This window comes from Trachypithecus francoisi, unplaced genomic scaffold (assembly GCF_009764315.1).
Source record: "Trachypithecus francoisi isolate TF-2019V2 unplaced genomic scaffold, Tfra_2.0 Lachesis_group10, whole genome shotgun sequence".
Classification (NCBI taxonomy): domain Eukaryota; kingdom Metazoa; phylum Chordata; class Mammalia; order Primates; family Cercopithecidae; genus Trachypithecus; species Trachypithecus francoisi.
This window is the reverse complement of record NW_022681455.1, coordinates 47256164-47328252: the sequence shown is the minus strand read 5'-3', so window position 1 is coordinate 47328252 and position 72089 is coordinate 47256164. Positions and strand designations below refer to the sequence as shown.

At 40.8% G+C, this 72089-nt stretch overlaps 1 long non-coding RNA gene across 1 annotated transcript; it reads left to right on the top strand.

The window, feature by feature from the left end:
- Nucleotides 1-17772: 17772 nt before the first annotated feature.
- On the top strand, nt 17773-59516 carry LOC117088697. Its single transcript, XR_004439285.1, has 6 exons — nt 17773-17948; nt 45066-45169; nt 52477-52606; nt 53316-53379; nt 53494-53583; nt 59189-59516. It is a non-coding gene; the product is annotated as an uncharacterized LOC117088697 (long non-coding RNA).
- The last annotated feature ends 12573 nt before the right edge of the window (nt 59517-72089 follow it).

The following is a 72089-nucleotide window of genomic DNA, read 5'->3' as shown; positions in this document are numbered from 1 at the left end:
TAACTTTGCTTTTCCCCACCTCCACACCCTTGCTCACACTGTTTCCTTGACCTGGAACGTCATCTCTGCTCTTTCACATACAAACAAACCCTATTCACCTTTTAAGGTCAAGCTCAAATACTACCTTGTAGCCCTTCCTAACTACACAACTAGGTACAATCTTCTTTTCTTCTGAGTGAGTTTTTGGCATCCCATCTGTTTGCCATTTCTCATACCTCGATTTTATTTCCAGAGCTCTCACTTCTGCATTTCTACTTTAAATCTCTGTCATAAAACCAATTACATGATAAAATACAGATAAAATACAGATAAACAGATAAAATACAGGACACCCAGTCAAATTTCAACTTCAGGTCAAACAAATAAATTTGTTTAAGTATGGCCCAAATATCACATAGGAAATACTTAAACAAATTTGTCTCTTATGTGAAATTGAAATTTAACTGAACACCCTGTGTTTTGTGTCTGGCAACCCTTCACACATGACTCTTTTCAATAAATAGATGCGCATTTATCTGGCTCCTTTGCGGTACTGCACATTATGTGACAGTAAGAACTTTGTCTGATTCATCTTGCTGCCCTGATGTTTCTTCCCCAAAGCAGTTGCTGGGCAAATCCTTGTTAATTAGTAAAGGGATTTTCACACCAGTAGGTATGGGCACACAGCACAGTTCTAAGAGCCTCAGTGTTGGAATCAGATGGACCTGGAAGCGTCATATTCCTACCACAAGACTAAGTGTGTGAGTCTTAGCAAGTTAACTACCTTTCAAAACATTCTAATTTGTAGAATGGGAAGAAGAGTGTGCTTATTCCATATAGTTTTTCTCTCTATGCATATAAAGGGCTTAGCACAATGTCTGGCACACAGAAAGTGCTTAATAGCTGTTAGGTACTATTGGAAATTATGAAATACATTCAGACCAGAGCAGCAGCTACTCTGCTACAGGCAGTAAGAATTACATAAATGACCTAACTATACAGAGTTTGGAGCATAAAAATTCAAGACGGATCCCAGACCTCCTTTGGAGAGAGTCTTTAACTTGTTTGATTTTTCTTCCTGTTCCCCAAACCAACAGTCCTCATCTCAGGCTAATGTTTGTGTCTGGCTTTCTAAGATGTCCGTTCTTTGTCTTTGGGTCTAAGCCTACCTTCCTCAGCATCCTGAGATACTGTTGTAGATCTTCATTCCGCCCTTCCTGACAGTATTTTACCTTCCTATTCTCCCTTTCCTCTGGTCCTGGGTGCTTAGTTTCCCAACTAGAAATTAATTGCTGTTTCCTTTGAACAGCATTGCCTTTGTGTGTATGTGTAAACATATGTGTATACATGTGTGTGTAACAGGGGAAGAAATAAGTCATTTTGCCATCTCCTAGTAATCCAGGCAGAGTTGGTTGGTGTGTGGCCATTGCAAAATCATTCAAATCTGATATGTATTTGTTGCTATTAGGACATGTGTAAAGAACAGCCTCAGTGACTTTAATGGCACCTCTCTGCCATATCAGGCACTCTGTTAAAGGCTGCATTTACATTGTCCTATTTATTACTCACAAAAGTCCTATAACACTGATGTTCTCATCCCAATTTTCTAAAAGAGAAAACAGATATAAGTAACTTGCTTTAAGACCACAAGGCTGGTAACTTCTACTGAAACTCAAACTTCTCTGACTCCAACCTCCAGGCTCTTTCTTCAAAGCCAATGCTTTTTCACCCTGGCTACACATTAGAAGAAGCTTACCTAAACTACTGATATCTGGACCCTATCCCCAGAGTTTCTGATTTAAATATTTTTTAAAATAATCATTGTAATAATCTTTGTAATGATATTAATCTTCCCTCATCCCTTCTAAGACATAAGACAAACTCAATCTAATTCAATTCTCCATTGTTCTCTCTTATGAAATTGGGCCCTAAAACTCTGTATTTAAGGAATATTTGTCTCAATTGCTGTAGATGGATCCTAGGTATATACATGCTCTGTGTAATTGTAAGTGTGGATACAACTTATCAGGAGTACCAATGTAAAAGCAACAGAACGTCCTGCTATTGGCTAAGTGAAAAGAGTTCTTAAAAAACAAAAAACAAAAAAACAGCACTTTGGTGATTTTTTTCCCCCAAGATTATTGTCTTCTTTGGGAACCTTTTGCTTACATTACCCAATTTTCAGAGACGTGCTTCTTCTTTGTTGATCTTTACCTCTTGGGCTATTTTATCTTTCTCCAGGTCAGGAGGGCCACAGGCTAAGTCTGTACTATTTGTTTTCTGTGCTCAATTGAATTTGTCTTCTTTTTTGTTTCCATTTCAGTCTAAGGATTTTGCTGACTGCATCTGTTTCTGTTTTCTTTAGGCTAGCAAAATCTTGCCAACAAAGAAAACTACCATGTGCCATTAATGGTCTTCATTTTCAACTGATCTGTGTTTTAATCCCATTGGCATGCTTATTAGAACCGTTGTCTTTGACTAATTTTATTTTTGGGCATCTAGTTTTTTTCATTTTGCAATACATTATCAGGGATTAATGAAATCTACCACTCATGATTTCCATGAAAATTCATTTACTAAACAAAATTTATGTGTTCATTTGTTTAACGTATCTCCTCTACTAACCTGCAAGCCCTTCTAGGCATCAAGTTTTGATTACCACCGTGTGTCTGATGCCTAGAACTGTGGTAGGAATTTAGTAAGTGCTCAGCAAATACTGGTGAAATGTTGATATTGAGTGGGGTTGGGAATCAGACTTGCCCAGTTCCGAGTTTCTGCTGTACCACTTGTGAGCTGTGTGATGTTGAGCAAGTTGTTTGACTTCTCTGAACCTTCATCTCCACATTTCTAACATAATAATAATAATAATAACAACATATACTTCATGATTGTTGTGAAGATTGAATACATGCTTATAAAGAAATCAGTTCAGTGCCTTAGCACACAGAAGATCCTTATAAGTGCTAGTGAAAATGATGTTTCCTAGAAGTATTGATTTTCACAGTAATATTGTAGGTAACTAGAAATGTATTCCACATTCCATTTGCCTTGTTTTCTTTCCTTTTTTTTTTTTTTTGAGACGGAGTCTCGCTCTGTCGCCTGGGCTGCAGTGCAGTGGCCGGATCTCAGCTCACTGCAAGCTCCGTCTCCCGGGTTTACGCCATTCTCCTGCCTCAGCCTCCCGAGTAGCTGGGACTACAGGCGCCAGCCACCTCGCCCGGCTAGCTTTTTGTATTTTTTAGTAGAGACGGGGTTTCACCGTGTTAGCCAGGACGGTCTCGAACTCCTGACCTCGTGATCCGCCCGTCTTGGCCTCCCAAAGTGCTGGGATTACAGGCTTGAGCCACCACGCCCTGCCCATTTGCCTTGTTTTCTATGTATTTCCGTCTTGTCATGGGTTTTTCCAGATGAAGAAAAAAGCTAACAAGTAAGTAAGTCCAATTCATGCTCAGGCATGAAAGACTTCAGGAGTTATTCCAGGGATAATATTTGTATCTTAAAAGAGGATCCAAAGTAAGACCCATTAGTTTACTCAAGATCTGTGCATTTCATTGTATGTAAATAAAACCTTAAAAAAAAAAAAGAAGTCATAAACAAATATTAAGCTTTAGTTAATGATATACATGCTGCAGAATTTGGGGGTGAAGTGTAGTGATGTCTGCAATTTACTCTGACACGCATAAAAATATGATGTATTGATGAAGGGATAGATGCTTAGTTATGTAATAAATAAACGCAGCAAGAATGCCCATTGTAGAACCTGCAATTAGAGGTGTCCACTGCACACATATTTCAACATTTCTCTGTGTTTGAAAAATGGTGTAATAAAATGCCAAGAGGAGAAATAGGTGATCCTAGAGAAAGGCAATACCTACACCGAAGGAGGTTCATTCATTGGAGATTTCAGGCTTGTGATACTTGTTGGTGTCTATATTTTAGGAAGACTTCCCTGATTCTCTTTTAATTATAGCCCATAAGAAACCTCCAACATTTCTTAAAGAACTTAAAACAGAATTACCATCTGACCTAGCAATCCATGACTGAACATATATCCAAAAGAAAACAAATCGTTCTATCAAAAGGACACATGCCCTCGCGTGTTCCTCAAGCACTATTCACGGTAGCCAAGCCATGGAATCAATCTGGATGCCCCTCAAAGGTGGACTGGATAAAAAAATGTGGTGCTTATATGCCATGGAATGTTGTAACCATAAAAAAAGCATGATTCAACCAGAGAATAAATTTAAAATATCCAAGATTTAAAAAAAGAAAAGAAAAAGAATGGAATCATATCTTTTGCAGCAACATGGACACAGCTGTGGGTCATTATTCTAAGTGAATTAATGCAAGAACAGAAAACCAAATACTGCATATTCTCACTTATAACTAGGAGTTAAACATCAGGTACTCAAACATTGGGAACATAAAGATGGCAGCAATAGGGGACTACTAGAGTAGGGAAGGAGGGGGGCAAGTATTGAAAACTAACTGTTGGGTACTACATTCAGTACCTAGGTGACAGGATTATTTGTACTCAAGCTTCAACATCATGCAATATACTCAGGCAATAAACCTGCACATGTGCCCACTGAATCTAAAATAAATGTTGAAAAAACAAACAAGAAACCTCCAGCATCATCTCTACATACTGCTGACATGGATGAAGAAAAACAACATCTGAAGTGGAAAAATAACAGTGAAAACGATGAAGACTGGAAGACAGAAGCAAACTATCTCCAGGCACTTGAAGAATAATTAACTTATTAGAGTCTCGGACATTCAGGGCGGCAGAGGGAACACAAGACCCTGATCTCTGGTTTTTATACCTTGTATCAAACCATTATTTACTATGTGGTTGAAACTATTATGAACAACTGATCATTTGGTCAAAAGTGAATGTATGACAGAATGAACAGGAGTCAGGGAGACAGTAATGTTTTGGGAAACACATTTATGATGCTAACTGGGGTTTTTGTAGTGGTAGTATTTTTCTTTTTGTGGGAAGACATAATAAAAGATTTGATAATTTTGAGAATATGTGTCATCTTCTCACAAGTCAGAACAGTATAGAAATGTGGTCGCAGGTTAAAGATAGATTTTAAGTTTACATATATGTAAATGATCAAGAGCGTACCATGGTAATCTAAGTAACTATAAGTATCTTCTCTTCGTTATAAGAAGTTGCTGACAGGGTACAGGAAAATTTTAGAAAGAAGATGAAAAAGAAGGCCTATGCTATTGTACTTCTTAACAAAAGGGCCATGCTACCATTTGAGTGGCAGTTGTGGGGCCTGTTTGTTTGACTTTTCATTGTACAAATGGAAACATCCTGTAGGATTTTTTTTTTAAAGGTAAATGTATTAAATATCAACACTGAAAACTGGTTTAACCAGGAAACAATGTGCATTAAACACACAACATGACAGAATGAACAGGAGTTGGGAAGATAGCAATGTGGCAACTTGTAGGAACCTTGTCCAGGGAAACAATATCTAATCAAGATTATATAGTCAGGTTCAATCAGTCACATAGAGAAGCATTAGCACTGACTTCTTCACCATGTGATTGAGGAATGGAACCAGCTTCCTGCCTGGGCTTCTTTGACAATTCCTTGATGCTCCCATGGCTCCTAAAGGCAGAGTCCAGGGACTGGTTTTAGGGCAGGGTGCAGGTGACAAAACTGTGCCACTCTAGGCCGTGAAGTGCATAATAGAAAGGCCCTGGGCACTTCACAGCCTAGCGTGTGTTATGTGAGTACCCTTTTGATGAATGAATTACAAAAATGTGTGCCTTCTTTCTAGCTGACACAAGATTTGGGGAGGGGAATGGTGTCTGGACTTCAGCTATCGATGCCCTGCCTCAGCTGGGTCCCCTTATTGAGTGCACATACTTTACAACAAAACATGGGGAGAGTTTCTTATCTACCCTACTCTAGGTGCATCCCCTTTTCACCAATGAGATGATTAAGTATTAGAAGGTGTAGTGGTTAATATTGAGTATCAACTTGATTGGATTGAAGGAAGCAACATATTGTTCCTAGGGTGTTGCTGAAGGAGATTAACATTTGAGTCAGTGTGCTGGGAAAGGCGGACCCATCGTCAATCTGAGTGGGCACCATCTAATCAGCATATCTAATCTAGCTGCCAGTGCAGCTAGAATAAAGCAGGCAGAAGAAAGTGAAATGAGCAGACTTGCCAAGTCTTCCAGCCTTCATCTTTCTTCTATGCTGGATGCTTCCTGCCCTCACACATTACACTCCAGGTTCTTCAGCTTGTGAACTCTTGGACCTTCACCAGTGATTTGCCAAGGACTCTTAAGCCTTCGGCCACGGACTGAAGGCTACACTGTTGGCTTCCTTACTTTTGAGGTTTTGGGACTTGGACTGGCTCCTCAGCTTGCAGATGGCCTATTGTGGGACTTCATCCTGTGATCGTGTGAGTCAATAATCCTTAATAAACTCCTCTGCATATATACATCTATCCTATTAGTTCTGTCCCTTGAGGAAACCCTGACTAATACAGATTTTGGTACTGGGAGTGATTTTAGAGGAACTGAATTTTAAAATGGATTTCTTTAGTTGGTTTTGGGGCTTCTGGGGTTGCTCAATATGCTTAATATTATATGATTAGACCCCAAAATGCCAAGAACTCTACTTCTAATAGTATGGAGAACATTGATAGTCCTTGGCATAAACTGTTCACAGAGTTATGCAAAATAAATGCATTTGATATTCCTGATTCACTGCTCATGAGAGGCAAGGAGTTTAGTGACTCTATACATAATACCTTTGACCATAAGTGGAGAACCAAGGAATATAATGAAGTTGGTTGCTGCTCTTAAGTTTGCTGGACAAAGTGACAAAAGAAAAGGATGAGCTCAGGGATTCTAACTCCTGGCTTCAGAAGCAGATACTGAGCTCCAAGTTTTCTAAGAGTGCTCTGAGTGAGTCTTATCTCCTGTAGACAAAGGGCTGAAATTGTGGAAAATCAGACACGAGCTCTTATCATGTGAGTGGCTGACCAGCAACAATGGTCACGTGAATGGCTGATCAGCAACGATAGCCTTGCCAGGTGTCTATTGTTAAAGTGAAGGCATTGATTGGAAAAGAATGAGATTCTGAAACTTGAAATGGGAACATGTGGGAGGACCCTGATGAAGCTGGAGAGACACTGAGCTTGTAAACTCTGATGAGACCTTTTTGCCAGAGGAAACAGACTCTCTACCCCCAGTGGTGGCAACATCCTCTCCCCTACCCAGGCTGCCATCAGCCTTTCCACCTTTTCTGAGAAGATTAACCATGCACTGCCCGAGGCATCAGTGGATGGCCTCCCTCGAGGCAGTTGCCAGGCAAGGCAATGTTGATTCACCTCATGACTCACCCCCAACAACCCTGTTTGCTTCTAGACCTATAACTGCACTCAAGTCCCAGGAGGCCCCTAGATGTGAGGTTCAAAGTGTGACCCACAAAGAGGTGCCTTACACTCCAAAAGAACTGCTTGAGTTTTCTAATTTATATAAGTAGAAATCTGGAGAATAGTTATGGGAATGGATATTAAGGGTGTGGGATAATGGTGGAAGGAATGTAAAGTTTAATCAGGCTGAATTTGTTGATATGGGCCCACTAAGCGGGATCCTGCTTTTGATGTTGCAGTTCAGGGAGTTAAAAAAGGTTCTAATAGTTTATTTTCTTGGTTAGCTGAAATATGGATTAAAAGCTGGCCCACTGTGAGTGAGCTGGAAATGCCTGATCTCCCTTGGTTTAATGTAGAGGAAGGGATCCAAAGGCTTAGGGAGATTGGAATGCTGGAGTGGACTAATCACTTTAGACCTACTCATCCCAGCTGGGAGGGTCCAGAAGATATACCCTTCACCAATACTTTGCAAAATAGATTTGTGAGGGGAGCACCTGCATCCTTGAAGAGCTCTGTGATTCTTCTTTTCTGTATGCCAGATCTTACAGTGGGAACTGCAATCACTCAATTAGAAAAGTTAAATGCAATGGAAATAATTGGACCCAAGGTGGCAGGGACTAAGTGGCGCCACTCAACTGTCAAAGGCAGGGTGAGCATAGTTGCTGTAATGGACAGTGGAGGCAAAGCAGCAATTAGCATACTATGACTTGTGTAGAGCTCTGGCGTTGGCTAGTTGAACACAGTGTTCCTAGAAATGAAATTGATAGTAAGCCTACTGCATTTTTAACTAATGTATAAGTAAAAATTGTATAAGCAGAAACCTCCCAGGTTGAGTGGACAAAAGACTAATTTGAATGGTAAAAGTAGAGAGTCACAGCCCCTCAATCAATTTCCAGACTCGAACAAGTTTACAGACCCAGAACCCCTTGAATGAAGGGGAGTCTGAGTCCCCTTAAGGAAGGACTCCGCTACACTACTGACAATTTATGCTGTTAATCTTTCTCCCATCCTTCCCCAAGGAGGCCTCTGGCCTTTTACCAGGGTAACTGCACTGGGGAAAGTGGAATAATCATACCTTTCAGCGACTACTGGACACTGGCTCTGAGCCAATGTTGATTCCAGGGGACCCAAAACATCATTGCAGTCCTCCAGTTAAAGTAAGGGCTTATGAAGGTCAGGTAATTAATGGAGTTTTAGCTCAGGTCTGACTTACAGTGGGTCCAGTGTGTCCCTGGATTCATCCTATGGTTATTTCCCCAGTGCCAGAATGCATAATTGGCATAGATGTACTTGGCAGCTGGCAGAATCACCACACTGGCTCCCTGACTGGTAGGGTGAGGGTTACTATGGTAGGAAAGGCCAAATGGAAACCATTAGAGCTGCTTCTATCTAGAAAAATAGTAAATCAAAAACAATGTTGCATCCTTGGCAGGATTACAGGGATTGCAGGGGTGGTGATTTTCACCACATCCCAGTTCAGCTCTCCTATTTGACCTGTGCAGATGGATCTTGGAAAATGAGAGTGGATTATCATAAGCTTAACAAAATGATGATTCCAATTACAGCTGCTGTACCAGATGTGGTTTTATTACTTGAAAAAATTGACACATCTCCTGGTACCTGGTATGCAGCCATTGATTTGGCAAATGCCTTTCTCTCCATTCTGTTCATAAGGCCCACCAGAAGCAATTTGCCTTCAGCTGGCAAGGCCAGCAATATACCCTCACTCTCCTACCTCAGGGATATATCACCTCTCCAGTTTTGTGTCATAATCTTGTTCAGAGAAATCTTGATTGCTTTTCCTTTCCACAAGATATCACACTTGTGGTCCATTACATTGATGACATTATGCTGATTGGATCCAGTGACCAAGAAGTAGCAAACACATTGGACTTATTGGTGAGATGTTTGTGTGCCAAGGGATGGGAAGTAAATTGGATTAAAATTCAGGGACCTTATAGTTTAGTAAAATTTCTAGGAGTCCAGTGATGTGGGGCCTCTCAAGATATCCCTTCTAAGGTGAAGAATAAGTTGCTGCCTTTGGCCCTTCCTACAACCAAGAAAGAGGCACAATGCATTGTGAGCCTGTTTGGATTTTGGAAGCAACATATTCCTCATTTAGGTGTGTTATTCCAGCCCATTTATTGAATGACCTGAAAGGCTGCCAGTTTTGAGTTGTGTCCAGAAGAGTAGAAAGCTCTGCAACAGGTCCAGGCTGCTGTGCAAGCTGCTCTGCCACTCGGGCCATATGACCCATCAGATCCAATGGTGCTTTAGGTGTCAGTGGCACATAGGGATGCTGTTTGGAGCCTTTGGCAGGCCCCCATAGGTGAATCACAGCAGAGGACTCTAGGGTTTTGGAGCAAGACCCTGCCATCTTCTGCAGATGACTACTCTCCTTTTGGCTTGTTACCGGGCCTTGGTGGAAACCAAACGTTTGACTATGGGTCATCAAGTCACTATGCAACCCGAACTGCCTATCATGAACTGGGTGCTTTCTGACCCATCTAGCCATAAAGTGTGGCATGCACAGCAGCATTCCATCATCAAATGGAAGTGATATATACGTGATCGGGTTCGAGCAGATCCTGAAGGTACAAGTAAGTTACGTGAGGAAGTGGCTCAAATGCTTAGTTCACCACTTCTGCCACCCTGCCTATCCTCCCTCAGCCTGCACCAATGGCCTCATGAGGTGTTCTCTATGATCAGTTGACAGAGGAAGAGAAGACGACGGCCTGGTTTACAGATGGTTCTGCACAATATGGAAGCACCACCCAAAAGTGGATAGCCGCAGCACTACAGCCCCTTTCTAGGACATCCTTGAAGGACAGTGGTGAAGGGAAATCTTCTCAAGTGGGCAGAACTTCGAGAAGTGCATCTGGTTGTGCACTTTGCATGAAAGGAGAAATGGCCAGATGTGCAATGATATACTGATGCATGGGCTGTAGCCAATAGTTTGGCTGGATGGTCAGGGACTTGAAAGCAGCATGATTGGAAAATTGGTGATGAAATTTAGGGAAAAGGCATGTGGGTGGACCTCTCTGAGTGGTCAAACACTATGAAGATATTTGTATCTCATTTGAATGCTCACTGAAGGGTGACTTCAACAGGGGAACATTTATATAATCAAGTGGATAGGATGACTAGTTCTATGGATACCACTTAGCCTCTTTCCTCAGCTGTCCCTGTCATTGCCCAGTGGGCCCATGAACAAAGTGGCCCATGGTGGCAAGGATGGAGTTTACACGTGGGCTCAGCAATGTGGACTCCCACTTACCAAGGCTACCTGGCTACAGCCACTGCTGAGTGCCCAATTTGTCAGCAGCAGAGAGAGAATTGTGCCCTTGATATGGCATCATTCCCCGGGGTGATCAGCCAGCTACTTGGTGGCAGGTTGATTATGTTGGACCTCTTCCATCATGGAAAGGGCAGCAATTTGTCCTCACCAGAATAGACACTTACTCTGGATACGGGTTTGCCTATCCTACATGCAATGCTTCTGCCAAGACTACCATCCGTGACCTCACAGCATGCCTTATTCACCATTATGGTATTCCTCACAGCATTGCCTCTGACCAGGGCTCTCACTTTACAGCTAAAGAAGTGCAGCAGAGGGCTCATGCTCATGGAATTCACTGGTCTTAACATGTTCCCTATTATCCTGAAGCAATTGGATTGACAAAGTGGTGAAATGGCCTTTTGAAGTCACAATTACAATGCCAAGTAGGTGACAATACTTTGCAAGGCTGGGGCAAAGTTCTCCAGAAGACTGTGTATGCTGTGAATCAGTATCCAATATATGGTATGTTTCCACCATAGCCAGGATTCACAGGTCCAGGAATCAAGGGGGAAAAGTGGAAGTAGCACCACTTATCATTACCCCTAGTGATTGCACTGTTGGCTACCCTACTTTTGAGGTTTTGGTACTTGGATGGGTTTCCTTGCTTCTCAGTTTGCAGATCCCCTAGTGACCCAGTAGTAAAATTTTTACTTCCTGTTCCCCTGACATTACATTCTGCTGGCCTAGAGGTCTTAGTTCCAGAGGGAGGAATGCTGCCACCAGGAGACACAACAGTGATTCCCCCTAACTGGAAGTTAAGATTGCCACCTGGCCACTTTGGGCTGCTCCTATCTCTAAGTCAACAGGCTGAGAAGGGAGTTACAATGTTGGCTGGGGTGATTCACCCAGACTATCAATATGAAATCAGTCTACTACTCCACATTGAAGGTAAGAAAGCGTATGCATGGAATATAGAAGATCCATTAGGGCATCTCTTAGCATTACCATGCCCTGTGATTAAGGTCAATGGGAAACTACAACAACCCAATCCAGGCAGGACTACTAATGGCCCAGACTCTTTGGGAATGAGGGTTTGGGTCACTCCACCAGGTGAAAATCCCACTGCGGTGCTTGCTGAAGGCAAAGGGAATACAGAATGAGTAGTAGAAGAAGGTAGTCATTATTACCAGCTACAACCATGTGACCAGTTGTAGAAACGAGGACTGTAATTGTCATAAATATTTCCTCTTTATTTTGTTAAGAATATGTTTGTGCATGTATACACTTGCACTAAGAAAATATCTTCACTTCCTTTCTTTTTCCTTTTATCATGTGACATAAGATTTGTTGACTTCAAATCAGAATTGAAGTATTATTAACTTTATGTAATAACATTTAGGTTAAGGATTAGTGCGCTTCCGGTTGTAGAAAAGATAGCTGTCTTATGTTAGGCATAATTATAACCCTATTATTGTTTTTATTTGACAAGGGGTAGATTTGTGATGGTTAATATTGAGTGTCAACTTGATTGTATTGAAGGATGCAAAGTATTGTTCCTAGGTGTGTCTGTGAGGGTGTTGCCAAAGATATTAACATTTGAGTCAGTGGACTGGCAAAGGCAGACCTACCCTCAATCTGGGTGAGCACCATCTAATCAACTGCTAGCATGGACAGAATAAAAGCAAGCAGAAGAAAGTGAAATGAGCAGACTCACTGAATCTTTTGGCCTTCATCTTTCTTCTGTATTGGATGGTTCCTTCCCTTGCACATCAGACTCCAAGTTCTTCAGCTTTTGGACCCTTGGGCTTACACCAGTGATTTACCAAGGATTCTCAGGCCTTTGGCCACAGACTGAATATTGCACTATTGGCTTCCTTACTTTTGAGGTTTTGGTACTTGGATGGACTTCCTTGCTCCTCAGTTTGCAGATGGCCTATTGTGGGACTTTGCCTGTGATCGTGTGAGTCAATATTCCTTAATAAACTCCCCTTCACATATATATCAATCCTATTAGTTCTGCCCTTCTAGGGAACCCTGACTAATATAAAAGCCTAAATCATCTTATTTTAGGCTCCAATCTAAGTAGTAATAGGAAGCAAACCACTCCCAAAGTTGACCTTCATCATCACCATTGCATAGAGCAGCTACTATATGCAAAATCGTTTGCCTGGTACTAGGATATGGGCTACACAGATGTATAGACATTTCTAATCGAACCTTGGAAGAGACAGGACCTGCTCTGTGCTGCCTGAGTGTGAGCAGTGAGTGAGTTATGGGATTTCACAAGCAGGAATGAACAATTACTCTTTGCTGGTATAGCTGGAGAAGGTTGTTCTGAGAAGGTGAGGCTTGAGTTGAGTGAAGAATGAGTAGAGTTTAGAAAAACAGAGAGGACCAGAAGGATCACAAGGGGAGAAAACAATGTATACAAAGGTATAGAAGGAGGCGCCATCTCAGTAACCCTGTTCACTCCAGGGCATCATGGTCCCCATTCGCAACAGGTCCTTCTTAAGTGCGGTCCTCACTCCAGACCCACAACACTCTCCTCAGCAGAATGTACCCATCTCATGTCTCATGTGCCCCAGGACTGCTTTCTAAGAGGGGTAGTCTGTTACAGAAGAGAATGTGAGGTTGAGTATTAATGTATTTACCCATTGATATAATAAGTATTCAATTTAATAAGAAACTTCTAGACATATTGTCATAAAACATTTCTAAAACTTTTGGAATTACAGGTAGGGCAGAAACAGTTTATATTTGATATCTATTGCTGTGCAAAAAATTTCCCAAACTTAGCAACTTTGAAAAACAAACATTTCCTATTTCACATAGTTTCTGAGAGTCAAGAGTTCAGGAGCCACGTAGCTGGGTAGGTCTGGCTCAAGGTCGCTTATCAGGTTGCAAACAAGATACTGGCCTGAACAGTGTCCTCTGCAGCTTTGCCTGACTGAATAATCTGCTTCCAAGCTCACTCATGTGGCCTTGGTGAGCGTCAGTCCCTCGAATCCTGGGTCTCTCCATAGGTAAGTGTTCTTGCAACACGATAGTTGGCTTCTCCAAGAGTGAATGGTACAGAAATGAGCAAACAGGATGATCAGTGCCATTTATAGCTTAGTCTCTGACCCACTGTCATTTCTGCTGTATTTTATTGGTCACTGTGACCTTTCTTGATTCAATGTGGAAAGGAATTATACAAAAAAACCACTGGGGGCCATCTCAAAGACTGGCTACCATTGAGTTTATATTTTGGGGAGACTAGAGCTTTTAAAACATATAGGCCAGGCACGGTGGCTCACACCTGTAATCTCAGTACTTTGGGAGGCTGAGGCAGGTGGATCAGTTGAGGCCAGGAGTTCAAGACCAGCCTGGCCAATACGGCAAAACCCCATCTTTACTGAAAATACAGAAATAGCCAAACATGGTGGCTCATGCCTGTAATCCCAGCTACTTAGGAGGCTGAGGCATGAGAATTGCTTGAACCTGGGAGGTAGAGATTGCAGTGAGCTGAGATCGTGCCACTGCACTCCAGCCTGGGTGACAGAGTAAGACTCTGTCTCAAACAAACAAACATATACCAGAGGTGATACAGTGAACTGTATATCCTAAAGACCTATCTTTAAAGTACCAAAAAATGCTGAATAAAATATTTTAGAAAATCTTTAAAAATGCATCACTACCTCTGCAGGAAAGTAAGAGATCAAACAAACAACAAACAAACAAGGAAGCATGAATCCAGGGAGATAAGGGAGTGCATGAGCTGAAGACTCCCCCAGAGACAGATATCTACCTGCAAGTGACCCAGAGAGCTGATTTTGACAACTGCATAGCAAACATGAGACAAAGTCTAGGGGAACATGGGAAGTCAGATAAGAGACCCTCTTATAAATCACCTTATATCCCAAAGGGTATCTTGTCAGTGACTATTTACACCAGGAATTTCTTCAACTCCCTTTCCCCACACAAGAATAGAAAGGAAATCTGTCTGCCTCAACCCTGGCTCTAAATAGCAAGAGGAAACATCTGAGATTTTATTTATTTATTTATTTTTAATTATACTTTAAGTTCTAGGGTACGTGTGCACAACATGCAGGTTTGTTACAGATGTATACATGTGCCATGTTGGTGTGCTGCACCCATTAACTTGTCATTTACAATAGGTATTTCTCCTAATGCTCTCCCTCCCCCAAACCCCATCCCATGACAGGCCCCAGTGTGTGATGTTCCCCAATATGTGATGTGTCCAAGTGTTCTCATTGTTCAATTCCCACCTATGAATGAGAACATGCGGTGTTTGGTTTTCTGTCCTTGCAATAGTTTGCTCAGAATGATGGTTTCCAGCTTCATCCATGTCCCTACAAATGACATGAACTCATCCTTTTTTATGGCTGCATAGTATTCTGTGGTGTATATGTACCACATTTTCTAAATCCAGTCTATCATTGATGGACATTTGGGTTGGTTCCAAGTCTTTTCTATCATGAATAGTGCCACAGTAAACATATTTGTGCATGTGTCTTTGTAGTAGCATGATTTATAATCCTTTGAGTTTATACCCAGTAATGGGATCATGGGGTCAAATGGTATTTCCAGTTCTAGATCCTTGAGGAATCGCCACACTGTCTTTCAAAATGGTTGAACTAGTCTACAGTCCCACCAACAGTGTAAAAGTGTTCCTATTTCTCCACATCCTCTCCAGTACCTATTGTTTCCCGACTTTTCAATGATCGCCATTCTAACTCATGTGAGATGGTATCTCAATGTGGTTTTGATTTGCATTTCTCTGATGACCAGTGATGATGAGCATTTTTTTCATGTGTCTCTTGGCTGCATAAATGTCTTCTTTTGAAAAGTGTCTGTTCATATCCTTTGCCCACTTTTTGAAGGGGTTGTTTGATTTTTTTCTTGTAAATTTGTTTAGGTTCTTTGTAGATTCCAGATATTAGCCCTTTGTCAGATGGGTAGATTGCAAAAATTTTCTCCCATTCTGTAGGTTGCCTGTTCACTCTGATGGTAGGGAAACATCTGAGAATTTATAACTATAGGTTAGCTTTATGCAGGCTTGTAACCAAATTTATAATATCAGTATGGTTTGAACAATCCTAGCTGAAAATGTATTTTAATGTGACTCAGAGTTGGAAGTACTCTCAAGTCCAGAAACAAGCACAAATCCTCACTGGAGGAACCACTGTTATCACAGGCCTCAGAGATTCCCAGATCTTAGACAGAATGAATAAGATCTGATATTCGATACCACAATAGTGTGACTATAGTCAATAACAATTGAATTGTACATTTAAAAAGAACTAAAAGAGTTTAATTGCATTGTTTGTAACATAAAAGATAAATGCTTGAGGGGATAGAGACCCTATTTTCCCTGATGTGATTATTATACATCATTATATGCCTATATCAAAATATCTCATGTACCCCATAAATATATACACTTACTATGTACTCACAAAAATAAAAAACAGAAGATTTCCAGATATAAAATTCTATTGAACTGGAGCTTGCAATTGAAGGAAAGAATCATAATACACTTGGGAAAACAAGGTACCATGAAAAAGAACTAGCAAAAAACAACAAACAGCAGATATAGGCTGACAAACACTTTAAATACTTGATTATTAATTATGAAACAAATTCAAGCATGTTAGATATGCTTAACACAGAAGAGATGCTATCAACTGGTTGAGCAAAAAATAAGAGACTATTGACAATGAACAACCAAATAGAACTTCTGCAAATAAAAATTAAAAATTATTAAAAGTAAAAAAAGTCCTTTTTTTTTTTTTTAAGACAGGGTCTCATTCTGTTGCTCAGGTTGGAGTGCAGTGGCACAATCTTGGCTCACTGCAGGCTCGACCTCCTGGGCTCAAGCAATCTATTTACCTTAGCCTCCTGAGTAGCTGGGACTACAGGTGTGCACCACCATGCCTGACTCATTTTTGTATTTTTAATAGAGATAGGATTTCACCATGTTTCCCAGGCTGGTCTCAAACTCCTGAATTCAAGGAATCCACTTGCCCCAGCCTCCTAAAGTGCTGGGATTACAGGGGTGACTCACCACACCCGGCCCAAAATACATTTTAAAGTGTTATATTACTATTTATTTTTGAGATGACGTTTCACTCTTATTGCCCAGGCTGGAGTGTAGTGGTAACAATCTTGGCTCACTGCAACCTCTACCTTCCTGGTTCAAGAGATTCTCCTGCCTCAGCCTCCCAAGTAGCTGGGATTGCAGGTGCTTGCCACCATGCTTGGCTGATTTTGTATTTTTAGTAGAGATGGGTTTTCACCATGTTGACCAGGCTGGTCTTGAACTCTTGACCTCAAGTGATACTTCTGCCTTGGATTCCCAAAGTACTGGGACTGCAACTGTGAACCACCACGCCCAGCCTAAAGTGTTATGTTAATACACAAATGATATCTTTGACTTTGCCTCTTGGGTCGTAAAGCCTAAAATATTAATTATCTGGCCCTTTACAGAAAGCCTCTGCCAACTCTGCTGCATTTGCACCCCACACAGGAGGCCCTTGGCCAGCCTGAGGTTGAAATGCAGTAGGGAGCCATGCAGGTCGACCACTGCAGAGCATGAGGTCTGAGGGATTGAGTAAGGGAGGCCAGGGAAGCCTCAGTAGGACACAGTCTTGGGCCTGGTAACCGAAAGGAGGCCAGTTTTTTGTCCCTATTAAATATAGCCAGATGGACACCTCAAGTGACCCCAGAGGAGCCTTGGAACCCAGAGGCATTGCCTACTTAACTTTTATGTATGGGGTATGGGAAATAAATCTTAGCTGCCCACAAGCCTTGAGAGTTTAGCACATGCGTGACCTCCAGTGTGGAGGTTTGGGGCAGAAGGATACTGGACCATGTATGTAATTATTAAGTAATTGTGCATGGCATTCTGCAAATGGAGAAAGGGAAAAGGGGATTTTTTTTTTTGCCTGAATTGTATATCTCAGCTAAACATCTCCAGTTACCCTCAGATTGCCAAATGTGAAACAAAGCCAAGTGCCTCTTTGTGACCTTTGGCCATGTCAGTGGGGCCCGCAAACTCTGTTTCTGAGCACAAAGTGCTGACATGTTTGCCCTGGAAGGAGTGAAGGAGCAGGGCTTGCTGTCAGCAGCTTCAGTGATTGCCCCAGAGTGGTATGAGTTGCAGGAAACCAAGAAGGGAAGTGATTTGGGGAAAGGAAAGCAAGAGGCTAACCAAGCCCAAGTGTTCTCTTTTGAAGATGGAAGACACGCCTGGTCTGTTCAAGGCCTCCCTGAGGGTATGTGCTCATCTCATTTCTCTCTTGTTCTTTAGAAAGAATCAGCAAGATCTAGTTGTGGAACAAGGAGATGGACTGTGAGTAACTATTTCCTTAGGCTCTATTTCATGCCAGGTGTTTCACACATTTATCTATGATCTTCAAAGCAATTTCACAGCATAGATACCAGCCTCCCTATTTTGCAGATGGTGAAACTGAGGCCCAGATAGAAGTACTAAGGAATGTGTCCAAAGCCACAGAGTAAGTTAGCAACGATTTAGGCAGGGGTTACTCCAAAACCAAACTCTTTCCTCTCCACCAAGCAGATACAGCCAAGATATGTTGGTGGAAGCAACCCTACCCCTCTAGCAAGTACAGGCAAGTCCTGACTCCCTATTTGCTCCCAAATGTCTCCAGTGACCTACCCTTGCTCTTCCTGTTTGACATGTTAGCTCTAGCCCCAGTATCACAAATGGATGAAATGACCAAAAAAAGAAAAAGTAGTTTAGTTTTGTTATCAGGAAGTTTCTATGGAAATAGTTACACACTGGGTGTGAAGAAGTGTAGAATGGTTTACTGAGGTTTTCTGCTGGATTAGCTGTACCAAGTAGGCTCAGGGAAGCCAAGAAAACATAACCCTGAATCATGAGGGGTTGATGCCCAGCACAGGATAGGAGGACGTTTCTAGTGGAGTACAGACAATGAATCAACCTGCCAACTTCTGAGTAAGGAGGACTGGTTGGAGGCCAGTGTGCATAGGCAGATTTTATTCCTAGGCTTCTTCGTTATCTTGAAAGCCAGGTCTAGTTTTCCTCTTGCATTGGAGGGACTAAAACGACCATGGGAATTCTAGTGATGGGCAGAGGAAAGAGAGAAAAGCATTATGATGGTTAATATTATGTATCAGCTTGACTGGGTAATGGGCTGCCCAGATATTTAATTCCATGTTATTCTGGATGTGTGTCTGTGAGGGTGTTTCCGGGTGAGTGTAACATTTGAATCAGTAGACTGAGGGAAGCAGATTGCCCTCGCCAAGGTGGGTGGACTTCATCCCACCCATTGAAGGCTTGAATAGAACAAAAAGATGCAATAAGGAAAACTTTGCTCTCCTTGCCTGACTGTCTTTGAACTGGGACATTGATCTTCTCCGGCCTTCAGTCTAGACGTGGTTCTTGGACTAGGACTCAGACTGGAACTTCTCCCACCAACTCTCCTGATTCTCAAGCCTTTAGACTTGAGCCAAAACAATACCATTGACTCTCCTGGGTTTACAACTTGTTGACTGTAGATTGTGGGAGTTTTTAGTCTCCACAACCATATGAACCGATGACTTTAGTATAACTCTTCATACATGTACCTCCTGTTAGTTCTGTTTCTCTGGAGAACCCTGACTAATAGAAGTATTTTCTTCTCTTTACTACATTCTCTTTACTTTGATACCTCCATGTGAAAGTTGTGAATAGAGACAGCTCTGGGAGAGATTGGAAAGAGAGAAAAGAATAACTCGTCAGCTCCATAAGTAATTTAAATGCTGGAAATTTAATGATGAGTGAGCTGGAAGTAATGGTCACAGGGCCAGCTTCATGGGAATGAAACCTATGCATTTACTTAGGCCCTGAATTCAGGGTAGTCCACAGTTAGTTTTATGTTCTGCTGTTGCAATCTTGAAATTCATAATAAGTTTTGAATAAGAAGTGCCACATTTTCATGTTGCATTGGTTTCTACAAATGATATAGCCAGTCTTAATGGACAGATGGTTGTGTCACTTGCAGAAATGTTGGTGACTGGGGTGGGAAGTTACAACAATGACTATTGCCACATAAAGGTTCAGGTAGTGTTCCTCACTGCCTCCATTTCCCCTCCTTTCCATTAACTTAGGAGCCAGGGACTCTGATTTCTGCTTTAAACAGTTACATGACAGTTACATGAAGAAAGGGTGAAAGTTCTGATTATACAAAGCTAAAGAAGCTACCCAATGACAAAATGTACACTGTAGTACCATTCTGGGCCCTCAGGCTAAGTTTCACTACCCTTTGTAACATAAAACCTTCTCTCCAGCACTGACTAAGAAGTTAAGCTATAAGGATAGTCTGACAAGGAAGGCCTCCATCTCCCCTACAGAGAGAATTTGAGCTCCCCAATGCAGAAGACGTGAGTCAAGTGCATTTTGCTGGAGGGAGTCATCACAGGATACTAGGGAGTAGGTTCTGAGGCTACCCTGATGCCTGCCAGGCTGGGCATGGCCAAATTGTGCATGTCAGTACCAGATCTGGAGAAGCTTACAGCTCATGGACTTCCTTGGGGGAAATTTCAAGCTTATTATGGTCAGTATTCTAGGTACATTTCAATTTTATGTAACCTCATCTCCCATTCTCCAGGAACTCAAGCACTCTCCAAATGACAAAACTTCCTAACTTTGAAATCGGTTTTTTAGATGGTTCATGATAGCCAGCAGCTGGTAAAGTCTGGGAAATAACACCTTTCTGTGGTCTCCTTGTTGCCTTCATTCAGACGCAAACTCTGCTCCTGTGGTTCCTTTTAGTTTGCAACATAAAGAGTTTCAGTCAATGGATTTTTCCTCTCTTCACTCGCAACCCACACATGCACACTCACGTACACTAGTGCACTGAGTATTCCTCCCTCTATCTTTTGAAAAGAGCCCCACTTTTCTTGGGGAAACTCTCCTTTCCCTGTTCCATGTGATCTGCTTAGAATCAATGATCCTTGTGGCTTTGTGTCATTCCAATAGTAGTGACCAGCAGGGCCTATGAATTAGTCCCAGTTACCAAGATTCCCAAAGCTGTTCCCTTCCCATCCTTCTGAGTGTTCAATACTATATTTTATTCTGTGAGCTATCCAGGACTTATTACGGAACTTCTTTTTTGCTTAAGTTTATCAAGGTCCATTTCTGTGGTTTGGGATCAAGAAACCTATTAATTTGGAATGAAACACCCTTTCGGAGGGCCTTCTCTACCCTAATTTTTCTGAAAGTGATAACATCATAATCATGTGGCTTAGCAGTCAAGTCTTTCCTTAGGAAGGATGATATATCGTATGGGATATTAAAAGCTTACTACAGTTAGTACTAACCTTATTCTTTTTACTCTAGGAATTCGGGTTGTATAAGCAGCAAAACGTCTTGACTTGCTATGTGATATTTGAGGTGATTGGTAAATTAAGCCAACTAGTAGAATAGATGGAGCGGTTTCCAGCCTGAGTACTCTTCAGAGGTTCGTGAAGCAAAAAGAGAGCATGCAGGCCCTCTGGTGCAGCAGAGTAGGTAGCAAGAATCACTAGTATTAGGGCTAGCCAGATGGACAGGCAGATGAGAGGAAGGCATGCTGGGGGTGCAAGGATGGGGAGAAGGGAAGTTTAAACTCAAATGGTATTCCTTTGAGGTTGACTTGGAGAAAATTCTGTTCTCTATTTTTATGAATAACTGGAGAAAAGTAAAAATGGCATTAACTACATTTGATAATGGTACTAAATAAGGTAATATGCTTAGTAGTCAGGAAGACCAGAGAAAAATTAACAATGATCTTAATGGTCTTATAGAAACAAGGTGGTGTTACACAGGACCTGGGTTCTCCCCTTCAAAAACTTAAAAGTATTTTAAGAGAATTGATCACTCATTATTTAGAGAGGAAGGAAGCTAGCACGTTATAATAGAAAGAGAGACTTTGGGATGAATGAGTAGGGTGTCTCATGCCTGTAATCTCAGCACTTTGAGAGGCTAGGTGGGCGGATTGCTTGAGCTCAGGAGTTCAAGACCAACCTGGATGACATGGTGAAATTTTGTTTCTACTAAAAAAAAAAATTAGCTGGGCATGGTGGCACATACCCGCAGTCCTAGCTACTCAGGAGGGTGACGTGAGAGGGTTGCTTGAGCTGGAAGATGGAGTTTGCAGTGAGCCAAGATTGTACCACTGCACTCCAGCCTGGGCAACAGAGTGAGACCCTTTCTCAAAAAAATAAAAAATTAAGGAAAAAAGAAGGAGGGACTTTGGAGCCAGATAGATTGCATTCAAGCCCAGCTCTGCTGATAATATGATGATGTCAGCCAATGGCATTGATTAGGAACATCTTTGGGTTGCAAGTCACAGAAACCCCAACCAGCAGTTGCTTTAGCCATAAACGAACTTTTAGTTGTCTCATCTAACAGGAAGTCTGGAGCTAATTGGTACAAATTACATGAAACAACTCAGTGATATCAGAGTACAAGCTTGGCATCTTTGAAATTTTCTTCATTCCCTCCTCTTAAACACAACATGGCATCAACTACTCTAGGCATTAGGTCCTTATATGACAGCTTCTAAAAGCAGAAAGGAAGAAAGGAGAGAGAAAGAGGCAATGCCAAAGAGGCATATCTTTTATCAGGTAGAAGAAACTTTGCCAGAGTTTCCAGCAGATGTCTCTTTACTTCTCATTGGTTAGATCTCCAGGAGACTCACTGGCTAAAGAATATGGATAGCCATGATTAGCACTGATAATTCAGAATTCATCCAGTGGGTTTGAGCACAATGCTGCTAACACAAAATCAGGGTTCTGTCAGCAAAGAAAGAATGGCTGTCAGGTATGGAACCAGCCATGACTGATGTTGCAAGTCCTTCAGTTTCTTGGCATCTTGGTGCATTTATCTGATCTTATATATCAAGCAGGATAGATTTATTATTAAAGATAATACATTTGAAGCACAATGTGGCACACCATAAAAGGTTTATTCTGATTGCTTGTCCTGTGCTGATCACCTTTTAGGCACAATCGCAGAAAACAAATGAAGAGGAAGAATTAACCAAGTCTCAGTTGAAATCTTACACATGAGTTTAAAAGTTAATGCAGGCCGGGCGCGGTGGCTCAAGCCTGTAATCCCAGCACTTTGGGAGGCCGAGACGGGTGGATCGCGAGGTCAGGAGATCGAGACCATCCTGGCTAACACGGCGAAACCCCGTCTCTACTAAAATATACAAAAAACTAGCCGGGCGAGTTGGCGGGCGCCTGTAGTCCCAGCTACTTGGGAGGCTGAGGCAGGAGAATGGCGTAAACCCAGGAGGCGGAGCTTGCAGTGAGCTGAGATCCGGCCACTGCACTCCAGCCTGGGCGACAGAGCGAGACTCCGTCTCAAAAAAAAAAAAAAAAAAAAAAAAAGTTAATGCAGATGAGCAATATATAACTATTTATAAGTCACATATAATGAAGTGTGAATAAATATGTGAAAACAAAATACAGTTGACCCTCATTACTTGTGGATTCTGTATGTATTTGCAAATTTTTTTACCTGCTAAAATTTATTTGTAACTCCAAAATCAGTATAGGTGGCTTTCATGGTCATTTGCAGACATGCACAGAGCAAGAAAACATTTGAGTCATCTGATACATGTGTTCCCAGCTGGGGTCAAACAGGGTGATGCTCTGCCTTCTTGTTTCAGTTTTATACTGTTAACAAGTTTCCTTTTGGTGGTCTATTTAAGGTCATGTTTTCAAATATTTGTGCTTTATGTTGGTGATTTCACTGTTTAAAACAGTTTCAATGCATACTGCTGAAGTTCTGTTTGATTTCCTAAAGAACAGGAAGGCTGCAATGGAGGAAAGACATGCATTAGATAAGTTTTTTTTTTTTGGGGGGGTGGAGTTTCACCCTGTCACCCAGGCTGGAGTGCAGGGTGCTATCTCGGCTCACGACAAGCTCCACCTCCTGGGTTCACACCATTCTCCTGCCTCAGCCTCCCTAGTAGTTGGGACTACAGGCGTCCGCCACCGTGCCCGGCTAAGTTTTTTTTTTTTTGTATTTTTATTAGAGACGGGGTTTCACTGTGTTAGCCAGGATGGTCTCCATCTCCTGACCTCATGATCTGCCCACCTCGGCCTCCCAAAGTGCCGGGATTACAGGCGTGAGCCAACGTGCCAGGCCAGGTAAGCTTTATCCAGGCCTGAATTATAGTGCCACTGGTGATTGAGTTCAATGTTAATGAATCAGTATTATATTTTAAATACAGTGTTTTAAACAGAAAAACATAAAACAAGGTTATGCATTGATTGAGTGATGAAAATCTTGTGATTATAGGCTTACAGGAACCTAATCCTGTATTTCCCCTAGGAGCAATGGTTCGGTATTCGCTAATTCAATCTTCATGGCAACGTTATAGACCATAACTACTATAAGTAATGAGCATTAATTCTATATCTCTTAATACATAATATACATTATGTAGACACGTCTAAGTATAGGTAGAAACTTCCTAATCAGAGGTAGAATTTCTGTAGACAAAATAGGGACTTTTTCCAACACCTGGGGGACAGGGGAATTAAACATATTAAATATTGACTTTGATAACAAATCAGGGAAAACATTGATATGAGTGAAGATTTTAGTTCAAGGATGTTGACAGCAGTGTGGTACAGCATGTTGAAAAATGGAATATAGCCTGATTGTACAGCCCTAAAAGATTGGTTTGATAAATTAATGTACTTCCAAATGATTATTATTCAGGCATTAAATGTGCTATGGAATAATATTTAATGATCTGTAAAATGTACAATGTATATGAATAGTTTGTACAATATGATCTCAGTTTTCTATATTATGTGTGTGCAAAAAATAATAACAGGACTGCCAGGAAATATGCAAAAAATATTAAAAGAGGTCATTTTGGGATGGTGAAATTTTGAATGACTTTTAGTTTCTTCCTTCTGCTTTTCTGTGGAACAGAGGGTGGGGTTGGGTAAAGGTTAAAGAGGATGGAGAAGGCATCTTGGCCTGTACTGAGGTTCAGAGACTAAGTTGGAAGGTTTAGCAACTTCATTTATGACTGGCCTCTGTTTATCTTCACCTGGTTGAGGACAGATAGAAGCTGAGCAGGGAGAATTTTTATCTGCATCTAGAAGTGATGGGAAGTTCTGCTTTTTATTATGGTAAGACAGTGTTTAGATCCCATAGGGGGTTTGCTCCATCCTCTAGCTCACTCTATATTAGTACTTTGGAAATGGAGAGTAAAGAGGGTACCTGAGACTCTTTGTGAAGCAGAAGGTTAAAATGGATTCTCTGCTAAGAATAGCAACTAAAAGAAGTTTGCCAAGTCCTGCATATCATAAAATGGGATGATGGATTATCTAATTTACTCTTTTTTTCTGTTCAATTTGATGGGGACCAATAAGGCTAGGTCAAAGGGTAAACCATATGTATTTTAATCATTCTGAAAGAAATATGTGATTATAATGGAAATACAGAAGAATAGAAGAGTAAAAATACCTATAATTCTTTGGACCAGAGAAAACCTCCATCCATGGTTAAAAACCAAGGTAAAATTGTAATAGATTTTAGCCAAGAGACCAAAAATAACCTTTGGTTAATTTAATTTTATTCTTATCTTATTACACTACCTTTCCACATTATTTTTAACCCTTAAGATAGCAAGCATTTTTTCATGTTATGATAAACTGCTTGACATAAACCAAATGTTTTCCTTACTTCCTTCCTATTTGTAGCCATTTAGCTTATTTCCTACTCCCCTCGCCCCTACCACCTTATAGTACAGGAAGTGGAAAGAAAACACCTTGGTGTGGAAAGAGTTTTCCATCCAGCTGAAAGCTCTCTGACCTTGGGCAACTCTATTCATTTCTGTGATCTGAGTTTCCCTACCTGTAAAATGAGCTGGTTAAATTAGACAGGTTCTGAGGTCGCTTTCGGTTCTGAAATTCAATGATTCTAAGGCACGCATGGTCTAGTGTTGACCCCTCTTCCACTTGTTATCTGATTCAGATCTGGCACTCCTTTTATTAATCCACCTATTTTTTCTATCCTCTTCTTAACCTAGACCAGTTTATGCCCATAGTTACCGACTGAGTAAACCGCGTTTCCAGGTGCTATTGTGAGACACATTTCCCATTCCGAGCCCTTTCCCAGAAGCCTGTAAACAATGTATCCGGGCTGCCCAGGACACAATCCTCTCCCAGACCTTGGTAGTTGACTTGTTTTGATGACCTCTGCCTGGTGGAGACAAAAATGAAATATTGTACTCCATGGCTCACAAGATTAGTATGGTTACCACTTCATTAAATCCCAGCTACACTCTCCAAGTCTGTCCTGGCTTAGATGGAATAGATGGTGAAGCCAGAGCCAATAGCATGTGCTTTAAATCTCAAAATAGCAATGCCTAATGCATGTTTGATTCTGACCCAGAAGGAACGTTTCTAGCAGTTCTCTGAAAGTTATAGACAAGGAATCAATAATAAAATCAATGGCAGAAACTGCCTTTGATGACTGGGACAGATGCACTAGGTGGGAGATATATTCTGGATACTTTGGAGAGATGAAGAACAGGAAGATCAGCATGGGCTATTTCAAGCATTGGTTGGTAAGTTTCAAGGTGACAGTGTGATTGAATGGGGAAGTAGAAATGAGTAAGAGGCAACAGGCAGAGACAATTAATGAAGTCAGAGCTCCAAAGGGAGCTCTCAAGGAGATACAGGCAGAGATGAAGTTCAGACCTCTGTTAGGTATTGTAATGACCGAGGGCAGGCAGCATTTGGGTAAAACTATTCTCCCAAAGGAAGGGAGTTGTGACTTACTTGAATAATGCATGACTTGACCAGACCCAGAACTCATTGTGGGGTGATGCCCAAGGGAAAATCTGCAAAACAAAGGAAAACAAATATTTGGGCCCCAAACTCAAAATGAAAGAAATAGAAAGGAGCATACAAATATAATATTTGGCCAAGAGCCAACAACATCTAAATTATATAACAGACTGTAGTCACAATTCCTATAAGAGCTCTGAAGGAAATATGATAATAATAAACATTTATATAGTACTTACTCTGTGCTAGACAGTGCTATAAGTATTTTAAATTTATTAGCTTATTTGGTCCTCATAACTGTTGTCGTGTCAAGAGAAGTCTAGCATGGGTCATTCACTTGGGAATTGATGTCAATCTAAACGATGGCAGAGAAGAAGGTGGTGGGCCAGGAAGCAAAATCCATGAGTATGGAAAAATCACCAGGAAACTTGTCAGGGACAAAAGATAGAAAATATCTTTGACTAAATTGCTGGGTGATTACTCATTCATTTGTTCATTCAACATTTATGGAGATTTGCTATAGGATATACCAATGTTCAACTTTAAAAATAATGCCAAATTGTTATAAATGGTGCTTATACTTACATTCCTGGTATACAAGATTCCATTGCTACTTACCATTCCAACATGTAATCTTGGTAGATTTTTAAATTTTTGATATTTCAAATAATTTTATAATGAAAGATATCTAATTGTCCCTTCCTTTGTATTTATCTTATTATTTTTACAGATACATGCTAGTAGACATATGCAAGAATGTTTATAGCAACATAATTCATAATAGCAAAAAGCTAGAGACAATTGGGATATTCATGCAAAACAATATTATACGGTGAAGAAAATTAACGAATTACTGCTATGGATAAGAACATGAATGAATAAGATTGAATAATGAAAAAAGCAAGTTCCAGGAAAACATAGACAGTAAAATAACCTTTTAATAAAGTTTGGAAGCCAAAACAATAAATTGGCTAGGCATTTATATATATATGTATAAAATGATTTTTTTAAAGCAATGAAATGAGAAAAAGAAAATTCAAGATTAAAAAAAGTAAATTCAAATTATCAGTGCAGGGAGGTTGGGGTAAAGAAAGAGCACACAGAGATGAATTTACTGACAATGTTCTCATTCTTGCGCTGGGTGGTAGGCTCATAGATGCTCATTATAAAAATAATTAAATTCAAAAGAATAAATAAAATAAAAGAGGGTCATGCATGGATTACTGCTGATGCTGTTTCATGAACCAGGGATTATGAATGTTCCAATTCTGTGAGCCTGATTCAAGAAAACAAAATAAAACATTTATTGAGCTCCTAGTGAGAGCTGGGCCCTATGCTCTAGATTTATTCTGCAATAACAAGCAACTATAAACTCTCAGTGAGTTGCTGCCACAAAGGCTTTTTCCTTCCTCAAATTGTATGCCAACTATGAGTCAACAGTGGGCCTTGGCTTAGGGAATCAGGCTGATAGAACAACCAACATGCTGGGTGTTGCCGGTTACTGTATGTTGATCCCTGTCATTCAATAGATTCTCAGACTTTTCTCTAACTTCTAAGTCTAGGTTCAGTGAAAGGAAAGAAAGGAGTTGAAAAGGGGCAGTTAAGAGGAATATCAAATAAGACCAAATGAAATATTAGAGTTAAAGACTTGTTTGAAATACTAGTATATGTGGAAGTTTCAATTCTCACAGTATTTTGTTCATATATATACACATCCTCTCCTACACATTGAGGTCACAATTTCCATAGTCCCTTCAGTATCTAGTTCTGTTCACACTTATTAAAAGGGATTTTCATTAGCGATTCCCATCAAATGCAATCAAAATGATTCCTTGTTCTTTTACACAATAGCTAAGCTTACTCAGGTGTCTCTGCTAATTTGCTTAACTTTTCCTTGATAATCCTTTCAAATCAATTAGTAACCAGGACATACTTGAGCTTTACAAAATTCCAAGCCAATTTAGAGATTTCTCAATGTGGGTAATTAAGTGATTATTATTGTCTGTTTTTCCTTCAGCTAGGTGTATTCTCTGGTAGATGTGTGCCAAATTAGGGTTCTTTAACTTAGTAGGACTCATTTTCCTTCACTCCCTAATTCTGTCATCAGTTTCTGGTTACCTAATGAGAGTTACTGTAGTTTAATCACTTTTTATTTTAGTGTTTTATTTATTGTTCAGTCACTTTTTCAATAAACATTTGCACTCCTACTTTTCTATAAATTACATGTATAAAACAATATACACTTAGCATGGCATGTAGCTCTCAATAACCATTAATGTAATTATCAATAATTAAATACAATGAGACTGTACTTAGAAATTATCACCACTGACAACTGTGACAACAGATTTTACAAGCTTCCCCACTCTAGCATTGTAACTATTTGTTCTTAAGCAACAGCAATTTTGAAACAGAACAAAGGGACTCACACAGAGTTTAGCCTGAGGTTGGGGAAACTGTATAGGAAAAGGAAAAAGTTCCTTGAGAATTTGTTGAAAATTAAGATCATCTTCTTCCTCATTCTCTTCCCCACAAGTTGCCCACCTATTGGACACAGGTGTTGCTCTAGGAAAATAATCATCCATGGATGTGGGTGGAGAAGTCTCTGAAAAAGTCTTTGCAGCCAGCCACGATGGCTCACGCCTGTAATCTCTGCACTTTGGGAAGTCAAGGCAGGTGGATCATCTGAGTTCAGGAGTTTGAGACCAGCCTGGGGAACATGACAAAACCTTGTTTCTACCAAAAATGCAAAAAATTAGCCAGGTGTGGTGATGCGCACCTGTAGTCCAAGCCACTAGAGAGGCAGAGGCGGGAGGATCACTTGAGCCCAGGAGGCAGAGGTTGCAGTTAGCTGAGACTGCACACTTGCACTCCAGCCTGGGTGACAGAGTGAGACCCTGTCTCAGAAAAAAAATTTTTTTAAAAAAGTCTTTGCAGAAGTTTGTGGGCATGTTCTTTTGGCTATCATAACCATTCCTTCCCTTTTGAAGTATTGCCCTATCACCCTGCATGGTAGTGAGCCTAAGAAACAATGGGAAAATGCTACTATAGCTTTGCAAAGTAAACTTTCAGCTTGTGGCAAAAGGAGCACAATGTCTACTTTTTCTTTCTTGCTTTAAAGGCATGATATCAGGCCTGATATGCTTGCTTTGTCCAATTCCCTCACTCTGACCTAATTTACAAAGCCCTGCAGCTCTCTTCTGCATGCTTTTCCATGTGAGGTTATTTATCTTCCTTAACAGTCAACTCAATTTATTTGAGGACAATGCTCCCCCAAACTCTGTTGACAGTCTATTCCAGTACTGAATTTCTATTGTAATCGCAAAGTTCCTGAAATAGCTTACATTTCTCATACAGCTGCAATCACCTCTCCCTCTGCCTAAAACCTTCCATATCTTCCCATTGCTCTTGTCCTGGAGGACCCACATGATCCAGTTTCTGCCTGCCTTTCCAGACTCACTTTGGGTCCCTGAACTATCCCCACACAGCCCCTTTGCTCTCATGGCTCTAGTCTATTTCCTTCTCCTGGAGCTACCTCCTCTTTTTTTTTTTTTTGAGACAGAATCTCGCTCTGTCGCCCAGTCTGGAGTGCAATGGCACAATCTCAGCTCACTGCAATCTCCGCCTCCTGGGTTCAAGCCATTGTCCTGCCTCAGCCTCCCTAGTAGCTGGGATTACAGGTGTGCACCACCACGCCTTGCTAATTTTTGTATTTTTAGTAGAGACAGGGTTTCACCATGTTGGCCAGGATGGTCTTGATCTCTTGACCTCGTGAGTCGCCTGCCTTGGACGTCCAAAGTGCTGGGATTACAGGCATGAGCCACTGCGCCTGGCCTCTCCTCTTCTACCTTTAAGTAATTGTACTTCCATTGGTTTCATCTTAAACCCCATTTCCTCAGGGAAGCCTTCCGTAGCCCCATATACATGGTCAAGCTTCCCATTGTACCCAGACCAGTAATTATACAGTAATTTTGAGTTTATTACTTATGTAATTATCTGTTTAACATCTGGCTTTCTCTCTACGCTGTAAGTTCCATGAGGGGAAAATCACATCTGTCCTATTTATTGTTGTATTCTTTGTCTCTTCCACAGTGCCTGGCACATAATAGGTAGTTACTATATATTTGTTGAATGAATTAATATACAATTGGCTAAATGACTCTTCCCAATGAACCTCTCCACTGGTCGAATCGGAGGGTGATGATCACTTTCCTGATTGACGATCTATTAATGCAATCCTAAAGCCACCTCTGATAACATTTTAACTTCATTTTGAGATAATGATAGATTACATGCAATTGTAAGAAATAATACATATACTCTTTGCCCAGTTTCTACCCATTGGCAACAGCTTGCATAATTGTAGTACAACAGCACAACCAGGAAATTGACATTGATAGAATCCACCAATATTATTCAGATTTCATCAGTTTTACATGTACTCACTGTGTGTGTGTGTGTGTGTGTGTGTGTATTTACTTCCATGTAATTTTGTCATATGTGTAGATTCATGAGATCACCACCACAGTAAAATATATAACAGTTACATCAGAAGAGTCCCTCATGTTACCCTTTCAGAGCTACAGACACCTCGCTCCTTCTGCTTCCCACTCCCAGTGTCTGGCCGCCAATAATCAGATCTTCATAGCTATCATTTTATCATTTTAAGAATGTTGTATAAATTAAATCAAACAGTATATACAGTTCTGAGATTGGCTCTTCTCATTCAGCATGACTTCTTTTTGAACCTCTTAAGTTATTGCATTATCAGCAGTTTTTTTCTCCTTGTATTGCAGAGTGGTGTGCCGTGGTATGGATGTAACACAGTTTCTTTAGCCATTCACTTAGGACATTTGGGTTGTTCCAGTTTTTGGTCATACAAATAAATCTGCTATGAACATTCATGTTCAGTTTCTTGTGTGAAAATAAGTTTTCATTTCTCTGGGATAAATGCCGATGAGTACATTTGCTGGGTCATATGGTAAGCCTATGTTTAGTTTAAATTGCCAAACTGGTTTTAGAGTGGCTGAACCAAAACATTTTCACTAGTAATATATGGATGATCCAGTTTCCTCACATCCTTACCAGCATTTGGTGTTATCACTATTTTGTTTTAAATTTAGCTATTCTGATAGTTGTGTAGTGATATCTCACTGTAGTTTTATTTTGCATTTCTGTCATGGCTAATGACGTTGAACTTTGACGTTTTGTGTACATATTTGCCGTCAGAATATCCTCTTTGGTAAAATGTCTGCTTGCCTTTTGCCCCTTTTCTAATTTTTGAATTTTTCATTTAGTTGTTGAGTTTTGAGAAACCTTTATGTATTCTAGACACAAGCAACCACTGATCCATCACGTTCATTTTCAGAAGAGGAAACTGAGGGTCAGAGAGGTAAATCAGTTTTCCCCGTCATATAGTAGTTGAGAAAGGAAAGGCCCCAGTCTCTATCTCCTGAGCCTCCATGCAGTGCTCTCCCCACATCTAGCCTTGCCCTCTCTCTGACTCAGTGACCTGCCTTCTATTTAGCCCACACAATTTCTCTGAACCAAACACTCCTTTTGTGGGCACACAGCCTTCCAGGGTGAGCTGTCTAAAGTTGGTGCTTTTATGGAATATTCCCAAAACAAGAAATTATGTGTTCGAGATGATGGATATGGTAATTATCCTGATCTGATCACTATACATTATATAGAGAGACATCACAATGTACCCCATACATATCTACAATTATTATATGTTAATTTAAAAACTACTAAAAGAAAAATAAAGTTAGTCCTCAGTTTCTTGCCTGTGTTAATCATCCCATGTCCTTATACAATAGAGAAGCTATAGTGGGTGCTGAGATGGGCCACCTAGGTCCCCAGCTAGCACCAAAAGACTCTATTCCCCCAGCTGCAGAGAATATTGTCCACAGAGCCTTCATCTGTCAATCCTCTTCAGAATTATTTAAAGAGGGTCACCTCACCCAAATTCAAGACCCCCTTCCTAGGTCAGCCTGTATCCAGTGACTAGTGGTAAAAAGGTGAAAAGGCTCGCCAGATTCTGCACAATTGTGTTTGACCATCCTACATTCAGAGCTTCCCAAGGAGTCCCCTGAAGCTTTGCTGAACCTGCAATACAGCCCAACTTCTTTCTCTACCCAGCCCTGCTTCTTCTGCTCTTCCACAGATATTAACCGCAAGAACAATCTGTAACATATTTCCTGTGTATGACTTTCTTTTTTTTTCTTTTTTTTTTTTTTTGAGACGGAGTCTCACTCTGTCACCCAAGCTGGAGTGCAGTGGCCCGATCTCAGTTCACTGCAATCTCTGCCTCCCAGGTTCACACCATTCTCCTGCCTCAGCCTCCCAAGTAGCTGGGACTACAGGCGCCCGCCACCTAGCCCGGCTAGTTTTTTGTACTTTTCAGTAGAGACGGGGTTTCACCGTGTTAGCCAGGATGGTCTCGATCTCCTGACCTTGTGATCCGCCCATCTCGGCCTCCCAAAGTGCTGGGATTACAGGCTTGAGCCACCGCGCCCGGCCCTGTGTATGACTTTCTATCACTAAGTTTGCTTCCTAGGAACCCAGCCTGTGACAGTCGGTGCCAGGAGTAGTTTGAGAAACCAGATGCTAAAATGGGATTTTTGGAGCTGGCTCACTCACTGCTCATTGGCAATGATGACCTTACCAACCATCAGATAGCACCTGGCACAAGGTAGTAGTGCACTTATTAACACTCGTACTGGAGATGAACTGGAAAGATATTCCAGAAAGAAGAGAATGCTCCAGCAGGTACCATGCATCAGTGATTTGTAGGGGGAAAAGGAACTCTAAGTGGAAGTGGGTGGCTGTTGCTAAGCACAATGGACAGTTTAGGAACTAAATAATGAAAAGCTACGAGGGATTAAGTAGCAATTAAAGGCTAAGTTTGAAAGCCAGAGAACTTCCTTGGTAGTTTATATAGAAGCTCTTGGCTGGGCGCAGTGGCTCCCGCGTGCAATCCCAGTACTTTGAGAGGACAAGACGGGTGGATCACTTGAGGTCAGGAGTTCGAGAGCAGTCTGGCCAATGTGGTGAAACCCTGTCTCTACTAAAAACACAAAAAAAATTAGCCAGGCCTGGTGGCGCATGGCTATAGTCCCAGCTACTCGAGAGGCTGAGGTGGGAGAATTGCTTCAACCTGGGAGGCAGAGGTGGCAGTGAGCCAAGATCGTGCCATTGCACTCCAGCCTGGGCCACAGAGCAAGACTCCATCTCAAAAAAAAAGGCAAAAAAAGAAAAAAAAGAAGAAGTTTTCATCTTCTGTAGCCTAAGGCTGAGAACTTGAGGCCCATAATTTAATCACGAGATTGACAGGGTGAGGAGGCGGTAGCTCACTCCTATAATCCTAGCACTTTGGGAGGCTGGCGTGGGAGGATCACTTGAGGTCAGGAGTTTGAGATCAGCCTGGCCAACATGGAGAAACCATGTCTCTACTAAAAATACAAAAATTAGCCAGGCATGGTAGCGGATGCCTATTGTCCCAGCTACTCAGGAGGCTGTGGCAGGAGATTCGCTTGAGCCTGGGAGGTGGAGACTGCGGTGAGCTGAGATCGTGCCACTGCACTCCAGCCTGGACAACAGAGTGAGAATCTGTCTAAAAAAAAAAAAGAAAGAAAGAAAAGAAAAGAAAATTAGCAGAACTCCCAAGAAGGCTGACATCTCAATTTGGGCAAATCTGCAATGTTAAAATCCGCACCTTGGTTGGAAAGGACTAAGACCCTGACACATGAGATGTTGCTGGAGTTTGCAGTTAAAAAAGCTTAAATTCCAAGATTTCTCTATAGGCCCTGAGCTCCCAGAAGGGGTTGATTCCTTCCCATTAAGCACCAGTGCTCTTCCCACATTTGCAGATCATGCAGAGTTCTCTCCCCTGTAGGGAAACATGTGTCCCTCTCAGAATCTGTCCCTGACTTTCCTGGTCACCAGGACAATAACTAGAGTTAAATCACAGTCTGACTTGGCTGAGGACTGAGCTGGGCCAGATAAAGGGGGAAAGGTTCCAGAGCTTTAGGAGTATAGGATTCAACCAGCAAGTGCCTGTGGGAGCCAGGAGACTATAAATAAGACTGGATTTTGTAGGTTCTGCATCAGGGATGTCAGAATATGAAACTGAATGATGGAGGATTTATCAATTGGGGAGAATTATGGAATACAGGATTTCACATTTTGTCTAGGACACCTGCAGATGACATGAACATGCTACTAAATGGTTCCCACAGGCATGGAGAAAACACACATTAAGCGAAGTAGAAACACATTATTGTCATAGCTATGGTAGAAGGGCTGAAAAGACTCAAAGGTGGGCACTCTGTGATAGATACATTATGTAAGACTGGAAAATCCACCAGATGACTATACTCCACGGAGGTCCCATATGATACACCATTAGTCAAAGCATTAAGAAATGTGGATGGAAGTGGCACCAGCATCATTAAGAAGCTCAGAGGTAGCTACTGTCTACAGGTCGGGGCTGATTGCAGGACATGAAGTCGTAGAGCTACACTCTCTGATAACAACGGTTATGGGAGGATGTCATGACAGTAGCTGCAGGTGGTGCCACCGCACCTGTAGAAGCCAGGTGGGTAAAACTTACCATAAGGAAGGTCAAGGACAGAGGAATAGCCAGGGAATCTGACCCACAGAGAACAATGGAGATGGTTAGCACAACACTTTATCGCTACTAACAAAATAGATGGGCCGGCAATGAAGTCACTACTCGATCGACATGACAAAAGAAATCAAGAGCAGATGATCAGAATGCTAACGGCAGTTGCTCCAACAAAAAGTCATAAGCTGTCTCCCAATTCTAGATCTGAGCCAGTTTTCAAACCCAGAACCCACTGAAGGAGAGGTCAGGTCCCAAAGAGAAAGAATTCTGCAACACCACAATGAGTTAACAGCTAAGGATTCCCTCAGTACTTCCCAAAGGAATCTGCATTTATTCAGGAAATTGTATGCTGTGAAAAAGGGAGTATCCAAAGATTTCAAGACTGGGCACAGGGTCTGAGTTGACTGATACACAGAGATTCAAAGCATCAACATGGGCTCTCTGTTAGAGTGGGGGCATATGACATCTGGTACTAAATGGATCTCTGCCCACATCTGGATTTCAGTGTGCCACTGGGTCCACAGACTCAGTCAGAAGTCCTTTTTCCAGTCCCTGAATGTATAGTTGGAGAAGACACGTTTGGTAGTAGGCACAATCTTCACACTGGTTCCTTGGCCTATGGATTGGAGTTATTGTAGTGAGGAAGGCTAAATGGCAACCTCTGAACTTACACCTCTGTAACAATCAGTGAATGAATGAGGCAAAAGTCTGAACTTGATTCAAGAATGGGTTGGTTTAACATAGTAATTCAAGTCACAATTCTAGCAGGGGTAATTAACGCTGAATATCTGGAGGAAGTGTCACTTCTGTTACATAATGGGCAGGGAGAACAATGTTTGTCACCCAAGTAATTCATTCTTCGTACTCCCTTGTTCATTGTTGATGATAAATGGTTAAATGCAGCAGCAGGGGAATACGGACTGAGATTCCTTGGGAACAAGGATCTGGATATGCCTTGGGTAAGCCATCAAAATCAGCAGAGATGCTAGACAAGAAAAAGAGGAGTCAATACAATAATTGAAGAGGAATGAGATCATGGATATCAGTTGTAACCCTGAAACCAGCTGCAGTGGCCATGGCTGCAAGGGCCAAGGCTGCAGCTTGGCCTACAAACCATTTCCTCTTATGTTTCCCTTAGGAGAATCTTTACCATCCTCCAGCCTCACAGCTGGACTCCTAGAGGAGACGCTTCTAGAACTTAAAACAGTGGATCCAGGCAGTATAAAGGAGAGACCAGAGTGGATGCTGTAATGTACTGCCTGCATCCCTCATTCGTAGTGGAGGACTTACTCCTCTACCTGATGGTAGTGCTGTGTGCAGATACCCTCAGCTGTCAGCCCTTTGCAATATTTGTGCTGACGGAGAGAGTTTCCTTGCCCCAGGTTACATGTCTCCCTTCTGTAGCAGCCCACACCCAAAGATGAAAGAGAAGTGTTGTTGGAGAATACCAGCTTCTTAGTGATTGCTGTGTCTTCTAAACACAGGAAGTACTTTGTACATGGTAGTTTATTAATACTTTTCTGTTTATTTGAGCTGGAAGCTAGTAAGGAATAAATGTCTGAAGACTTCAGGGTTAATACCAAAGTGAAGGGCCAACTGACCTGGCAGAGGAGCCTCCAGGCTTGGAGTTGGCTACTACAGTGAAGTGATAGGTTGGGGCTAAGGAATTTACTAAGCAGGATTGCCTACAAACACTGTTCAAATTAATTCCCTTATTTTCTGAAAGCTTACAACACTTGCAGGATATGCCATAAAATGTAATAACTGAATATCATTTGATTTTGCTCACTCTTGTTTCATTTGTGATTATCTTTTTTCTGTAAAGCACATATACTGTTCCAGAGTAAGGATCAGTTTTCAAATACGCCTTTTTAGAAATTATTTTGTAGAGACGGAGTCTTGCTATGTCACCCAGGCTGGTGTTGAACTCCTGGACTCAAGCTATTTTCCTGCTTCATCCTCCCAAATTACTGGAATTATGGGCATGAGCCACCATTCCTGGCCAAACATGTCTGTTTCCCACAGCACCTGGGATGATGCTATGGTCTTTGAAAATGCATATTTGCCAGTCAGCTGAACTCTAACCCAGCTAATGGGTATGGTTTACATCCACAAAATCCCAGGTGTGGTGCAAGGCAGGTTTTCACTTTAAATTGCTGGGTGTCTCTCCCCTCCTCTCCCCTTCTCTCCTCTCCTCTCCTCTTCTCTTGAGACAGGATCTTGCTCTGTTGCCCAGGCTAGAGTGCAGTAACATAATGACGGCTCACTGCAGCTTTGGCCCGGGCTCAATTGATTCTCCTACCTCAGCCTCCTGAGTAGCTGAGACCACAGGCACACACCATCACATCTGGCTAATTTTTTATATTTTTTGTAGACACAAGGTTTTGCCATGTTGCTCAGGCTGGTCTGGAACTTCCGGGCTCAAGCCATCCACCCCCATCGGCCTCCCAGAGTGCTGGGATTACAGGCATGAGCCATTGGGCCTGGCCTGGGTATCTGTCATATGGAAGAACATTGGGAGAGGAAGGTGACACAGATGAAGGGGAATACCAACAGTGCTGTGATCCTAAAGGTGACAGATTGGGAGAGGAATATCTCTCTCACCTCTCCTTCTGTTTCAATCTCTCTCAATACCCTTGTTTGAATTCATCCTAAGGAGTAAAATGTTTCTGTTGTCTTTCTGGATCTGGAGTGAGTCAACGTTACTATTTTTGTTTGTTTGTTCATTTGTTTAGCAAAGCCATCTTCCACATTCCTAGAATCATGAGATCTTGGACAGAACACACTCAACTGAAGGTTAGGGCCGGGGGGAAGAAGGCGTCTTCCTCTTTGTTTTTCAGACTTTTGAAATTGATTCAATGCATAACATTTGGTTTCTGTTGCTGTTTTTTTTTTAATTTCTAAATTATGTAAATTGAAATGACACTCAAGGAATTTTTGGGGCAGGACTCTAAAATTTCCTGTTTTCTGGCTTCAGGACTTTTATTCACAGTCCATTAAAAACTTGCCTCATGGCCAGAGATGGTGGTTTATATACCTATAATCTCAGCACTTTGGGAGGCCAAAGTGGGTAGATTACTTGAGGACAGGAGTTCAAGACCAGCCTGGGTCAACACAGGCTGATACGATCTCTACAAAAAATTTAAAAAAAAAAAAAAATTAACCAAGAGTAGTGGTGTGTGTCTGTAGTCCCAGATACTTAGGAGGCTGAGGTGGGAGGATTGCTTGAGCCCAGGAGTTTGAGACTGCAGTGAGCTATGATCATGCCAGTACACTCTAACCTGGGCAACAGAGCAAGACCCTGTCTAAATAAAATAAAATAAAATAAAAATAAAAGAAGAAGAAGAAGAAGAAGAAGAAGAAGAAGAAGAAGAAGAAGAAAAATAAAATAAAACTTGCCCTAAAGAGTATGGTCTGACAGTATGAAAATGAGACTTTATCCATTCTGCTCTACATTTTCAGGCCATCCTGGGCTGATTCTTATTTTTGTGATGCATTTTGCTAGTTGTGTCACTGTAAGGAATATTGAAATAAATGAGGTGTGGTGAATTTCCAGGCTTGCCAACTAAGTAAACAATTTTTGGGAGTAATTCAATAAAATCAGCTAGTTTAAGGAAGAAATAACTAGCATCTACAGTTCTCTAAATATCTCTAAAGTAAAAACAAGCACTCTGGATTTTAAAATATAAAATCTTAGCTCATCCACGTTTTGATGTGCTGTGGACCCTCTGAGAATGCAGGTATTGTTCATAGGTTTGTTTTACTGTGATTAAGAACTTTGGTATTAAAAATCTTGGACTGTAATAATAATTCTATTAGATGCTACCTACATAACTGATGACTTGTTCTCTCATTGGCTTAAATTTCTTATTTATAAAACTGAAACAAAAGAGATGATATTGTAGGGTTCTTGTAAAGATTAAGTGAAAACCTAAATCATCCGTGCACAGCATTGCACAAAGCAGTCACTCAGGAGATGTTAGTTGCCTATTTTCCACTCCTATTTTCATGAATGCTGTGGAGAATGAACCAATAATGTTGGTGATAGAATGACATCTAGGTGACAGACAGTAATTTAAAATACTACAGCTTTCTCTCTTGCCATTTCCAGTTGGTTTCATTTCTAGTCCCTGCCCTGTGCTCACCAGTAGAGTTCAGAGACAGAATTCTAAACTCCAAAGGACCCTGAGGAGTTGTTGAACTTTAGAGCGTACAGATCCCCTAAATTTCCCTAGAGCTGAGAAGGAGGAAGGAAAATGAAGGGAAGTTGAAGAGATGACACCTAGTACACCCTTCACATGTTAAACAACCTTTCTCTGCAAGGGTGGACCCAATGGCCTGTGGCTGGTGACACCAGGATTAGAACACAGGCTGTACATTAGGCAATTAGCAGCTGTTGCCAACTCCACTTGGAATGCCAGTATGGGCAGACCTTCTTGTCTGCAGTCCCAAGATGGGGCTTGGGGTAGCTGTGGTCCTCCTTCATTATGAGGTTGATTGCCCCAGGGCTGATAGGAAGAGATTAGAAGAGGTAGACCCAGAAAGAGTTTGGAGGTAATGAGAGCTGTATCTGAGCTTCTTTGGGGGCAAGAAGACTTGGATGAGTTGGGGAGGCTACCTGCAAGTGTGCATGAAGGGAAGGGGTGGATGGTAGCAAGACACAGGTGATAATGTAGAAGTGATGCTCTTTAGCACCCCACCAGCAGGGAAGATAGAGACTGGGAACCTGGCAACTATATTCTCCTCTTTGCTTCCAAGGATTTGTATAGGCTGCGTGCTGATTATAATAAGTACATACCAAAATATTACCTATAACATTTTCATTTTAATCTGATTTTAGTGGTATAAAAATGATAAAGAAAAGAGGAAAGTTAAAAAAGCTAGCTGTGGCAGGCGCGGTGGCTCACGCCTGTAATCCCAGAACTTTGGGAGGCCGAGGCGGGCGGATCACGAGGTTAGGAGATTGAGACCATCCTGACTAACACGGTGAAACTCCGTCTCTACTAAAAAATACAAAATATTAGCAGGTGTCTGTAGTCCCAGCTACTCGGGAGGCTGAGGCAGGAGAATGGCGTGAACCCGGGAGGTGGAGCTTGCAGTGAGCCGAGGTCGCCTCACTGCACTCCAGCCTGGGCAGCAGAGCCAGACTGTCTCAAAAAAAAAACAAAAAACTAGCTGTGATACAACATAGATATTAGAGTTCTAGCAGCTGAACATTTACACAGAGAGATACGACTTAAGTACCCAAACGAATAAAAAAATATTGCATGAGTTAAGGATAGAATGCTGCAGACTGATAAATTGAAGAAACTAAATTCTGAGTTCACCGTCAAGATAGGTAGTGTGGTGTGGTTGAAAGTCCATGGAACTGGAAAAAAAAGACATGGTATCTCAGCTTTCCTATGCAATTAGGCTAAGTGACTGCTAAGTCTCTGTCTTCCAGTCCAGGCACAGTGAGTGGCTCCCACCTGTAATCCCAGCACTTCAGGAGGCTGAGGTGGGCAGATCACCTGAAGTCAGGATTTTGAGACCAGCCTAGCCAATGTGGTGAAACCCTGTCTCTACTAAAAATACAAAAATTAGCCAGACGTGGTGGCAGGAGCCTGTAATCCCAGCTGTTGGGGAGGCTGAGGCAGGAGAATCGCTTGAACCAGGGAGGCAGAAGTTGCAATGAACCAAGATTGCACCATTGCACTCCAGCCTGGATGACAAGAGCAAAAGTCCATCTCAAAAACAAAAACAAACAAACAACGAACAAAAAATCCATCTGTGAAATGAGGTTAACTCTGCTAAATAGGGTTGTTCTGGGGATTGATTGAGTTGATACATGTTGTGCAAGTCAGGATTCTTGGTTGCAAGCAACAGAATTCAGTTTGGATCAACTTAGGCTGAAAAAGAATTCACTTGAAAATGGGTAACTTACAGTGTTACCCACTGAAAATGAACAATTTACAGTGTCCATCAAGACTGGTGAGGTGGGATTAGAGGCTATGTAGTCAGAAACACCTAAAATTGGATAGGAGATCTGGTCTGGGGGTAAGTGTGGGCACAGAATTTGCCCTTCTCTCTGTCCTAGGACACTAGACACTGCTGCTAGAACTCCCCCTCACTGCTGCCTCAGGAAACTGAACCCGGCTGCTAACATCCTTGCTGAAATGGATTCAGTGTGGTATCTGCTCCTTCATGCCACTGGCTTCGAAAGGAGGTGGCTCTGATGACAATATCTAAGTCACACATGCCAGGCCCTACCTTCAAGGGAGTCCATGAGAGTATGACTGGTGTGTATAATGAAGAATTTCCCAATCATAAGAATGGTGTTGAAAAGTGCTGGGAGATTGAAACAAAGTGACAAATGTTTATATACATGCTTGAGTCTGCAGTTCATATTTGAGAGCAAGGTCTTCAGTTTGGCAATGAGAAGGGCATAGACCCAGCCAGAAGGGGCCACCTTTGTAGTTGTGGGCTGGTGAAATGGCTAAACATGGAGCAGTGCCTCTGGTCTCACTGATTGGGGAATGTCGAGTTTGATTCATGTTGATGGGATTCGTTTAAACTCAGTGTTAATTTTTCTTCTTCTGCAAGAGCATGGTGACCTAGTTTTTAAGGGCAAGCAGAGGCAGCCATATGATTAAGTTCATTAAATAATTCAACTTGCTTTTTAACATCAGCTTACATCCCCACTTCCATTCTTCATGTAATCATAGCAGTATAATTCACAAATAGTGCATTGTTATACTAGCCTTGTTATAGAAAAATACTCATTTAGAATCCAGACCATTCCTCATAACCAGTACCTATTCAAAAAGAAAAAAAAATCCCAAAAAACTGTTCTCCAAGAAAAGAAAGAGAAATAACCAACACCCACCTGTGGTGTTTGCTTAGTAAAAAGCAAATATATTTTTCTTCTCACTCTTCCTTTTGTTAGCAAATAAATAAAGAGGCGACTGAGATTTCACAGGCTGGCCTGGCTCTGCAGTGACTAGAGAAATAAGGACAATTCCCATAGGTATAATCGAATTTTCCTCTTTTTTTTAAATCATGGTTGACCAAAGTGATTGATGGCTTTTGGTTCGTGCTTAACCTAATGCTTTCCTCTACCAACTCTCTAAACTTAACACTGTTTGAACATTCAAAGGTCAGCATAATTCTGCTTGAGGATTTGGATCCAAAGTAAAGTTTGTGTGGTTAGTGTTGCCAGCGTACCCTCAGATCTGGGCTCTGTCTTGGCACCAAGTTGAAATTTGACACATGTCTAGAGCAAATTACAAAATGGCAGTGTGACCTGCACTGTAATTCCCCAATTCCAGGCTCTCTCAGAGCATGGTAAACTGGGTCATTTGTCTTGAGTTGGATGCTTTAGGGAAACCTTGAACTTGTCTGGGGCCCTGGCAGGTGAGGGAAATAGTTGAAGGGGAAGCAGTGAATAGAAAGGAGGAAACTTTATCAGCTGATGTGAATAAAGGTGGTGTCTTGTGGTGCTGCAACAAGTTCCCACAGCCCACAGACCCTAATGGACTGACAGGCAACACCATCTCTGACTCCCTCTAGGTACCCCATGGACTGCATCTCTTTTTCATGATTCTCCCTGCCCACCACACTGCTTCCCTGCTCTTTTAAACAAAGTTTCGGATGTTAATATTGTTCAAAAATGCACAAGTGAGTGATGGATTCATGCTTCCCTAGGCGTAAGTCTGTTCTGTCAGGGGCCTCTTTTGCTGGATTTCCTTTATTAAGGATGGTAAGAATCCTCTCTTGAGCTCTGAAGCCACTCCCCAGTTCTTCTATATTTTGTAAGTACAAAGGGACAGGAGTTTCTTTATAGCCCTCCTGGGCTCTCTATTATCCAGGGGAGTGGAGAATGTACATGCTGTTACTCACAGGCCCTTGGGGCAGGATTCTGTTGGACTCCTTATATCAGTGCAATAACATCTGGGAACATAAGAGCAGCTACTGTGCTGCTGCTGACAATGGATTTGTGGAAGCAACAGGAGGTCCTTCCTTCCTTCCTTTCTTCCTTCCTTCCTTCCTTCCTTCCTTCCTTCCTTCCTTCCTTCCTTCCTTCCTAGGAAGCACCTCTATGACTGCTTTTTATTTTTGAAGGAGAAGAGATGCTAGGAAAATATTAAATGGAGGTTTAGGAGCCCTTCATCATCAAATATCCTTGAGTACAAATGGACTTGTGCACTGGTTCTCAATCTTTAGTAGACATCAGACTCACCAGGGAGCTTGTTAAGACACAGAGTGCTGGGTCTTGATTCCTGAATTTCTGATTCTGGGGTCGGTCTGGGTAGGGTCTGAGAATTTGAACTTCTAGCAAATTCCTAGGTGATGCTGATGTTGCTGGCTTGAGGACCACACTTGGAGAACTACTTGGTGCTTGGTTTCCCCAACCCAGTTACGTGGTGTAATAGAAAGATCATGGGGTTTGGAACCAGAGAGGCTTGCGTCTTATTACCTGTATAACCTTGAGCAAGTTACTTCACCTTGCTGGGGCTCAGTTTCTTCATTTGTGTTAATACACCAACCTACAAGGTAATTTATATTAAGCTCCTAAACACAGTGCTTGGCAAATGGTAGGTGTTTAAAAAATAGTGATCTCGCCCCCTAATCACTCCTTTTCTCTCATGCCCTGCTACCACTTAAAAAGTTACATTAAAGGGAAACGTTTGTTTCCATGGCATAACCTAATCTGTCCTAATAAATATACACATTTACAGATAAAGACACTAAAGACAAACAATAATTGAGGCGGGATTTGAATCCAGGAATTTTTACTCCAAAGTCCATTACATCTTAACTATATGTTAATCCCTACCCAGTTTAATCAAGAAGACAATGGGAAAAAAATTTACCAATTGTATATATAATTATAAATAAGAAATTAGAAATAACCACACATTCTGACACTAAAGCACTATTAAACAGCACCTTTCAAAATGATATGCAAATGAACTTGGAGATTTGGATGAGAGAGGAATTTTCTAGGAAAATGTAAATTTACAAAATTAACCTCAGAAAATATAAAGACATAGAACAGAGCAACAACCACAGAACAAGGTGAAAAGATTATTGAAGACCTATCCACCCACTTCTCTGACTCCTACACCTACTGGTGTCAGGCTAAAAATGTTAGGCCTAGATTACTTCATAGGTGAATTATTTCAAACATTTAAGTTTGGGGCAACAGATAATTCCAGTGCTATTTAAACTGTTTCAGAGCACTGAGAAGTATACAAAGCCTTCAAATTATTTTTAGAAAGGCAAAGTAACATTGTACCAAAACCTTACTAACATAGTACTAAAAAAGAAAACTAACATCCAATCTCACTTAAGATAGAGATGATAAATCTTAAGTATTAAGAATACAAAATTCAGCAAAACATTAAAATATATCAAATGAAATTTATTTTCAAAAATGAACTATAGCTCAGCACTTGACATATATTGTGATATTGTACTATGTTAAAAATAGATCAAAGAAAAAAGTATACTCATCTTGATCAACGGCAAAGACATTTAATAAAGTTCTGTAACGAGTTCGCATTTGAAAACACAGATAAATACACAGACAATAAAACTCTAATAGATACCATCTTCACCAAATAACAATAAAAAGATATTACAAGCTAGAAGTCAGCATTAGGCTTACAGTGAAAACACCAGAAGCTTTAAAAGACAGTTTCCCACACATAGCACTATTTTGAGACATTATTGGCTAAGCACAGTCTATTACAGTTAAGTTAATGTATAAAGAAGAGACATAAATGTTGTATCAAGAAAACTAAAGGAAATAAGTTGAAAAACTATTAGTACAACAAGAAATCTTAGAAATGTATCTTTTAATAACAAAATTAAAGAGGAGACACACATACACACACAAAACTTGTGTTTTGTTCTAAGATGGAATAAGAGAGAATTTATCTTCCTTTAGGAAACAACTGAAAAACTGATGAAATATATGAAACATCTGTTTTTGAGACAATGGACATTAGTCAATGAAGGACAGTGAATCCTGAGACATGGAAAACAAATGATGTAAGTCCTATGATTGCCCAAGCTTACTGCCTTTAGAGAATTTCCAGGCTGGGGAGCTGAGAAGGGAAACCAAGCAGAGCTCAGCTGACTCCCTGAGTTGATGAGATTGCTTTGGAAATAGAGTTAATTTGGGAATAAAAGACAAATTTAAAAATCTATAATTAAAAATCTTCAGAGTCAAGGAAATTTACAGCATCCATAGAATTAAACTAACGTCCTAGTGAAAGGAGCAAAGACAAGAACAAATTCTTAGAAGTTTCAAATATGACAGAAGAAAAATAAAAGAGGGTCAGAAGGTAAAGTTAGAAAAAATCTTCTTGGATACAGAACAAAAAGACAAAAAATACCTTAAAAAGTAGAGAGAAAAGATAAGAAAATTGGAGGAAGGTCAATTTATTCCAGAAACAAAACAAAACACCAAGGGGAGAAGAGTATTAAAATGATACCAGTAAACATATCACAACAGAATAATAATCTGAGTTTCCTGATAATAAGAACCCATTGAGCACCAATACAATGAAAAAAAAAAAAAAAAAAACTCATACCAATGTGCTTTATTGTGAAATTTCCATAAACTGGAATAAAGAGAAAAATTCTAAAAGCTTCTGGGAGGAAAAATAGATGATTCCCAGAAGAAAAAGATTAAAAATGACATTTGTCTTCTCAATATGAAAATGGGAAACAAGGCCAGATACCGTGGCTCACGCCTGTAATCTCAGCACTTTGGGAAGCCAAGGTGGGTGGATCACCTGAGGTCAGGAGTTCGAGACCAGCCTGGCCAAGGTGGTGAAACCCCATCTTTACTAAAAATACAAAAATTTGCCAGGCATGGTGATGGGCACCTGTAATCCTAGCTACTTGGGAGACTGAGACTGGAGACTGACTTGAACTCAGGAAGCGGAGGTTGCAGGGAGCCAAGATATCATGCCATTGTGCTCTAGCCTGGACCACAAGAGTGAAACTCCATGTCAAAAAAAAAAGAAAAAATTGTGGTTGGGCATGATGGCTTGCATATGTAATGCCAACACTTTCGGAGGCTGAGGTGGGCGGATCACCTGAGTTCAGGGGTTTGAGGTCAGCCTGGCCAAGATGGTGAAGCCCTATCTCTAGTAAAAATATAAAAGTAGCCAGGCATGGTGGAATATGCCTATAATCCCAGCTACTCGGAAGACTGAGGCAGGGGAATTGCTTGAACCTGGGAGATGGAGATTGCAGTGAGCCCAGATTGTGACGCTGCACTCCAGCCTGGGTCACAGAGCAAGACTCTGAAAAAAAAAAGAAAGAAAGGAAAGAGAGAAAGCGAGAAAGAAAGAAATAAACAAAAAGAAAGAAAGAGAGAAAGAAAGAGAGGAAGAAAGAAAATAAAAAGAAAGAAAGAGAGAGAGAGAGAAAGAAAGGAAAGGAAGGAAGGAAGGAAGGAGGGAAAGAAAGAGAAAGAGAGAAGGAAGGAAGGAAAGAAGGAAGGAAAGAAGGAAGGAAATGGGAAATAAGCAAGACAATGAAGAAACACAGTTACCATTCTAAGCTGAGTGTGGCATCACACACCTGCAACCCAAGCTACTTGGGAAGCTGAAATGAGAGGATTACTTGAGCCCAGGAGTTTGAGGTCAGCCTGGGAAACATAGCAAGATTCTGTCTCTTAAAAATAAATAAATACAACAATTTTTTTTAAAAAGTAAAGAAACACATTTACCATTTTAAAGAAATCATTTGGAGGAGGGGGTTGGGAGAAAGGTTTGTTGAATTCTATACCTAGCCAAACTAACAAATCATGACTAAGAGTGGGATAAGGATATATTTTAAGACTGGCAATGTCTCTGAAATCTATTCCCTGTGAACCCTTTCTCAAAAGATATTATAGGATGTGCATCTCAAAAATAAGGGGTTAAACAAAGAAAGAGGAAAACGTAAGACCAGAAATACAGAGAGGGAAAGGAAAGTCCCAGGGTCACAGTAGTGCAAATAATTCTGAGTGGAAGAGGGGTAAGGAAGGCCCAGCTGAGATTCCTTCAGGAAAAGATAATTAAACTGATAGATTTTCTGAGGGAAATGATCACATGGAAATAGAGCTCACAGGGGTTTCACAATTCTTTTGGAGGGCTTGATAAGAATTATCATTGTTAACATGATCTGCTTAAATACATTAGGTAAGTCTTGCTCTAATTTTTTTCATTCTTTTAAGTACAGAATTAGTTTGCAACAATTATACTTCCCTATTGCTAAAGGAAACTTTTTAAATGGTAAAATTATGACTTACATAAAATATAAAATGAATACATGTCAAAGATTTATTTAAGCTATCAGTTAATGAGGAACTAGTAAGATGTTATTACCATCAATTAATGAGGAAACTAGTAAAACAAAGGGGAATCTGTAAAACTGACATAAATAGGCAATAAGTGATCGTGAAGTGAATTTCCAGATAAATGCAAAACTGGCCACTTTCACCAGGGAGAAATCAGTTGAATCTCTACTGGACACAGTTCTCTTACATCTTTATGGGCAAGATTTATTTCCATTACTATCAGTTTTCTACAATTTTTAAAGTTGTAAAATGGCTCAATGACAGTTGAAAGCATTGATCTTAGAGAATCAGATGACTCTGAAAGGTGCACTAGACACTATGTAATATTCCACTGAAAGAATATTCCATAACTTTTTTGCTCATTTCAGAATTTTTCACACTTTTTCCTGACATACTGTTTAACTTTTAAATTCTATTTCTATTTAAAAGTATAATGGAGGAAAACATGTGTGTGCTGTTAACCAAATGAAAGGAATACATAGCTGTTTAATAACTGGGCAGAGCAGAGCTAGTAAATCTTTGAGACGCTTATCTAAACTGCAGGTAGAGTTTTAAGAAGGTTGAGATAAACTTCAAGATTTCTTTTTTCCTTTTTTTGAGACAGTCTTACTTCGTCACCTAGACTGGAGTGCAGTGGCACAATCTTGCCTCACTGCAACCTCCACCTCCTGGGTTCAAGTGATTTTTGTGCCTCAGCCTTCTGAGTAGCTGGGATTACAGGCACTCGCCACCACATTCAGCTAATTTTTGTGTTTTTAGTAGAGACAGGGTTTCATCATGTTGCCCAGGCTGGTCTCCAACTCCTGGGCTCAAGTGATCTGCTCACCTCAGCCTCTTGAAGTGCTAGGATTGCAGAAGTGAGCCACCATGCCCAGCCTTCTTTAAGATTTCTAAGTCTTAATAGTGGCAATAAGCCTCATTGTAATTAATTCTTATTACATTTTCTAAATATATCAACTAGAACCCTAAAGGCAAATATTCTAGTTTGTATGGTTAAATAAAATTTATGAGAGGCCATTGTTCTGGACTGAGCTCCTACACTAGGCCCCAAGAGACCAGACTAGACCAGAATGGAGTCACTGGGGTTAAGCCAGTTTAAAACATCACCAACAAAAACCCAGGAGATTCACAAGAGCCAATAGAAAAGCAGCCCAGTTGACCCGAGCCGGCGTGATTAGGAAGTCCCTTCTGTTTTAACCCATACAAGGAAATGACAAATCTGCTTCTTGTGCCTTGTCTCCACTTTCTTGAGGCTTTTCTGCCTATAAGGCCCAACCTCTCTACTCTGCTCGGCAGAGTGTCTTTCTATTTCATGGCTGGGAGGTTTCCCACTGCATGGATAGCTAATAAAAGTCAATTCAATATTCAAACTTCAATGTGTTGACATTTTGTTCTTTGACAGTGTTGACAGGTATCTTTTCCAGAGCAATTGAATAGTGATGGTAGTGGTAATATAGGGAGGGAAAAGACAGGTGCCAAAAACCTTAGGGGTTAGAAACTAGTTCTTAATTTACAAATCTTGTGTGTAAGACATAAAAGCTAAGTGCAAAAAAACACACAAAAACCCACAAAGCTGAATACCTATAAGGTAGTACCTAAGTAAAATTTGGCTTTTACTGTGAAATTTTCTTCTTCTGTCACCTTCTTTCTTTTATATGGCCTTTTGGATGAAGACAAGAATGCAGAGTTGGTGGATAATCCTAACTGTATGGAGGAGATGCCCCTTAAAAGCATCAGCATTTTTGAGTAATAATGATAAAAAATGAGGAAAAATTGTTGTAAGGCTTGGAGGAAGAGTTATTGTAATTCACCTCTGATAAATCACCAAAGCTGATTGCAGTTATTAGAATATTGGGAGCAAAGAAAGGGGTTTGATCCCAGCTATGCAAAACTTATTTTACAAACAAAATTCCTACTTGGAAAGTGCTAACTTTAACAAGCGATAAAGCCCTCCATTCAGGGTGCATACAACATGCTTGTTTTCTATATTACTCCTAATAGTGCTTTTTCTTAAAGGACAGATCCTAGGAGATGTTATATCCCCAAATATTCAGAGTGGACTTTTATACCTCCACTCTTTCCTCCTCCCAAAGACAGTTTATAGAAGCGATTTATGGGGATGGATGCGGTGGCTCATTCCTGTAATCCCAGCACTTTAGGAGACCGAGGGAGGTGGATCACTTGAACCAGGAGTTTGAGACCAGCATAGGCAACATAGCAAGACCTTGTCGCTATCAAAAAAAGAAAGAAAGAAACAAAGAAAAAGAAATGATTTGTGGATCAAGCTAACCAAAAATGTATGGCGAATGTTCTTTCTTTTTCAAGCTTACTGAGTACAATGGGGAGCAGGATGAAAAGATCTGGAGGTCAGAGGAAAGGACTGAACTTGTGTGAAGATCTCACTATGTGTCAGGCCCATTGCTGTGTAACTTATCCTTTGCTATCCTTTGAAATAAGGGTTTTTATCCCAGTTTTACAAATGAGGACACCAAGATGTTACACTGCGCCCAGCACAAGACAGCTGGTTATCTGACTCCAAGACTGTACGCTGTCTTTCTGTTAGACAAAATTGCATTGCTAAAAGTATGCCTGTTGGTCTGTTCAAGTCTGGTTCCCATCTTTGAATTCCCCTTAGGAGCTCTCTTTCTTATTCCGTGGGTTGTTTTCCTGTGTTTTGTGCCCTCCCCCCAGCTAGCCTCTTTCTGAGCCCCTCCTTGGCCCCATGTCCACCTTCCTTTTTTGCATTGTCTGTGCTGTTCACAGTAATATACTCAAGCCCCTCTCTTGGGGTAGCTGTGAACCTCCTTGAAGGTCTTCTCTCCACTTTGACTTCTGGCACTTAGAACCCCTTCTGTTTTTCCTTTGGAATTTATATTCTGCCTTCTGTTGAGTATTTCCTTCCATGCAGTTCAGGTCTTACTTAGATCCCTAAGGAGATGTAAGACCCTGAGGAAAGGGATGGTGCCTTAAGGCTCTTTGAAAGTCTCTACTTCAAGTATAAGACCTTGCAGAGTGGGTGCTTGCAAACACTGTTAAATACATGACTACAACCCTTTACAAGCTTTTCCCATGTTCTTCTCTCCACCATTGAAATGGAAATAATGGGCCAGGGGCAGTGGCTCACACCTGTAATCCCAGCACTTTGGGAGGCCAAAGTGGGTGGATCACCTGAGGTCAGGAGTGCGAGACCAGCCTGGCCAACATGGTGAAACCCCATCTCTATTAAAGATACAAAAATTAGCTGGGCGTGGTGGCGTGCCTCTGTAATCCCAGCTACTAGGAAGGCTGAGGTGGGAGAATTGCTTGAACCCAGGAGGTGGATGCTGCTGTTAGCTGAGATCATGCCACTGCACTCCAGCCTGGGAGACAGAGCAAGACCTCATCTCAAAAATAAATAAATCGATAAATAATAAATACATAAATAAAATGGATTATAAAAAAAAAACCTCCTTGTTTTCAGAATTCCTGCAAAAGAGATAACTTCTGGTAAATAAAAATTTTCCAAGACATGAATGAGTCATCAAGGTTTAATTTGTTCAACATTCATTCCCAAGAACAGTTTATTTGCTTTTCCACAGGAAAATCTGCATTTACCTTGTGGAAATAGGTGGGGATTTCGGGGCAGTCTGAAGAGGAAGCTATTTTATTCAGAGATCTGTGCATTCCCCCCGTGAGGGAGGCTGACAAGGACCATGGAACTCAACCATTGTGCGCAGTAGGACCACTACACAAAAGCAGCCATACTTTCTATGCTGCTCTTCCCTTCGCTCTCTTCCTTGAGATTTCTCAGTACCACTCTGTTCTTTCTACCTACACTCCTTGCTTCTCTCTATTTCTGCAAAGTGAGGTCTTACGGAGCTGACCTGGTTTCAGCATCCTTGCTACGCCCTTCTAGAATGTTCCCAGAAGAGGAGAGTCACAGCCAATCTTGCCTTTTCTTCTGCATGCCTCCAGTGACGTCTGGCTGGGCTCAGTCACCTCCTGGGTATTTTCCCACAACAGAAATCCTCGCGGTAACTCTGTAAAACCCAGCTCAGCTCCTATAACCGAGATGATCCACTTTTTAAACTTTAATTATGTTCTCATCATTTCCAATAAATTTCTGTCTGAAATACCACTTCGAAGACACGTAGCTTCCTATCATTAAGATTTTTTTTCATCTATTTGGTTCCAGGAATTGAATTTACTCAGAGGCATCATTGCCCAACTTCATGTCTAAAGGATTTGAGACAAAGCTTTTCAATCTGAAATGATGGGCTGGAAAACCAAGTGCCAGTTTTCCACGCAAAAAATCAGAGATCCATGCAACAGCTTCTTTGGCTCTGGTAGAATGGGAAAATTAGTGATTGAACACTTCTCTGGGCTCAGCCCCCTCGCCCACCAATTTGTAAATTAGGCTGAGTTATTTGCATTTTTATAGTCTCAAACCATTTGTAGAAACATGCCATTTTGCCTTTTTATACCCAAATAATAACGTTGCAAGAATTTGGCAGTTAAATGATATCTAGCTCTCTGATTTAAAGAGGGGGAAGGAAAGCCATTAGTCTCATATCCATACTTAGGGGGGGAAATACGTCTTTAATAAATTATAGGAGAGAATAGTTCCATTTACAGAGCATTCAAGTTTTCTTTTTTTCCTGACATGTCGTGCTTAATACCAATTATCTATTTTTCCCTTTTCTTTGTGCTGTCCTCAGAATTCTTCCTGAGAAGTTAACTTTAATCTTCTGCTTTGTTTCCAAGCCTGTATTAGATTAACCTCTCTTTTTCTTTTTATTTGGGAATGACTAATTAGCAAGCAGAAATTAAATTTAAAAATTTAACTTCTCTGCACAGTAGATTTCTCAAGGCCCTCAGACCCTGTAGGCCATATGAGTGGATTCTCCTGTAAAGCCTTTATTTCATGTTGTGTTGTGGTCTCCAGGAAGACAAAACGCGCTTTGGACCACATCAACTTGAATAACATACTGGGTGCCATAAATCGACTCTTCTGTCCCTTCAGGATGAGATTTCAGTGATTTTGAAGTCCAGAGTCTTGGAAAGAGAAGAGGAAATGTTTGTAGCCTGGTGGACAAAGGAATTTGATAGAAAATACTGTAGATAATTGTAGAATTCAGGACTAGAAAGCCCAGGTATGTACTGGAACTTCTTTGTTTAAAGATTAAGACAATGAGATGCAAACCTAATTGTAGTCAAAGCCCGAAGGTTTATACAGGTCTGATTCGATTTCCCTGTTAGTACTCTCTCGAATGCACTGTCCTCTGAGTACAGGCACAGGAATGTATGATCCAGTTTCATTAGCCTGGTCTACATTTCAATTAATTTCTCCTTCTTACAAACTATAACCCCAAGTATCCCTCAATACCACAGTTCATTCCTTTCTGATTTCCATTTTCTTCTTTTATCTTCCTTTTGCTCCCATCTTTTATTTTCTTTTGCTCTGATTATTTTTACTTAGTAAAAGTGCCAACATTTTTTGCATCCTGGGGAATGGGCACTTCTCTCAATTGTGGTCCCCAGCTCTGGTCTTTTCTGTCTCTTCTCAGGATCTATGCACATCTCTATCTCAAGCTTTCATCTCTCTCAGTCACTAGCCCAAAAGAACAAGGCTCCCTAACTCTTGCTACTAACAGATGCCAGTAAAAGATGGTTCCCTTTATTCTATATGAATTTACATAGAATATGTTTGTTTTACATATGAATTGGTGTCAAAAAGCAAGCTGGTTCTGTCTAAGAAAGCAAAGGCCTGTATAAGAGCAAGGTAATTGATTTAAAGATGGGGATGATCATGATGATGCCATTGATAATTATAATACCTTGCATTTCTGTTGTTCTTTCCAGCATGCAAAGCTCTTTCCAATTTCATCATCTCATCCCACCATCACAACCCTGGGAGATCATTTAGGTTCATATTAGTTTTGCCATTTTATATGAAAGCCAAGTCTTGGGTAAGTAAACTGATGTGTCTCAGGACCTCACTCCAGGAAAGATAAAATCAGTGTTCAAACCCATGTTTTAGGACTCTGAGCCCCAGAATGTTCTGTTTCTCTGGAATGCAATCTGATGTGACTGTGAATCAAAAGGATACTTTACTGCCCGGTAGTATAAGGTAATTATATTATCACAAAGGTTTTAGGTAAACACATGGAGAAAACAAATGTTGACAGGCCGATAAAGCAGGAATAGCTCACTAAAAGGAGATTGTGTAATCTCTCCTTCATGGAGGATTTATCTGAAACAACAGGTTTCTAGTATTCCCTACAGCATTCCAAACCCTGTTTCCAGAAGACAATTTGGCAATAGGTATCAAAAACATTAAAGACATGACTAATGGTAACCTCAGACAAATGACTCAGCATCTCCAAAGTCAGTTTCCTCATCTGTAAATAGTAGGGTTTGGGGGAGGATTAAATAATGTTTTGTAAAGTACCTGGCACAGAGAGTGTATTTGATAAATATGGTCAATGTTTTAAGAGTAATGATGACAATATTTTCACTTGTAAGAGGAAATAAGCACAAAGATTTTGTGATAAAGACATTCTTTGCTGTGTTTTTACAAGTAGGAGTGAAAAGTTGGAAACAACCTGATTTCAGCAATAGAGAATTGGTAGAATAGGGTCTGCTGGTATATCTAGCAGCCTAGATTATTATTAGGCAGTCATTTCAAAGGACACAAAATATGTTGTTACGTGGCAAGATGATCATGATTTATTGTATTTTAAAAACAAGTGTAGAATGTTAAATACAGTGTGCTTTTTTGGTATGCATAGATATGGATAAAAATCTGGGTGGGTTTACATCACTATCTTAACAAGAATTGATCCTGGAGAGAGAATTATGAATGCTTTTTACTTTCTTGTTTTTGTTTCTCTGTGTTTAAATTTTTTCAACAATAAACATGTACTTCATTTAAAATAAAATTATATTTAGTTTTAAATTTCAGGCTTTCTTAGCTCCTTTTCACTCCCTTAGTTGATCAGATCTGTGCTTCAGGGCACTAGAAACAGACAACATTCACTAAAAGCCAGTTAACAAGTATTTATACTTTTTGAGTATCTACTATTGCCCAGGCACTATTCTAACCAGATGGATAAAACTGCCCTCAGAGAGCTTAACTTTAGTGGAGAATAGACCCAAAATAAACAAACAAAGAAGGGAGAGTAGACCGCACATCCAGAAAAGATGAACATTTCTATTCCTCCTAGCAACGCTTGCTTCCACTCCTACAAGCACCCTGCAGTCTGAGATTCAACGTCATTTCTTTGGATAAAGGCCACTTATCTTGTAAAGTGAACAGTCTGCTTAAGTGTAACATGCTGTGTCAATACTGGTAATTTATACCTTGGTGTGAGTCATTTCCCGAGAGGAGATTATCTGACCGTGAAGGGAAAAGGGCTGGGAGTGAAAGTACCCTGAAGAAAAGACAGGGGAGGAGAATGGAGAAGGAATCTGGTTTCAAAGCTTCCCAATTTTAGAAAAGTAGAGGATATGAAAATGGGGTGGGGTGGGGTAGAGTCTTGATGTGCAGCCGGCACAAGTGGGGAAGGAATGTGCAAGTGGGGTCAAACTTCATACATTTCTCTAGGTTTTTAGGAACTGATCTTGGTTCTAGCAGCTTCTCTATAGATCCGAGCACAAATGGCACTTCCTCTCCTCTTTCCCTTTCATTTTCTCTTCCTCGGACTTCCTGTTTTATTGTTCACCAGCAAATCCACCTTTTTTTTTTTTGAGATGGAGTCTCGCTCTGTTGCCCAGGCTGGAGTGCAGTGGTACAATCTTGGCTCACTGCAACCTCCCACTCCTGGATTCAAGTGATTCTCCTGCCTCAGCCTACTAAGTAGCTGGGACTACAGGTGCCCGCTACGATGCTCGGCTAATTTTTGTATTTATCGTAGAGACTAGGTTTGGACACATTGGCCAGGCTGGTGTCAAACCTCAGGTGATCCACCTGCCTCAGCCTCCCAAAGTGTTGGGATTGCAGGTGTGAGCCACCGTGCCTGGCCAAATCCACCTTTTACATGTTGTTGCTGTTTTTTAATTTTTTTTTTTTCTTAATTTTTGAGATGGAGTCTCGCTTTGTCACCCAGGCTGGAGTGCAGTGGTGCCATCTCAGCTCACTGCAACCTCTGCCTCCTGGGTTCAAGTGATTCTCCTGCCTCAGTCTCCTGAGTAGCTAGGACTACAGTCATGTGCCACCATGCTGGGGCAATTTTTGCATTTTCAGTAGAGGATGGGGCTTTACCATGTTGGCCAGGCTGGTCTCGAACTCCTGATCTCAAGTGATCCACCTGCCTCAGCTTCGCAAAGTGCTGAGATTGCAGGCATGAGCCACCATGTTCAGTCAAAGTGTAGTTTTAGTGTTATCTGTGCAATAAGGCTTGATCCTCCCACATTCTACCTCTTTCCTCACCCCTAGTTGGGCAGAACTTCTCTGGATTCTCTGACACTGCTTTATCAGATAACAATACTCCAAGTTAATCCTATGCAACAATTACTTTCTACATTGAGTTGTAGTTATAGAAGTAAACAGTGTCTCGCTTACAGGAGAAGATGATTGCTAAGAGTAGGGCCTACGCCTATGAATCCTTGTATGGTTCAATAAAAACATTAAGGAAACACCAGACTAAAGTCATTATCCTCATGATGGCACGATCTGTGGTACATATTAACACGTTTAATAAGTATTTATTGGATGAATTGAATGAATGAACCAATGAACACAAAATTTGCTTCTTATAGGTGCCACTCAGCCATCCATGCTGGAATTTGACTCAACAGCAAGTTGCCAGGGAAACAGCCAGATTAGATCCTGCGACATTGCTTTGTTCCATTCCCACTCTCACTTCTAGACCACATCACTCGGAAGGAGACAAAACCCTGGATCTGGAAGAATTTGGGATACTGGGCAGTATTTAACCAGATGGTGAAAGAGAGGGGCTAGCTGCCAGTCTGACTGTCTTGGTGGAGCCAATACTGCCGTAATCATATGATAATCTTGTGTATATCAAAAGAATATTTGATTTCCTGAGGGCAATGGAGAGCATGAGAAAGAAAAATATGCCTGGATGGAGACATTTAAAATACTAGCTAGGTGTTTAACAGCTGTGTTGAATTTAATATGTTTCAGTTGCATGCCTGCTAGGACTCTCTTCCCTCCAACCAGACTCAATTGTCTTTTAGGGCACTTGAGGTCTAGCAAGGAGAGAGGTTTGAACCTCTGGCATCTATATTTATAGACTGTTAGAGACATGAGAGCAATCACAATAATTCCTGCAGTGAATTTCCTCCCCTCTTGTAACCTAAATAAATTTCACCCAGCAGTGTGGGTACTCTAATCCCTTCCTCACGCTTGCCATATCTGACACCCTTTATTGTTTCCCTAGCAACTGCACAGCATGCGGAGGCTATAAACGGAGCAACAATAAACAAAATGAATTACAACAAAGGTGTCTAGCTGGCAGAATTAGCACAGTGGAGGGTGGAGGGGTTTGATCTCACATAGACTTTTCTAGTATTTCTCCTTTTCTCCTCTCCGAAGCCCCTGGGCTGGGTTAGTTCTTGTATCGTTATAGAGCTAGCATTGATAACTCCCAGTTTTTGGAAAGCTAGCTCAAAAAGAGATCAGAGAGTTAAGAGTGACTTTTCCTAAGGCCAGGCGCAATGGCTCATGCCTGTAAACCTAGCACTTTAGGAGGCCGAGGCAGTGGCTCACTTGAGGTCAAAGACCAGCCTGGCCAACATGGTAAAACTCTTTCTCTACTAAAAATACAAAACAGTTTAGCCTGTGCGCACCTGTAATCCCGCCCTGGAAGGCTCAGGCACAAGAATCACTGGAGCCCAGGAGGTGGAGGTTGCAGTGAATTGAGATCGCGACACTGCAGTCCAGCCTGGTTGATAGAGTGAGACTCTCCCCACCAAAAAAGAGTGACTTTTCCTAAATCATGAGGCTTGACCCTAATTATTTTTTCAGATATTTTGCATTTAATTCTGTTATTGCTATTTATTTCCAGTATTCCAGTGGTACCACCAACACCGGACAACACTCAGAGAAGGTGGTGTTTATTACATTTTAAAAGGTCTAGTCTTAATATATGTTAGAGTTGAAGCATCTGGTCCTGCTTTGTATAATTTCCTCGTTCTATTCCACATGATGAGCTTTGTTCTTTGTTGGGATCTTTTACTGATGTTGTTTAGTTCCTTATCAAGAGTGACTAAATTATAGCAACACATACCTATGGGATATGACGTAATCATTTTCCTTTGTCATCCAGCATTTATTGTGTTCCAGGCACTGATCTAGGCCTTTGGAATACCGAAAAACAGATGAAAATCTGTGCATACCTCTTAGTTGGGAGAAGAACAGTAAATACTAACTACAGCAAATTAAGTAAATTACATAATATACTAGAAGGTCACTCCACTTTATTTAAGAAAATAAAGTGGAGTTAAGGGGGAAGGAGAGCGGGACACATTTTAAATTTAAAGTAGGGTTTGCAGGTTGTGCCATGCTGAAAAGGTGACATTTGACCAAAGGGTTGAAGGAAGTGAGGGACAGGGTAATCTGGGTCTTTGTGGAAGGGTTTTTAGACAGACGGGCCCAGCTGTGGCAAAGGCTCATGGTCGGTGGCAGCGTGCCTGGTGTGTTTGTGGTGGAGTGTGAGCAGGAGAGCTTAGGCTATGGCATGGAATGCATGACAGAAGGAGTAGGAGATGCAGCTGAGGGGCAGCAATGGGGTGGGCTTGTCAGGTAAGAAGAGGACTTTGACTTTGAGGCAAATGAGACTGTTCAGAGGATGTAGGCAGGGAAGGGACATGCAGTTTTTGTTTTAAAAAATCTTAAAGAGAACAGGAAGAACGTTTAGGAGGGCTACCATAATAAACTAGGCTAGAGATGGTGAGGTTCCGTTCTGGTGGTGGCCCTGGATCGGGGGAGTGTTCAGATTCTGCGTGTATTTTGAAAGTATTGCTAAAGGATTTCCTGATGGATTAGATGTGGAGTCAAGAAAAAAAAAAATCTCGATATGATACATATGTATGTTTGCTTGGTTATAATGAAGCGTGTAGATAGAATACATATTAAACCGTTAATAACAGTTACCCGGAGGGCAGGGAAGGATAGAAGGGGAGGAGACTTGGCCTTATAGCTAAGTGTACATTTCAATATTGTTTGGCCTGTTGCAAATCACACTGTTCTTTTTGTGGTTTTAAAGCTCAACCTAACAACTTATTTGTAAAAAGACTATCCCTGATGCTCATGTGACTTAACCTTCTCACCTGTGTTTACATCTTGGTGGGGCTCACTCAGTAATTTGTCCCTGGCCCATTCCACAGTCCTGAAAGCAGAGCTTTGGCTGTCCGTGCTGGGTTTTTCCAACATCTGCCAAGTGCTTGGTACTGTAGAGAATAATATGTACCTTTGACCCCACATATATTAAATACAAATAAAGAGAAAAAAAATCCTCTCTGAACACTTTTGTTGTCTGTGGTGGCACTGAGGGCTCTAGAAAAACACCTCAAGCAATTTTGCCAGCTGAACGCCTGTGGCTACATGCAGTTGCCTCTTAATACCTAGCATCATTAATACAGAACCAAAAATGGGGCATGATCTTCCCCAGTCTCTAAGCTATGAGATGGAGGCTGAGATGGGCTTGCTGACATTTCCTCTCCCCTGAAATTTCTTTCTTACATTTTCTTTTCTTTCTCTTTCTTTTCAGCGATTGCAGGTCTGATGAAGCAGAGATGAGACGCACAGGAGACAGCTGCTGCTTTGCCCTGTGACCAAGGTCCTCCTCAATCATTTCTGCTCTGCTTACAGAATTATTATCATGGTGAAAGGAAGGAGTGCTTTCCAAAGTGTGAAGAGTTATGTAGTGATTGTTTATCCCTTCCATGTGGGCTGGGGGGAGTCAGGGAGGGTCAATTTGCTATCCACATTCAGCATAAAAATAGCTCCAGTGTGCTAAAAATATCTGTCATCCACACAGAGAAGTCTGCAAGTCCTCACCACGGAGCCTTGAAAAGGAGGTCACAGAAATATCTGGAGCAAAGGACTTCCTCTCACTTGTCTCACCCAATAGCAATCTTAGAATAAAGGTTTCTCGCTCCTGGGCCAAGATCTGGGTTTTTGCATTTTTGCATCAGATTTTGTTCTGTGTTCTGCTTACTCTGCTTAAATGCATGTGCAAATGAGGCACTCAACATCACTCCCCATGAACCGAAGATTCTTCTGGGCACGTTGGCACATCATCATACCCAGAGGGACAGTTAGCACTCCCCTTGTCAGGTGTTGCTTATTCGTCATCAGATTTGCCAGAGCCTCCCAGGTGGCATTCCCACCCAATGCTGCCATTCTGCATGGAGGTCCTGTTTGGTACTGTACGACTCTTGACCTTTTACTCTTCTAGTAGTAGTTTAGTTTGTGATGGGTTAAACACTTCCCTTTTAATAATTGTAAATGACTTCTATTTGCATTTGCTTTCGTGAAAGATGTTTTAGTTGCCAAGGCAAGCCTTTTGTAAGTCCTCAGCACTGTGTGTCTTGAGTTTACAAAGCACACTGGTAAGATAGAACTTAGGCCTAGAGCAATGCACTTCTTTACCTTTTCTCTTTTTTTCCTTTCAGTGTGTACGAATTCAGTTGCTGCCAATTCCCTAAAAATAATTTTCCTGGAACTTCTCTTATTTGTGACAAAACTCCTAATTTCTTCTATCAGCTCCGTTTTTGATTTTTTTTTCACTGTTTACTTTTACATTTTTATTTATTTTTCCCATTGATTGTACATATTAAAATAAACCAAAGGGCTGGTTCCTGCTCCTATCTATTCTAACTGAGGGTGTATTACTCTGCTACTAAAAGAAAATGAAACTATATTCCTAAAGAGTATGCTGGTTCTGAGAACTTGGGTGCCTTCTCACACTGTCTTAGCTTAACCACTTGGAACTGTAACTCTCAGGCAAAATTGAGTTTGACTCTAATGCTTACTCACTAAATAATCTATTTGTTATTGAGTTTCAAACTACACAGGCTTCCGATTCCCCCAACTTAACTTCATTATTGTTATTTTTCTTTTTTGAGACAGAGTATTGCTCTTTCACCCAAGCTGGAGTGCAGTGGCACAATCTGTGTTTGCTGCAACCTCTACCTCCCAGGTTCAAGACATTCTCCTGCCTTAGCCTGCTGAGTAGCTGGGACTACAGGAGTGCACCACCATGACTGGCTAAATTTTTTGTATTGTTTTAGTATAGATAGTGTTTCACTAAGTTAGCCAGGCTGGTCTTGAACTCCGGCCTCAGGTGATCTGCCCGCCTCGGCCTTATGAAGTGCTGGGATCGCAGGCATGAGCCACAGTGCCTGGCGTTCATTATGTTTTTGATCTCAGCTCTGTACTTAATCATTTTAGTACCACAGTTAGTAAAATAACTATTCAGTTATTCAGTGGGATGTGAAGTTTGGGCTGCTATAGCAAAATTCCTTAGACTGTTTAATTTATAAACAATAGAAATTCATTGTTTACTGCTGGGTGTGGTGGCTCATGCCTGCAATCCCAGCACTTTGGGAGGCTGAGGCAAGCGGACCACATGAGGTTAGGAGTTTGAGACCAGCCTGACCAACACGGTAAAACCCCATCTCTACTAAAAATATCAAAATTAGTAGGTGTGGTAGTGCATGCCTGTAATCCCAGCTACTCGGTAGGCTGAGGCATGAGAATCTCTTGAACCCGGGAGGTGGAGGTTGTAGTGAGCCAAGATTGTGCCATTGCACTCCAGCTTAAGTAACAGAGTGAGACTCTGTTTCAAAAAAAAGAAAGAAAGAAAGAAAGAAAGAAAGAAAGAAAGAAAGAAAGAAAAAAGAAATGCATTGCTCACAGTTTGGAGGCTGGGAAGTCCAAGATCAAAGTGCCAGCAGACTCATTGTCTGCTGAGGGCCCGTTCTTCATAGATAGCTATGGTATGTCCTCACATGGCTGAAAGGAAAGGCATCTCTCTGGGACCTTTTTTATAGGGTATGAGTCCCATTCTTGAGGATGGAGCCCTCATGACCTAATCATGCACCAAAGGCCCCACCTTCTAATCTGATGATTAGGTTTCAACATATGAATTGGGGTGGGGATTAAGGAACAAACAATCAGACCATAGCAGGAGATAGTTGTGAATTGTAAAATGTGTTTGTATCTTCAGAGCAGAAGGTCTGCTAAGGTGAAAATATTACCATGGTTCTTATAATTAATAATAACTGACACCTCAGCAACATGAACATATGTGGACTCTTTTAACTTCTGCTTATAATGTTTTTGGCATAGATTTTCTGTGCACCAACTAAATGCATACTCTGGTGGAAAGACCCCTGAAGGATCTAACTTGAGTTTTGGCCTTGCCTTTGACATGCATGAAGTCAGCCAAATCAATTGATCTTGTTTTGAAGCCTGTAGAATCCATAATCCAGAAAAAAATTACAATAATTTTACCAGAAAAGAGTTTTCATTTTTTGAGAGAAGATATTTGGGGAAAACTGATCCATATAATTTCCATGATATCAGGTGATTGTCAACTGTTTACTCTCCTTTCTGCAATGTTGATAAGGATAATATTAAGGAATTATAAATTAATTTATTTATAACTGTTTCTGAAAAAAAACAAAGAAAGGGAATTAAATACACAGGATTATTTCTCCAATTTTAGAGACCATTGGGGTCTAAAATAAAAATATTAAAAGTCTGTCTTATCTAAAACTTTCATAAATTTCTAGTAAATCAAAGTCATAAATATAGTGGTTAAAAGTATAGGTTCTAAAGCCAGAGTGTCTGGGTTCCAAGGTTGGCTGTGCCACATGGGTGACCTTGGAGAGTTGTTTAACATCTATTTTCTCATCTGTAAAATGGGAATGATAGCAATAAGCAACTCACAAGGCATTTGAGAAGATTTAATAATGTTCACTGTTTCTTGAGCATGTCCTGCTTACTGAACACTTTCTCTTTCTAAACACTTAATTTTCACAACAACTTCAGGAGTGTTATTGGTATAAATAAGTGAAGCCATGCATGTAAGGGCCTTAAAACTGGGCCTGGCTCTTCTAAGATTCAATCAAGGCTACTTAGTATTTTGCGTTCATAAAGAGGGGGCAAAGTGAAGTCAGTATGCCTTGGAGTGAAATAAAGAATTTAACCGGGGCGGCGGGGAGGGACGGGGGAGAAGGATATTTCAACTAAGCCAACATCCATGATCTTACTTTTGAAAGGATTTCATCTGAATTGGTCATCAAGCTTCTGCTAAATGAAATCAGCTGGAGAGCTGTAACTTAAGATTATAATTAAAGGGAGAATTAAAACATAGAGACCTCACAGAATGCTATGCATACTGGCTTTTACTTTCCTTCTTTCTAAATGCACCTTAAGAGTGTATTGGATTAAAATGGTGAAAAAAGCAGTGACCCGGGAGTTTGTGACCAGTGTGAGCAGGCTGGATAAAATTCAAAGAGATGAAGGGGGCTTAAAAAACACTAGGGCAGACTTCCAGTTTCTGGTCCAGCACATAAGGAGCTTGGAAGTCACCATTCTGTCTTAACAAGTAAAATGCTGAACAGACTGAAAAATCAATAACAGAAGCGAGGTCACAGGGCAAACTGCTGTCCCCCAATTGGAGAGACAGACAGGCAAATACAGAGAATCACAACTTACTAGAACAGAAACCCAGGAGCAGAGGCTTCCATGGGAATCAGTGCTGGGGTAGAAAGACAAGACTGTGATGGACCAAAGTTGGAGGCTCAATGTGGACAACCTGATGAGTTAAAAACCTCAGGGGGATCCAGCCATGATTGGGGTGGGGGGCACACTTGTCTCAGTTTTACCTCTAGTAATGTAACCAGATTCTCACAGCGAGTAAGAAAAATTCCCTCATGCTTCTGGCAGGAGGAGGGTAAAAACAGCCATTTGGAAAGATGCCACAGCATTTTGTTCTTCTTAACAAGGCCTGTCCTCAGGGAAACTATTAAACCAGAGCCTCACCTGCTGGGATTTTACCAGCGCCTAACTGATCTGGGAGAAGGGAACTACCTACCTCTAGCCTACTCTAGCCACCCTGTCCCACCTGGGAGTGGGGAAAACTGACAAGCATTTGTAAAGTTCATCGTCTAGAGGCACAGTGTGATTAAAAGACTGTGACCTAATTATAAGACTATAGAATGTTTCTCCTTCTCCCACAGCTTACCACCACATTACTAATGGCCCATTTGCACCAATTCTTTTTTCCCAGTACCTCATGACTGACTATCAAAGATTTACAAGGCATACGGAAAGGCAAACAACACAGTTTGAAAAGACAGCAAGCATCAGAACGAGACTCAGATACACCAGGGGTGTTGAAATGATCAGACTGAAAATTTAAAGTGACTATGATTAAAATGTCAGGAACCTAATGAATAAAGTAGATAGCATGCAAAAATGGTTGGGCAATGCAAGCAGAGAGATGGAAATCCTGAGAAAACATTTAAAAGAAATGCTAGAGATCAAAACACCGTAACAGAAACAGAGATTGCTTTTGATAGGCTTATTAGTAGACTGAGTGAGGCTGAGAAAGAATCTCTGAACTTGAGGATTTTTTCAATAGAAACTTCCGAAACTGAAAAGCAAAGAAAAATACTGAAAAAAAAAAAAAAAAAAAAAAAACCAACACAATACCCAACAACTGTGAGACAACTAAAAAGGTATTCCATGCAAAATGGGAACACCAGAAGAAGAAAGAGAGAAAGAAACAATAAATAGTGGAAGCGATAATAACTGAGAATTGGCCTGGCTCACACCTGTAATCCCAGCACTTTGGGAGGCCCAGCGAGTCGGATCACTTGAGGTCAGGAGTTCAAGACCAGCCTGGCCAATATGGCGAAACCCCATCTCTACTGAAAGTACAAAAAAATTAGTCAGGAGTGGTGGTGCACACCTGTAATCCCAGCTACTCGGAAGGCTGAGACACAAGAATTGCTTGAACCCAAGAGGTAGAGGTTGCAGTGAGCTGAGATTGCACCACTGCACTGCAGCCTGGGCAACAGAGCAAAACTTCATCTCAAAAAACAAAAACAAAAAACACCTGAGAATTTCCCCCAGATTAATGTCAGACACTAAGCTCAACCTGATAAAAGATATGTATGGAAACCCTACAGCTAACATCATATTCAATTATAAGAAACTAGAAGATTTCCCAACAAGATCAAGAACTAGGCAAGGATGTACCTTTTCAACACCCCTTTTCAAAGTCATACTGAAAGTTCCAGCTAATGCAATAGGATAACAAAGGAAACAAAAGGTATACTGATGAGGATAAAATAAATAAAGCTATCTTTGTTCACAGATGATATGATTATCTGTGTAGAAAATATGAAAAAAAATCAACCAAACAAAAACAAAAATCCTTCCTGGAACCAATAAGCAATTATAGCAAGGTTGCGAGATACAAGGTTAAGATAAAAAATTAATTGCTTTCCCTTATACCAGCAATGAACAAGTAGAATTTGAAATAAAAAATATAATACTATACTGTTTACATTAGCACCCTCAAAATGAAATACTTAGGTGTAAATTATACAAAATATGTAAAAAATGTATATTAAGAGAACTACAAACTGCTTTAAAAAATTAAAGAAGAGGCCAGGCACGGTGGCTTACGCCTGTAATCCCAGCACTTTGGGAGGCCGAGGTGGGCAGATCACAAAGTCAGGAGATCGAGGCCATCCTGGCTAACAGGGTGAAACCCCATCTCTACTAAAAGTACAAAAAATTAGCCAGGCGTGGTGGTGGGTGCCTGTAGTCCCAGCTACTCGGGAGGCTGAGGCAGGAGAATGGCGTGAACCTGGAAGGCAGAGCTTGCAGTGAGCCAAGATCGCACCACTGCACTCCAGCTTGAGTGACAGAGCGAGATTCTGTCTCAAAAAAAAAAAAAAAAAAAAAAAAATTAAGGAAGAAGACTCAAGAGTGTCAAGATGTCAGTTCTTCTCAACTTGATCAATAGATTCATTGCAATTCCAATCAAAATTTCGGCAAGTTATTTTGTGAATTTTTGACAAATTAATCCTAAAGTTTATATGAAAAGCCAAAAACCCAGAATAATCAACACAATACTGAAGAAGCAGAACCAGGCTGGAGGACTGCCATTACCTGACCTCAAGATTTACTGTAAAGCTACAGTAATCAAGACAATGTGGTATTGGTGAAAGAAAAGACAAACAGATAAATGTAACAGAAAAGAGAGCTCAGAAACAGACCCACCTAAATATAGTCAGCTGGTCTTTGACAAAGGAGCAAAAGTAATACAATGGAGAAAAAGTAGACCTAAGTATAAAATGCAAAACTATGAAACTCCCACAAGATAACTAAAAAAAATCTAGGTGACCTTGGGTGTGGTGATTACCTTTTAGATACAATAGCAAAGGCATAATACTTGAAGGAAACAATTGATAAGCTGGACTTCATTAAAAAGAAAAACTGCTCTGCAAAAGACAGTGTCAAGAGAATGAGAAGACAAGCCATAGACCGGGAGAAAATGTGCAAAACACATATCTGATAAAAGACTGTTACCTAAAATATACAAAATACTCTTATAACTCAGTCAATAAGAAAATGAACCACCCAATCAAAAAGTGGCTAAATATTTTAACAGATACCTCACCAAAAAGATACGCACGTAACAAATAAGCACATGAAAAGATGCTCAACATTTTATATCATTAGAAAAATGCACATTAAAACAACAATAAGATACTACTGTTCGGTTGGTGCAAACATAATTGCAGTTTTTGCATTGTTGAAATTTGCTGTTCATATTGGAATACATTCTTAAATAAATGTAGTTACATTATACACCATTTTAATGTGCATTCTTGCTTTATGTTTCTTTTGCTAATGACTTACTAATTGCTCTTTATTTTATGTTTATTTTAGAATGATGTTAGTCAAAAAGCAAATGATTATTATTTTTGTTTTATTTTATTTTTCCATACGTTATTGGGGTACAGGTGCTATTTGGTTACATGAGTAAATTCTTTAGCAGTGATTTGTGAGACCCTGGTGCACCCATCACCCAAGCAGTATACACGCCACCATATATGTTGTCTTTTATCCTTCACCTCCCTTCCACTCTTCCCCCCAAGTCCCCAAAGTCCATTGTATCATTCTTATGACTTTGAATCCTCATAGCTTAGCTTCTACATATCAGTGAGAACATATTATGTTTGGTTTTCCATTTTTGAGTTATTTCACTTACAGAGCAAATTTGAGTGATTTTCTTACTCGAGTTCAAAATGGGTCGTAAAGCAGTGTAGATAACTCACAATGTTAATCATGCATTTAGCCCAGGAACTGTTAACAAACTTAAGAGGGCAGTGGCGGCTCCACAAGTTTTGCAAAGGAGACGAGCGCCTTGAAGATGAAGATCATATTGGCCGGCCATCGGAAGTTGACAACAACCAATTGAGAGCAATCATCGAAGCTGATCCTCTTACAACTATAGGAGAAGTTGCCAAAGAACTCAGTGTCGACCGTTCTGTGGTCATTCGGCATTTGAAGCAAAATTGGAAAGGTGAAAAAGCTCAATAACTGGGTGCCTCATCAGCTGAGTGAAAATTTATAAAAATGTCATTTTGAAGTGTCATCTTCTGTTATCCTATGCAACAACAAACCATTTTTTGATCGGATTGTGATGTGCAACTTAAAGCAGATTTTATACCACAACCGACGATGACCAGCTCAGTGGTTGGACGAAGAAGAAGCTCCAAAGCATTTCTCAGAGACAAACTTGTACCAAAAAAGGGTCATGGTCACTGTTTGGGGGTCTGCTGCCAGTCTGATCCACTACAGCTTTCTGAATCCCAGCGAAACCATTACCTCTGAGAAGTATGCTGAACAAATTGATGAGATATACTGAAAGCTGCAGTGCCCGCAGGAGCACTGGTCAACAGACAGGGCCCAATTCTTCTCCACGACAATGCCCGACCGCATGTCACACAACCAATGCGTCAAAAGTTGAAGGAATTGGACTACAAGGTTTTGCCTCATCCACCATATTCACCTGAACTCTAGCCAACTGACTGCCACTTCTTCAAGCATCTCAGCAACTTTTGCAGGGAAAACACTTGCACAACCAGCAAGATGCAGAAAATGCTTTCCAAGAGTTTGTTGAACCCTGAAGCACACAATTCCATGCTACAGGAATAGACAAACATTTCTCCTTGGCAAAAATGTGTTAATTAATAAAGATGTGTTTGAGCCTAGTTATGATTTAAAATTCACAGTCAAAACCACAGTTACTTTTGCACCAATCTAATATACACCTCTTAGAGTGCCCAAAATCCAGAATATTGACAATATCAAGTGCTGGTAAAGGTGTGGAGCAACAGGAACTCTCATTAATTGCTGGTGAAAATGCAAAATTGTACGGTCACTTTGGAAGATAATTTGGTGGTTATTTACAAAATGAAACATACTCTTACCATATAATCTAGCATTTGTGCTCCTTGATATCTATCCAAAGGAGTTGAAAATTTATGTTCACCCAAAAGCCTATACGTGGATGTTTATAGTAGCTTATTCATGATTGCCAAAACTTGGATGTAGCCAAGATGTCTTTTGGTATTTAGATGATAAATAAACTGTGATACATCCAGACAAGGAAATATTATTTAGCACACACAAAAATGAAGGATCAAGTCATGAAAAAACATGGAGGAGCCTGAAATGCATATTCCTTATACATACCGTATAATTTCAACTACTATATGACATTCTGGAAAAGACAAAACTATGGAGACAGTAAAAAGATCAGTGGTTGCCAGGGCTTAAAGGGAGAAAGGGATAAATAGGCAGAGCATAGAGGATTTTTAGGGAGTAAAGCTATTCTATACGATAATCTAATGGTGAACACATGTCATTAAATATTTGTCCAAATCTACAGAATGCACGACATCAAGAGTGAATACTAATATAAACTGTGGGTTTGGGGTGATAATAACTTGTGTAAATGTAGGTTCTCCAAACATAACCAGTGAACTACTCTGGTGGGGAATAGTGAGTGAATGGGAATCTCTGCATGTGTCGGGGAAGGGGCTGTACAGGAAATCTCTGTACTTTTTGCTCAATTTTGCTGTGAACCCAAAACTGCTCTAAAAAATAAAGTCTATTAAAAAAAAAAAAACAAGAGTGGCAATTCTCAACATTTTCAGTTTCAAGACTCTTTTACATTTTTAAAACTTGTTGGAGACCCCAAAGACATTTATGTGGACTCTATCTTACTTACCTTAGTGAATATTAAAGCTGACAAAATTTAAAAATGTTTATTAATCCATTTAAAAATAATAAAAACTCATTTTTAGTAGCATAAATAATACAAATTCTTATGAAAAATATATTTTCCAAAACAAAGTGAGAAGACTTTTACATTTATTGCTTTACATTTTTGCAAACCTTTCTGATGTTTGTGTTATTAGGAGATAACTAGATTGTCATATGTGCTTCTTCATTTGATCTATTGTGATGTAGCATTTTGATTGAAAATCTAGCCTGTCACATTTATTTAGTTGAAAAAGAGAGGAGTATTTTAATAAACCTTTCAGGTAATTATGGATATTCTTCTTTAATAATATACTTAAACTTGCCAGGTGGTTGTTTCTTAAAGATTAGCCACAATGTGAAATCTCAAACTACGTTAATGAACTTCTTTTCTTTTCTTTTTTTTTGAGATGGAGTCTCGCTTTGTGGCCCAGGCTGGAGTGCAGTGGCACGATCTCGGCTCACTGCAAGCTCCACCTCCTGGGTTCACGTGATTCTCCTGCCTCAGCCTCCTGAGTAGCTGGGACTACAGGTGCCCGCCACCACGCCCAGCTAATTTTTTGTATTTTTAGTAGAGATGGGGTTTCACCATGTTAGCCAGGATGGTCTCCATCTCCCTGACCTCGTGATCCACCCGCCTCGGCCTCCCAAAGTGCTGGGATTACAGGCGTGAGCCACCACGCCTGGCCACGAACTTCTTTTTTTTTTGTCGGGGGTGCTAGGGGAATGCCGACAGAGTCTCGCTCTGTTGCCCAGCTGGAGTGCATGGAGTGCAGTGCTGCGATCTCAGCTCACTACAACCTCCGCCTCCCAGGTTCAAGTGATTCTCCTGCCTCAGCCTCCCGAGTAGCTCAGATTGTAGGTACCCGCCACTACAGCCAGCTAAGTTTTTTGTATTTTTAATAGATACGGGATTTCACCAGATTAGCCAGGCTGGTCTCCAATTCCTGACCTCAGGTGATCCACCCGCCTCGGCCTCCCAGAGTGCTGGGATTACAGGCGTGAGCCACCGTGCCCGGCCGATGAACTTTTAATACTCTGTATAAATGTAAGAGATGAGAGTGAAAAGGACAAATTATGTCTCTTCCTTTTACTCTCCCTCCTCCTCCTCCTTTTTCTATTATTGTTATTAAAATAGTTTTTACCTCAAAGATACCCTAAACAAATATTAGGGTTCATAGGGGTTCCCAGCACTGTCTTAGATAAATAAGCTCCCTTCCACTCTTTTTTTTCCTTTCTTTCTTTCTTTCTCTCTCTCTCTTTCTTTCTTTCTTTCTTTCTTTCTTTCTTTCTTTCTTTCTTTCTTTCTTTCTTTCTCTTTTGACTCTCATGGTTACATAGAAAAAAAGACTTGCTCAGGTCAGCTCACAAAATATGGCTTTATTTTATGGATACAAATGACCTGAACTTAACCTGTGCAGTTCTTCCTGGCCCATGTTCATGGGCTACACACTCTCTTTCACATGAAACTTAACCATCTTCATGCATTTTTCTCCCTTCTCATGCTTTTGCTTGCTATTAACTTCAAACTGATTCATGTCTTCTCTAGCTTCTATCTCAACATCAAGACGTTAGCTCCTGTAGATAACTGCATATTCTGCTGATGTTCTTAACTTCAAATTTATAATGGGGTAACTCTAATTGGTCAGCTTATATTTTTGCAGCTGTAGCAACTGGTATATTCAGTGGTGACACTAGGGATCAGCTGCCCTTGGGCTAGGTGCCCTCCCAACCCCCACCACCCAGTGAACCCATCAACTATGAGCGGTGGATTGGATAAACTGATACAAATTGTATTTCTTCTGTGTTCTTTTTAAGGCAGCTGAAAATGTATCCCAATTTTGGTTAGACTTCAACTTCTTTGAAACTTTGAAGCATTATCACTATTCCTCAGGGACTTCCGTAAAGACTCTCCAACCTATATGAAGTATAAGGCAGCAGTTAGACAAACAGACTATGGAGCTACTTGACTGGATTCAAATCCCATCTCGGTGACTTGCTGTCTGTGTGATCTTGGATAAATTATTGAATTTCTCAGTCCTAAAATGGAAAGTAGGGATGATAATGGTACTTAGCTCTAGGGTCCTTGTAGGATTAAGTGAGGTGATGCACACGAAACACTCAGCATATAGGAAGTACCTACATAAATTTAGTGCTCATCAGGGAAGTTTTCCTTCCACATGGAGAAGTGAAGGCCGTGATGCCAGAGAGGGTGAAGAGTAGTCCCTGGGCCAGCTCACTAACATGCCTCTTTTTCACTCGCCTGTGGCCTGAACTCATCCAGGCCACCTTTCCTCAATTGCCAGATTTGCTTATTTGGAAATACTACTATCCTCCATCACTTAAGCACTAGAAAGCTTAAACAGTACTTTTTTTTTTTTTAATTTTCTTGTCAGTCTTATTTTTCTCCAGCTTTCACACTTTCTCCTTCTCCTTTTCTTTTCTCCTACCTACTTCCATTTCCTCTTTCAACTTTATTCCTCTTTTCCCTTTACCTTTTTCTTACTTAGGGTATAGGGAAGCTGCTGTAATAAGGAGACGCTCAAATATCATGGCTTCAAAAACAGAGATGTGTTTGTTTGCATTACTTTATTAGGATGGTCCAGAAGGAGTGGCCCAGTGTTGGTGGGGTCTGTTCACTGCCAGGCACTTGCAGATCCAGGTTCCTTCTTCATGCTGTTCTCATGTCTCCTGAAGTATTGTACTCATCAGCATTGTGGAACCTGGCTCACTCCACATCCACATATTCTAGCCCACAGGAAGAGGGAGAGAAGAAGTGGAGGGCAAGCACATTCCTTAAGAAAAGAAATAAAAGAGGATCCTGGAAGTTGGCACTTTAGCCAAAACTTAGTCACAAGGTCATGCTCAGTTTCAAGGAAATCTCAGGGGCTAAGTACTTGGCTAAAACCCAGCAGAGCTCAGGGTCTTCTTACCAAAAGAAAGAAGGGGAGAATAGGAGACAATTCTTTTTTTTTTCTTCTGCAACTTTAGGTCTATCGGTGGAACTCACAGGGCATGGAATTTCATGTTTTAGTGACATGTTTCTTGTACTTTACAGCAATCGAAATGCTGTTGTTTCCCTCTGCCTGAAATGCCCCTACCAGCCTCCTCCCTATCTTTGTGCTACCAGTTCCTTCTCCTTCAGATCTCACTCTAGATATCACTTTCTTAATTGGGAAGACAGAGTTATATCACCCCCTAAGATATCCCATGACAGACTCCTTAACTCTTGTTCTCCTTCTTACTTTACTAGCACAATTGCCAATTTGTCTATCTTGCCCACTACACTGTGGCTGTAGCAGAGCTGG